Source organism: Giraffa tippelskirchi, chromosome X (assembly GCF_054371585.1).
Source record: "Giraffa tippelskirchi isolate mGirTip1 chromosome X, T2T-mGirTip1v1.2.pri, whole genome shotgun sequence".
NCBI classification, from domain to species: Eukaryota; Metazoa; Chordata; class Mammalia; order Artiodactyla; family Giraffidae; genus Giraffa; species Giraffa tippelskirchi.
Genome location: NC_137289.1, coordinates 52,813,160 through 52,885,248, shown reverse-complemented (window position 1 = coordinate 52,885,248; position 72,089 = coordinate 52,813,160). Strand labels below are relative to the sequence as shown.

General features: G+C 40.2%; 1 protein-coding gene and 1 pseudogene across 2 annotated transcripts; one reads left to right on the top strand and one right to left on the bottom strand.

Annotated features, from left to right (window-relative positions):
- Window positions 1-13,671: 13,671 nt before the first annotated feature.
- LOC145535896 (pancreatic progenitor cell differentiation and proliferation factor pseudogene) lies at window positions 13,672-14,017 on the top strand (annotated as a pseudogene).
- Window positions 14,018-39,676: 25,659 nt separating this feature from the next.
- On the bottom strand, window positions 39,677-69,173 carry FAM199X (family with sequence similarity 199, X-linked). 2 transcript variants are annotated; one of them, XM_081566374.1, is made up of 6 exons: window positions 68,679-69,173; window positions 58,560-58,779; window positions 49,482-49,631; window positions 49,082-49,243; window positions 47,387-47,653; window positions 39,677-46,094 (listed from the first exon to the last, which is right to left on the bottom strand). In XM_081566374.1, exons 1-6 carry the CDS (start codon window positions 68,873-68,875, stop codon window positions 45,924-45,926), a joined length of 1,167 nt encoding a protein of 388 aa, XP_081422500.1. In that variant the 5' UTR covers window positions 68,876-69,173; the 3' UTR covers window positions 39,677-45,923. The 2 variants fall into 2 exon arrangements, with proteins under 2 accessions (XP_081422500.1, XP_081422501.1); XM_081566375.1 differs by having other exon boundaries at window positions 47,516-47,653.
- Between the last annotated feature and the right edge of the window lie 2,916 nt (window positions 69,174-72,089).

The following is a 72,089-nucleotide window of genomic DNA, read 5'->3' as shown; positions in this document are numbered from 1 at the left end:
ATATCTTCATGTTATCCTGAAGAAATTTCCAAGGATGTCCAGTGAATTCCATAGGTCCACCCACCATGTCAAAACTGCAACTCCAACAGGGAGTCAGATAGAAATGTTGCAGGGGGCTAAGTTGGTTTTTCTATTGTTTAGTTAACACAGAGGCTTAAACTTCAGGCATCTGCATGGACAGATCTGTTCTTGCATTAAGTGAAACTATTCTATATCCTCATAACTCTCTCGGCTGAACACTCTGTTTAAGAGTTTATTTAGGTCCCATTTGTTTATCTTTGTTTTTATTTTCATTAATCTAGGAAGCAGATTGGAAAAGACCTTGCTGCAATTTACGTCAGAGAGTGTTCTGCCTATGTTTTTCTCAAAGAGGTTTCTAGTCTCTGGCCTACCATTTAGGTCTTTAATCCATTTTGAGTTTATTTTTGAGTATGGTGTTAGGGAGTGTTCTGATTTCTTTCTTTTACATGTAGCTGTCCAGTTTTCCCAGCACCACTTCTTGATAAGACTGTCTTTTCTTCATTGGATATTCGTGCTTCCTTTGTCCTAGATTAGGTGACATAGGTGTGTGGGTTTATCTCTGGACTTTCTACCCTAATTAAACTTAAAATCTTTGGCACACCTAAGGAAACCATAAACAAAACAAAAAGACAACCCACAGAATGGGAGAAAATATTTGCAAATGAAGCAATTGACAAGGAATTAATCTACAAATATACAAACAGTACATACAGCTCAATATAAAACAAATCAAAAAATGGATGGAAGATCTAGACATTTCTACAGAGAAGACATACACATGGCCAAAAATCACATGGAAAGGTGTTCAACCTCACTCATTAGAGAAATGTAAATCAAAACTACAATGAGGTATCAGCTCACACAGATCAAAATGGCCATCATCAAACAATTTATCAATAAAATTTATCATCAATAAATCTACAAACAATAAATGCTGGAAAGGGTGTGGAGAAGAGACAACCCTCTTGCACTCTTGGTGGAAACGCAAATTGATACAGCCACTAGAGAGAACAGTATGGAGATTTCTTTAAAAACTAGGAATAGCCCTTCCCTCGCTCCCTCTATGGCTCCGCGGGCTCTCCCGCTGAACGCGATCGAGAGCGCGAAAGGGAGGGGAAACGCGGAGAAAAAAAAAAAAATCCCCCCGCCCGTACCCGGCACGGCGGCTGCCGGGGCGGTGCGGAGCGGAGCGCGGAACCGCTGCCGCCACAGGGCACGGCCCCCTGCTCGGCCTCAAGGTGGCGGTGCGGACGCGGCAGGGGCGCCAAGCAAAGGCGGGATCTGCGCTCGCCGCAGCCCCGGTTCACCCCGGCCCGGCTCGCTTCGCCCCCGGGCGAGCCCGACCAGAGAACTGGAGGACGTTGGGATCCGACCGGGAAAGACACAAGTCCCTGACTCCTTTTAGAAAGGTTGGAGCCCTGCGGGGGAGGAGGCTAAGGTTTGGAGCGACAGCCCCTCTCCGCGAGCTAGAGGGTCTCTAAGCCAAGAGCAGTCACTGAAGACAAAATCGGTCTGCAGTTTTTTTGCGATGCAAGTGCCTGCACTACTTCCAGAAAGTCGTCTCCCCCCGCCCCCCACCCCCGTGTTCCAGCTCAGAGGACAAAGGTCTATCGATGTCCATACCTTCCCCCAGTGAGGACAACCGGGGAAGACCTGCCTGCCTCTGTTGTGCACAGGACTAAGCCAATGGCACAGAGTTATCCATGAAATCAGGTAGAAGGTACAGGTCTTTTTGAACGCAAAGCCCACAATTCCACACTTCTCAACTCCACCCTCTGCTGCCTCCTAGACCCTGCACGAGAAGCTGCCGATACCAGGGCTGTAATAGAAGCTGTAGTGTCGTCCTGGCAGGGGGCGAGCTGGTGGGGGCGCGCGAGCTCCCCCTTGTGGCTGAGCTGAATACTCCCGGCTCCTGCCTTGGGTCGGTCCTGAATTAGGGGCTTCTCCTGATTGTGCGAGCTGACTTGGGACGGGGGAGGGGCGAGGGAATGAGACCTCACGCGTCCCGGGAGCCTGGGAGAAATGTTGGGAGAACGTCTCTCCGCCTGGCCCTCGATGGGCTCAGGCTTGTTGCCATTACTCCCCCCCCAACCCCCCTCCCCCCGGCCCCCGGAGCGGGAGACGCAGAGATGGGACTGGAGAAACCGTGGGGCCCCAGCAACCCCAGCCGGCTGCGACGACAGTCGTCCCCCCTTGTCGCGTGGGCTCTGAGCGCGACTTCCCTCTGGGAAGTCGAGAATTAATGGATGGGACTGTGATTCTGTTACGTTCGCTCTCAAAGTCCATGAAACGGGCTAGTGATTCAGACGGAAAGATTAGGTGGGCGACTACTTGCTGGATTTTTGCAATAAGGCGCTAAACGCAGAGCCCGCCTCGTTCCCTGGCGGATACTGGGGCGCGGGAACTTGGGGCTGTATTTGCAGACACACAGTGTGCTCGGATGCCTGCTGCAAGAAGTCCAGCCTGTTCCTTGCAAATGCAACAAGTAATCCACATTTGTACTAACCTACGTCAGAGAGCAAGTATAGAACACTGCACGTGGCCCTTGCTTTGGCCCTGGACGCGACTGTGGAGGATACAGCATCTGCTTTGCTATGCTCCCCTACCGCGTCTGGGGCTGCCGGCCCTCTGCAAAAGGGCACGGGTTTCTTACGCTGGGCGCTGTGTGGACTGGGTTGCTGTTTAGTCGCTCAGTGGCGTCCGACTCTCTGCGACCCCATGGACTGTAGCACGCCAGGCTCCTCTGTCCATGGGATTCTCCAAGCAGGAATACTGTCGTGGGTTGCCATTCCCTTCTCCAGGGGATCTTCCCGACCCAGGGATGGAACCTGCGTCTCCTGCATTGGCAGGCGGATTCCTTACCGCTCAGCCACCTGGAAAGCCCCTGGACTTGGGTTAAATTCCTCTTTTTCTTCTTTGCCTCCTCTAATCCCCTCCTTGGCGCCCACCTTTCCCCTTCTCAGCCTCCTCTTTCCCCTCCTCTCTCTCCCTTTGTCTGGGACCGTCTTCCAGAACTCGTGTTCTCCACCCTGCTCACCTCACCTACAATGAACAGTTTGGGCTTGGGAAACCTCTAGTGGTTATGATCCTGGTGTTCCTTAGCCTAGCTAGGATATCCGTTACAATTCAGGTCGTGTGACAGCTTTTTGTACTGTGGAAGCAGCCTCTAAATAGACTCACCTAGGTAAGATTTACGGAGAAGGCAATGGCACTCCACTCCAGTATTCTTGCCTGGAGAATCCCAGGGACGGCGGAGCCTGCTGGGTATCACCTCACACAGATCAAAATGGCCATCCTCAAAAAATTTACAAACAATAGATGCTGGTGAGGGTGTGGAGAAAAGGAAACCCTCTAGCACTGCTGTGAGGAATGTAAATTTGTAAGCCACTATGGAGAACAGTATGGAGGTTCCTTAAAAAAGTAAAAATATGACCCAGCAATCCCATTCCTGGGCATATATCTGGAGAAAATCATAATTCCAAAAGATACTTGCACCCCAATATTCACTGGAGCAGTATTTACAATAGCTAGGACACGGAAGCGATCTAAATGTCCATCGACAAAGGAATGGGTAAAAAATATGTGGTACATATAGGCAATGGGATATTACTCGGCCATAAAAAGAATAAAATAGTGTCATTTGCAGCAACATGGATGGACCTAGAGATCATCATAATAAGTGAAGTAACTTAGGCAGAGAAAGACAAATATCATATGATAACGCTTATATGTAGAATCTTAAAAAACAATAAAGATGAACTGATTTACAAAACAGAAAAAGAGTCACAGATGTAGAAACAAACTTATGGTTACCAAGTGGAAGGTTGTGGGGAGTGATAAATTGGGAAATTGGGATTGGCATATGCACACTATTATACATAAAATGGGGCTCCCCAGGTGACACAAGTGGTAAACAACCTGCCTGCCAATGCAGGAGACATAAGAGACACTGGTTCCATCCCTTGGTCAGGAAGATGCCCTGGAGAAGAGCATGGCAACCCACTCCAATATTCTTGCCTGCAGAATCCCATGGACCGAGGAGCCTAGCAGGCTAGTCCATAGGTTTGCACAGGATTGAACATGACTGAAGTGACTTGGCATACACATACATAAAAAAGATAATTGACAAGGACCTACTATCAATATATGGCACAGGGATTTCTACTCAGTGCTCTATAATGACCTATATATATGGGAGAAGAATAAAAAGAGTGGATACATGCATATGTATAACTGATTCACTTTGCTGTACACCTGAAACTAATACAGCACAGTAAATCAACTATACGTCAACAGAAATTAATTTTAAAAAAGGGAGAATGATCAATTTATTCATTCCAAACAGAAAGTAACGAAGCTGGTTACTAGTTGTGATCTTAGTAAACATGTGGGATATGAAGAGATGTGGAAGCCATCTTCACGAGTCATGAGGTTGCTGTCCTGGCAACAAGCAAGGTCAAGGTCAGAAACCAAAGTCCACCCTACTCCTCCTTATCATTTTCTCCCCTGTAAACCATATCATTTTCTCCCCTGTAAACCATAAGAAACCATGTTTGCCTCTATTTACTGGCAAAAATAAAACAATATTTTTAATAACTCTGTTAATACCTCCCCTGCTACATTTTAGGAACCTCTGCACGAGTATAGCGTGTTCTCCCAAATAACAGCTTTATAATATTATACACCGTGTGTGCGTTAATCACTCGGTCATGTCCGACTCTTTGTGACCCCATGGACTGTAGCCCGCTAAGCTCCTCTGTCCATGGAATTCTCCAGGCAAGAATACTGGAGTGGGTCACCATCCCCTACTCCAGGGGATCTTCCCCACCCAGGGATCAAATCCAGGTCTCTCGCGTTGCAGGCAGAGTCTTTACCATCTGAGCTACTAGGGAAACCCTATTATACTCCATCTTCTCAACTGAATAACATCACATTTCCAGGGAACTCAGTTTATCAGGACTCTATATTTATTACAGGAAAAAAAAACAAATTGCCAGGAAAGTCTATTTTCCCTCTTCTCATTAAAAGTTTTTTTTTTTAATTTTAATTGTCCTGTTTTATTTTTCCTGTGGCTTTCACTGTGCTCTGCTTTTCATAATCATTTAGGGAAAGTCTCAGGGGTCAGCATGTGTGTGCTCAGTCGCTTCAGTCATGTCTGACTGTTTGTGACCCCGTAGATGCCAGGCTCCTCTGTCCATGGAATTCTCCAGGCAAGATTACTGGAGTGGGTAGCCATTCCCATCTCCAGGGGATTTTCCTGACCCAGGGATTGAATCTGAGTTTCTTGCATTGCTGGCAGATTCTTTACCATCTGTGCCACCAGGGAAGCCCTTGTATCCCTTATTTGCACAGTAAGCTTCCCAGGTGGTGCTAGTGGTAAAGAACCCACCTGGCAATGCAGAAGTAGTAAATGCGGGTTCGATCCCTGGGTCTGGAAGAGCCCCTGGAGGAGTTCTTGCCTGGAAGTGTTCTTGCTTGGAGAATCCCAGGGACGGTGGAGCCTGGTGGGCTGCCGTCTATGGGGTCGCACAGGGTCGGACACGACTGAAGCGACTAAGCAGCAGCAGCAGCAGGAAAAGAGGCTGAGGTCATCTCTCTTGAGGAGCCTCTGAGAGACGATTTAATAGGAAGGAGACTAGTTGAGTGGAGAAAACCACTGTTGAGAAGGAGGACGTGACAACGTCAAGAAGTTGGGGTAATCAAGGAGGGAAGAGCATGTGACAGAGAAAACAAAAGTAATAGCTAATGCTTGGTGAGTGCTTCCCATGTGCCAGGTACTGTTCTGAGTGCTTCCCTTATGTTGATTTCTCTAGTACTATTATGCTAACTTTATAGATGAGGAGACTGAGGCCCAAGGTCACAGTTTCTGGTACACGGTAGAACAGCAGGGAGTTTCCTGCAGAGCCCAACACTTAACCCCTTAGGAAGCCACACAGGGAAAGAAGAGGGTGAGATAGAGGTGCCACTCTTCTGACAGAGGATGAAAAGGTGAGGCTGGACTTGGCTGTCATTTCTAAAGCCAAGACCAGATCCTGCTTGCCTGGAGGAAATCCAGCCACAATCTCTGTTGGGGTTCCTCCTTGGAGTTATACAGAAGTTCTGGGATTTCATGAACTCCACAATATGAGGAAAGTTCCTTCTGTTCACCAATCTGTACTTAAAAACCCTGAGGTGCTGCGTCAGTTAAGAATGTGCAGGGCTCTCCATGGTGGCTCAGCAGTCAAGAATCTGCCTGCAATCCAGGAGACCCGGGTTTGATCCCTGTGTCGGGAAGATCCCCTGGAGGAGGGCATGGCAACCCACTCCAGTATTCTTGCCTAGAGAATCCCATGGACTGAGGAGCCTAGCAGCCTAGTCCATAGGTTTGCACAGGATTGAACATGACTGAAGTGACTTGGCATACACATACATAAAAAAGATAATTGACAAGGACCTACTATCAATATATGGCACAGGGATTTCTACTCAGTACTCTATAATGACCTATATATATGGGAGAAGAATAAAAAGAGTGGATACATGCATATGTATAACTGATTCACTTTGCTGTACACCTGAAACTAATACAGCACAGTAAATCAACTATACGTCAACAAAAATTAATTTTAAAAAAGGGAGAATGATCAATTTATTCATTCCAAACAGAAAGTAACGAAGCTGGTTACTAGCTGTGATCTTAGTAAACATGTGGGATATGAAGAGATGTGGAAGCCATCTTCACGAGTCATGAGGTTGCTGTCCTGGTAACAAGCAAGGTCAAGGTCAGAAACCAAAGTCCACCCTACTCCTCCTTATCATTTTCTCCCCTGTAAACCATAGGAAACCATTTTTGCCTCTATTTACTGGCAAAAATAAAACAATATTTTTAATAACTCTGTTAATACCTCCCCTGCTACATTTTAGGAACCTCTGCACGAGTATAGCGTGTTCTCCCAAATAACAGCTTTATAATATTATACACCGTGTGTGCGTTAATCACTCGGTCATGTCCGACTCTTTGTGACCCCATGGACTGTAGCCCGCTAAGCTCCTCTGCCCATGGAATTCTCCAGGCAAGAATACTGGAGTGGGTCACCATCCCCTACTCCAGGGGATCTTCCCCACCCAGGGATCAAATCCAGGTCTCTCGCGTTGCAGGCAGATTCTTTACCATCTGAGCTACTAGGGAAACCCTATTATACTCCATCTTCTCAACTGAATAACATCACATTTCCAGGGAACTCAGTTTATTAGGACTCTATATTTATTACAGGAAAAAAAAAACAAATTGCCAGGAAAGTCTATTTTCCCTCTTCTCATTAAAAGTTTTTTTTTTTAATTTTAATTGTCCTGTTTTATTTTTCCTGTGGCTTTCACTGTGCTCTGCTTTTCATAATCATTTAGGGAAAGTCTCAGGGGTCAGCATGTGTGTGCTCAGTCGCTTCAGTCATGTCTGACTGTTTGTGACCCCGTAGATGCCAGGCTCCTCTGTCCATGGAATTCTCCAGGCAAGATTACTGGAGTGGGTAGCCATTCCCATCTCCAGGGGATTTTCCTGACCCAGGGATTGAATCTGAGTTTCTTGCATTGCTGGCAGATTCTTTACCATCTGTGCCACCAGGGAAGCCCTTGTATCCCTTATTTGCACAGTAAGCTTCCCAGGTGGTGCTAGTGGTAAAGAACCCACCTGGCAATGCAGAAGTAGTAAATGCGGGTTCGATCCCTGGGTCTGGAAGATCCCCTGGAGGAGTTCTTGCCTGGAAGTGTTCTTGCCTGGAGAATCCCAGGGACGGCAGAGCCTGGTGGGCTAAAGCCCGTGGGGTCACAAAGAGTCAGACACAAATGAAGCGACTTAGCTTGCCCAAACAAAGAGCACCTAAAATTTCTGCCCACTGAGTACTCTATTTTCTTATTCCTCCGTTGCACCAACGATGTTATTTTAGATCTAACAACAACAGTGTAAAGTGGTATGTGTGCTAAGTCGCTTCCATTCCCTTTATCTCTCTCTTTTTTTTTTTTGACCACGCAGCTTGGGCGATTTCAGTTCAAGGACCAGAGCAGGGATTGAACCCAGGCCTTCAGCAATGAAAGCTCAGAGTCCTAAGTACTGGTGCAAGCAGTGTGTGCTTAGTCGATTAGTCCTGTCTGGCCCTCTGTGACCCCATGATCTGTAGCCCATCAGGCTCTTGCCTCCATGGAATTCTTCAGACAAGAATACTGGAGTGGGTTGCCATGCTTTCTCCAGGGGATCTTCCCAACCCAGGGATTGAACTTGCGGCTCCTGCGGCTCCTGCCTTGCAGGTGGATTCTTTACTGCTGAGTCACCAAGGAAGCCCCCAAAACAGATTAGTGGTTAAAAACTTTTTTCAGTCTTGCAATCGCTTAAACAGTTAATGGCATAATTGGAAAGGACGCACATATTCAAATGGGCAAAGGTCCCCCTCCTCCCCCTCCTCCTCCCTCCCCACTCTCCAATCCCATTCCCAACCCACTCCCACCCCCTGTCCCACACTTTTAGTCCCATCCCCAGACCTCTGCATGGGGGCTCTGGGTGCCAGCCATGGACTCTAAAGAGTCTCAAATTGCACAGAGGGTAATGAATGGAAGCCAAATGCCCCACTCCCATAGCCCACGATACACAGTGGTTTAACTTCAGCAAAAAAGGAATCTATGTAGTGACTGTGTAAAAAAAAATAATTCCATCCTCTGAGCTGAGCTGAGCTTCCACTGGAACACCCACTCCACCCCCTCACCAATCCCCACTCCCCCGCCCCCCACCCCCAAACCCTAGCAAGCAAGCCTCCACTGGTCACCCGCATCTGCCTTATGGTGCACTCTGGCCGCCCCTGCTTCCCATTGAAGAAGCACAGTCTGCTTCTAGGAAACCAGGTAAGCATCTGGCTACTCAGAGGGGGTGTTTTTCCTGGGGCGAAAGTTCTTACCCACCAACCTTGCGGCACGTGGACCAACCATTTTTGCAAAGTTGGCTTTTATAGGCAATCAACACGAAAACAGACTGGTTTCAGGAAGGTCAACTGACAAGTTTTGCCAGTGAAAACCTTCTTATTAGAAATTTCCCACAATTGCCCTCCCACGTCACAAAACTTTTCTGATTAAACTTAGCTCTTGAATCTCACCCTGTGACCAGTTGTTTCTGCATTGAGGATATCCAATAGTGTGGTCAATTGTTTTTTTCCTTTAACATCATTTCATAAATATTTTTCTATGTTTGATCATATTCTTCGCATGATCATTTTAATGTTTGCATTCATGTATTGGAATTTGCTTATAGTTTTTCCCCTTAGTAGAAAATGAGAAATCAATAAGTATTTGTTGAGTTAATACACATTTTTTGAGGGTCACAAAGAGTCTGACACAACCGAGTGACTGAACTGACTGACTGGCTTGTGGGCATAGGTAGATGTAGACAGAGAGGTTTTTTTTTTTTTCTTTAACATTATTTTCTCAGGCTTAATTTATGGGCTTGGAATATATCGATCAGAGAATAAGAGTTTTTTCATTGCTCTAGTTACATATTGCTGTAGAAGGAGTTTTAGTTAAAAACACAAGGTTTGGACTTGAACAAAGTTTGATTAAGCTGGTTCTGCCTATACTGGCCATTTGAGAGTTGACTGGTTACCTCACTTCTCTGAGTCACAGATTCCTCCATTATTAAGTGAGAAACAAAGTCTCCCTGCACAGAAGTGTTATGAGGAAGGTGAGTTGGCTACTGTGGTTATTATGATCACCACTTCCAACATTATGTGTTTCCCCCAGCCTTACAAATACTGAGTTTTATCTTTCAGAACAATTAAGTAGGTATAAATTGGTACATTTTTTTGTATTTTTACTTCCTTGCCCCATGAAAGTGAAAGTTGCTCAGTCGTGTCTGACTTTGTGACCCCATGGTCAATACAGTCCATGGAATTCTCCAGGCCAGAATACTGGAGTGGGTAGCCTTTCCCTTCTCCAGGGGATCTTCCTAACCCAAGAATTGAACCCAGATCTCCAGCATTGCAGGCGGATCCTTTACCAGCTGAGCCACAAGGGTTTAACTATTTTTTTTTCAAATATTGATTTATGCTATGCACTTTTTGTTCTGCGAATTGTCTATCCTCCTCCCCACAGTTGGAATTGTACATTATCAAATAATTATGCTAATGAAGAGTTGTCTAGGGGACTTCTCTGGCAGTCCAGTGGTTAAGACTGTGCCCCTACGGCAGAGGGGGTGTAGGTTCAATCCCATCAGGGATCCTGCATGCTGCCTTGCGTGGCCAAAAAAAGAGTTGTCTCTTCTAGACTTCAGATTTGATTTTAGCTGATTTTAACTCACTGTAAATCCCAGCTGAGATCAGTTGTGCCCTATAGTAGGTGATGTGTAGTTCTAAGTTTATTTTTTTTTCTGCATTGCTATCCAGTTGTTCCAAAGTCCTTATTTACTAAAAAATATTTTGCTCATTGTTTTAGGGTGCATATTTGACATCTGTTAATGTTATATATGCTAAAAGCTATTTCCAACCTCTCTCCTCTGCTCCGTTGAGAAATATTTCACTTTTAAGCCAGCACCACAGTCTTAAAGATTACTGCTTTGTACCCTGCTCTAATTCATGGTGAGATGAATCTTACTTATTACTGTTAAGACTAATTTTTGGTTTTCTTGCTTATTTTCCTCTTTTAATCAAAACCTTGTTAAAAAGTTAGAAAACCATTGGGAACAAATTGTCATGTTTACAATTATGCTGTTTTTCCATTCAAGATCAGGTGTATAGCAGGCCATTTTCCATTTTACAAATCACACCTGAAACTTAAATAGTCTGCAAGTATTGCTGAAGTCCCACAACTGTCCCCTAATTAAGTCTCTCTTTAAAAAGAGGAGCCAGTTCTCTTTCTAACATTCAGCAGCTGTGGTAAGCAGAATAATACCTCCTCCCAAAGATATCCATAATCCCTGGAACTCGTCCTATTCCCTGGAACTTGTGAATATGCTATGTTACATGCCAAAGGAGAATTGTGGTAGAAGATAGAATTAAGGTTGTTAATCAGTTCAGTTCAGTTCAGTTGCTCAGTTGTGTCCAACTCTTTGCGACCCCATGGACCACAGCACACCAGGCTTCCCTGTCTTTCACCAACTCCCAGAGCTTACTCAAACTCATGTCCATTGAGTCAGTGATGCCATCCAACCATCTCATCCTCTGTCATCCCTTTCTCCTCCTGCCTTCCATCTTTCCCAGCATCAGGGTCTTTTCCAGTGACTCAGTATTTCGAATCAGGTGGCCAAAGTATTGGAGTTTCAGCTTCAGCATCAGTCCTTCCAATGAATATTCAGGACTGATTTCCTTTAGGATAGACTGGTTGGATCTCATTGCAGTCCAAGGGATTCTCTAGAATCTTCTTTAAAAGCATCAGTTCTTTGGTGCTCAGCTTTCTTTATAGTCCAACTCTCACATCCATACATGAATACTGGAAAAAACATAGGTTTGACTAGATGGACCTTTGTTGGCAAAGTAATGTCTCTGCTTTTTAATATGCTGTCTAGGTTGGTCATAGCTCTTCTTCCAAGGAGCAAGCATCTTTTAATTTCATGGCTGCAGTCACCATCTGCAGTGATTTTGGAGCCCCCAAAACTGAAGTCTGTCACTGTTCCAATGTTTCCATTGTTTCTCTATCTATTTGCCATGAAGTGATGGGACCAGATGCCATGATCTTAGTTTTCTTAATGTTGAGTTTTAAGCCAACTTTTTCACTCTCTTCTTTCACTTTCATCAAGAGGCTCTTTAGTTCTTCATTTTCTGCCATATGGGTGGTATCATTTGTTTATCTGAGGTTATTGATATTTCTCTTGTCAATCTTCATTCCAGCTTGTGCTTTATGCAGCCCAGCATTTCGCATGATGTATTCTGCATAGAAGTTAAATAGGCAGGGTGACCATATACAGCCTTGACATACTTCTTTCCCGATTTGGAACCAACGTGTTGTTCCATATCCAGTTCTAACTGTTGCTTCCTGACCTGCATATATATTTCTCAGGAGGCAGGTCAGGTGGTCTGGTATTCCCATCTCTTTCAGAATTTTCCAGTTTGTTGTGATCCACACAGTCAAAGACTTTGGCATAGTCAATAAAGCAGAAATAGATGTTTTTCTGGAACTCTCTTGCTTTTTCAGGGATCCAATGGATGTTGACAATTTGATCTCTGGTTCTTCTGCCTTTTCTATATCCAGCTTGAACATCTGGAAGTTCACGGTTCACGTATTGCTGAAGCCTGGCTTGGAGAATTTTGAGCATTACTTTGCTAGCGTGTGAGATGAGTGCAATTGTGCGGTAGTTTGAGCATTCTTTGGCATTGCCTTTCTTTGGGATTGGAATGAAAACTGACCTTTTCCAATCCTGTGGCCACTGCTGAGTTTTCCATGTTTGCTGGCATGTTGAGTACAGAACTTTCACAGCATCATCTTTGAGGATTTGAAATAGCTCAACTGGAATTCCATCACCTCCACTAGCTTTGTTCGTAGTGATGTTTCCTAAGGCCCACTTGACTTCGAATTCCAGAATGTCTGGCTCTAGGTGAGTGATCACAACATCGTGGTTGTCTGGGTCATGAATAACTTTTTTGTATAGTTCTGTGTATTCTTGCCACCTCTTCTTAATATCTTCTGCTTCTGTTAGATTAATCGGCTGACTTTAAAATAAGGAGATGATCTGGATTATCTGGGTGGGTCCAATGTAAGCACAAAGGCCCTTAAAATTAAAAAGAGGAAAAAAATTAAAAAGAGGAAGGCAAAAGGGTAGGTGCAAATGATGAGATGTGAAAAGGAGTCTGAATGGCCTTGCTGGCTTTGATAATGGAGGAGGGAGCTGCTGCTGCTGCTGTTAGTCACTAAGTCATGTCCAAGTCTTTGCCAGCCCAGGGACTGTAGCCCACCAGGCTCCTCTGTCCATGCGATTTCCCAGGCAAGAGTACTGAAGTAGGTTGCCATTTCCGTCTGCAGGAGATCTTCCCAATTCAGGGATTGAACCCAAGTCTCTTGCTTAGCAGACAGATTCTTTACCACTGAGCCACCAGGGAAGCCCTGTAAACTACTAAGTTGGTAATAACTCTTATAGCAACTTTAGGAAACTACTATATTAGCTAAGTGAAAGCTGTGCAAGTACTGTCCTTATATTGACCCCTGTGCTCTCTGCCCTTAACCTTCTACCCCTGAGGCCAGTAAAAATTAGCAGGCCTGTCCTTGGCCCCTGCCTTTTTGGCTCCCAGAACATAGGAGATATCTTTCCAAAAATTAGTTGCTTCTGTTCAGTATATTCTATAACCACTTTGTTTAGCCCACCCACTTTTGTTCTTCACCCATCATCCCTAAAGTACTTGGGAATCTGTAGGTGCTAAGAAGTGGGGAAAAATGAACAGGAGAGCTTGAAAATACCCTTCCATTATATCATTTCCCCAGGGTAGAGGGGGTTGGCGAGTGATCAAATTTATAAAATGTTTACACCATCCCACGACTTTCTCAAACATACATCTTGGTCCTGTGTGTCTGGTTCCTGGAGCGGCCGCCCGCTTTCTCTTATGCAGATGGGTTCTGTGGCCTAGTGCCCCAGTCCCCGCCATCAATGAACCCAAGCTGAGGCCCACGAGGGGTCACCGCCGAGGTTTCCAACAGGGGGCAAGCAAGAGCATGATAGCCATCCCCTCCAGCAGCTCACTCACGGCCACCCATGACTACTACTGTCACCTGTGCTCTACTTCCAGTAACAGCTCCTGTGGAAGTGCCAAATACCCTGGGGAAGCCATCCCCCACCACTTGGGTCTCCCCAAAGCAGACCCAGGACACTGGTGGGCCAGCTGTTTCTTCAGGAAGTCCGCTTTCCCATTCATGGGCCACAGTGTTGGAGTTCCCAGAGCACTCAGAGTCTGCCCCGGCTTCCACCGGCATGATCACCTGTGACCTGGCTCGGGAAGCCATGGGGAAACAGCAGGCCAGCGGCCAGCCTGGCAAAACCAACTGCAGGCCCCTGTCCTGAGCAACCACCACCAACTGCCAGGCTTCCTTCCAAGGCGCTAGGCTCATCAGAACCCTCCCCTCCTTCTCCTCTTCCCAAGACTAAGCAGGTTGCAGCCAATGGAAGCGGTTCGGTTTTTAATATCAAAACAGCAAAACATCAAAAAGGAAGTTGAGAGAACCCCACTCTCTACTTTTCAAGCCACAGGAGAGCCTTCCTTACAACCCATAACCCTGTGCCTTGCACCAAGTAAACAATAAACTCCAGGCAGCCAGTACACACACACAAAAATATATATCTTTCCTTTCAACTCCAGAAAAGATTTCCCTGAATCACCTGGCTCTAGTTTTCAAGTGTCTGAGAAGTTAGTTCTTAGGATAAAACATCAAGAAGCTTTATAGATGACTGGATTTGAAATTTCCACATCAAACCTGTTGTACCTTTGACAATTGAAATGTTTAGAATTAGAAGGAAAACTGCTTTCATCTCAAAGTAAAAAGTATACTTTCATTTTACTTCCCATGTAAAGAGGTATAGAAACACCAGTCATGAACCAGATATTGCTGGGTAGCATAAGATGGAACCGAGCCTTTTGCTGAAGCACATTGATAGATGTAATATATTATAAACCATCCCCCTTTTGGTGGCTTTTATTTATTGAGTCTTTAGTCTGTACCAAGTGATATGCTAAATAATTTAAATGGATGATCTTATTTGATCATCCCATTAATCCTAGGACTTGGTTACTATTATTTCCATTTACAGATGAGGAAAATAAATATATAAATAAAGATGAGACAGTTGTTGCCCACAGTCACAAAATGAATAAAAGTTAGGATACGAAGTGTGTCTGACTCTAAAGCCCTTGCTCTGACAAGATTAACACAATGGTGAAGCACTTGGATGCTAGTGTTAGAGCAATCTGGCTTCCAATCCTAGCTCTGCCAGTTGTTTATTCCATCTGTTTGTTCCTGGGAAAGTTACATAACCTCTATGTCTTCTGCATTCTTCTCTCTAAGGTAGGAATAATAGAGAACTGATGAGAGGAATAAATAATTTATGTTCCTAGCATAGCCTTTAGCCACAGAGTAAGCACTCAGGAAAGACTCACTACTATACTTCCCAGGTGGCTCAGTGGTAAAGAATCTGCCTGCAATGCAGGAGAAGCAGGAGATGCTGGTTCGATCCCTGGGTAGAGAAGATCCCCTGAGAAGGAAATAGCAACCCACTCCAGTATTCTTGCCTGGAGAAGTCCATGGATGTAGGAGCCTGGTAGGCTACAGACCATAAGGTTGCAAAGAGTCTAACACAACTTAGCAACTAAACAACAACAACAAATTAGTATATACTGTCTCCTATCACCATATATGCCTTTCATATCACCACTTTTCATATGTGGCACAACAGAAAGAGGCAGGTAGTCTGGGTTCTTGTGACAGCTCTATTACTATCTCTGCAATTTGAAGAATTCACTTATCTATGTTATAGATAACCCACTGTGTCTATTTGTTTCATACAAGTTGTGAGAGCGAAACTCAGACACAAAGCTGTTCTAGGGAGCAAGTGAAATCAGACATATTTTTTTTAAAAAACCAGAAAAGTATAAAGGGATAAAGATATTATGCAGACATAAGTAATCATTCCATCTATTACTTTATAGAGAACATAATATCCTATTCATATTTCTACTCCCATTCCCCTTTCCTAGTCCAACCCTTCTTAGTCTTATTTCTCCTCAAAGAAGGAGAAAGTAAATCGGATGGATAACATGGAGAATTAAAAAGTTAGAGTGGATGTTTGATGATAATAAAGAATTGGTCATGTTTTGGCTGTGATACAGTAGATCTGTTTATTAAAAGGGTCTTTTAGAGACACATATTGAAATATTTGCTGATAAGATGATACTGTGTCTGGATTTGTTTCAAAATAAATCCAGGGATAGGGTAACAGTATTGGAGAATGGGTGACGGCACTGATGTATCAAGATTGGCCTTGAATGACAGTTATTAAAACTGGATGGTGTGTGCATGGGGGCTCATCTTATTATTCTCTCTACCTCTGTATATGTTGGATTTTTTTCCATAATAAAACGTGAAAAAAAATCAAGGGTTGCAAACTCCCGTGCCTACAGAGTCAGGCAGGTAACATAAATGAGGGAAGCAAACTGGATGGAAACTGTGGAAACAGGGAAAGAATATGTCTCATCCAAAGGGGACAGTTGTCCTCAGCTCCAGCTGACTGTTACTGGATGGGGCTGGGCTGCCAGATTTCCAAATTTTTCAAGAGAAGCCAAAAATAAAAAGTTTTCCATGAAATCTTCCAATCCTTAAGTGTTGATAACTCAGTCAAATACGTTTTATAGATGCTCTGCTGGCCAACTAAAATCTGAGAACCAGATTCAGCCTGCAATTGCCATTTGTAACTTCTGCCTACAAGGCCAACTTTGGGCAATTTTCACAACTCGGAAGCAGTAGAAAGTGATAAAAAGCTCTTCCAAGTCAACAAAATTAGAATGCCATCGTTCTGCCCTGATCTTCCTCATTACAAGTCCTGCTCCCGTATATGCTTTGTTCTCCATCCTCTGTTCGTATCTGTGAGTTTGTCTAACTTTATCTTTTACTCTTTTTACCTAGTTCTGATCTCAAATCCCTAACCACTGAGAACCAAGACATCTTGAAGTTCCAAGACAAGAGGCCTCCTGATAACAAATGAAGCTTTAGGCCCCACCTGACCTGACTCTTCTTTCTGACACATTTTGCTGCTCTTCTTCATGATGAGCAGGTAACTTGGGAGAGTCTTAAGGAACACTGTGCCCCAAAGGGCAAGAGAATGGGCTGGTAAGGGCAAGGTATCCTAGCGGAGGAGCAGGTCTTGTATTGTCCTTGAAACCCAAAGTATTAATTCCTGACTGACAACCCACAGGGTAGGCATTTAGTGTGTGTTTACTAGTCATGGTGATGAGGGAGAGGGTGGATCTATTCTGAGACCTCCACTCTCCCTCCCTCACTCCTTCTCCTGTAACTACAAGCTTATGAGATGTCCGGTGGGATGATAAGTATACAGTTGATCTAAGAGATCAGGGCAGGCTTTCTGAGAAGCAATGTTTAAGTTGACATGAGAAGGATGAGTAGGAGTTAACCAGATGGAGAATGGATGGAACATATTTCAGGCAGCGAGTGAGGACAGTGTACACAAGACCCCCAAGGTATGAGAGCAGTTTGCACTTTTGAAGAATTGACGGAAAGCCAGTGTAGCTGCAGAAAGGAGGAGAGTGGCTAGAGACTGAGCTAAAGTAGCAGGTAAGTGTCAGATGATGTAAAGCCTTGTCAGGCCCAAATTGAAGAGCCCAGTGAGTCCAGGACACTGTGCTGGACACAATGGAGGCTACAGACAGTACAGACCTGGTCCCTGCCCTCCAGGAGCAGACAGTAGCCAGCAAGATATTAGGCAAGGGCCACCAGGGTTGCTAAAGAAAGTTATTTGGAGGTATTGAGGAGGAAGTGATCACTGTGTGTGTGTGTGTGTGGCTGTGCCATGTAGCATGCGGATCTTAGTTCCCCAACCAGGGATTGAACCTGTGCTGCCTGCTTTGGAAGCCCAGAGTCTTAACGACTGCACCACCAGGGAAGTCCTGGAAGCAGTTACTTCCGAATGGAGGAAGAGAAGAGTTACTTGAACCCTGAAGGATAAATGGAATTTCAACAAACAGAGAACATGGTCAGAGAATTTCTGGCAGTGGGTGCAACCTGCACAAAGGAGCAGAGGCAAGGCAGTTCAGAGCATACTGGGGAGGAAAGGAGAGCAAAGTTGAGGGTGGGAACAGACTTTGAGAAATGATGCTATCATGCAGTACAGCTTTGGGGGGGGCCTTGAACGCCAAGCTGTTTTGTCTTCATTCTGTTGGTAATGGAGAGTTACTGAAGGCTTTTGACTAGAGAATCCAGTATCGGAGGTAACAGTAATTTACCGGGAAGTCATTCCTTTTGGTCTTAAGATCACTTGCCTTCTGTAAGCACAGGCAAATAAAGCTGTGTCTAACAGAAAATGAGTGTGATAATATCACTTTTTAAATAGTGTTAACAAAATAGAAATACAATAGAGACATATACAAGGTATATAGCAAACAGTTCCCAAAAGCATTTACGTTTTTATACTACCTCAAATCATGTTAGCTTTTCAATTTCTACTAATACAAGGAACATTATTCTTTTAAAAAAAAATCAGGAACAACAACAAAAACAAAACCTTAACTTTTGCAATGATCTCAGCAACTAAGTTAGGAAGAAAGCTAGGTTATTATCTCCAGTTAAAAATATTTAGTGCAAATTTTTGGAACCTTCCATGAACTGCTGAAACACACAGTTTAAGCATTCAAACATCAGTTTAATTACCATATTAGCAAACTGAGAAAAAGAAAAACCATTTCAATAGATGAAGAAAAAGTATTAGGCAAAATATAACCTCCATTCCTGAGTTAAAAAAAAAAACACTTAGCAATCCAGGAATAGATGGTAATTTCCTTAATCTGTAAAAGACAACTATGAAAAATCCCCAGTTAACATCATAATGGTAATAGACTGAATACTTTCTGCTTAAGGACATAAACAAGGCAAGGAAGTTGAGGGAGTTGAAGGTATAGTCTCAATTTTCTCTGTGAAGGAGGCATTATTCTCTGCCTATGCCTGATTTTCTAACTCTATCAGTTTGCTATTGTTCACAGATATTGAAGGACTAACAAAGAAGAAAAAGAAAACTTGGCTTTGGGTAAGTAATGTAAAGCCCAATTCATCCATTAGAATCACTTGCTCTGCAGTAATTCATGAAGTATCACCATGCCAAGCACTACACATAATGGGATATGCACTTCGAGGATTTCAGCTGTACTAAAGCAATAGTCAGGAAGCAATAGTCAGGTCAGGAAGCAACAGTTAGAACTGGACATGGAACAACAGACTGGTTCCAAATAGGAAAAGGAGTACATCAAGGCTGTATATTGTCACCCTGCTTATTTAACTTATATGCAGAGTACATCATGAGAAACGCTGGGCTGGAAGAAACACAAGCTGGAATCAAGATTGCCGGGAGAAATATCAATAACCTCAGATATGCGGATGACACCACACTTATGGCAGAAAGTGAAGAAGAACTAAAGAGCCTCTTGATGAAGGTGAAGGAGGAGAGTGAAAAAGTTGGCTTAAAGCTCAACGTTCAGAAAACTAAGATCATGGCATCTGGTCCCATCACTTCATGGGAAATAGATGGGGAAACAGTGGAAACAGTGGAAACAGTGTCAGACTTTATTTTTTGGGGCTCCAGAATCACTGCTGATGGTGACTGCAGCCATGAAATTAAAAGACACTTACTCCTTGGAAGTAAGGTTATGGCCAACCTAGATAGCATATTTAAAAGCAGAGACGTTACTTTGCCAACAAAAGTCCGTCTAGTCAAGGCTATGGTTTTTCCAGTGGTCATGTATGGATGTGAGAGTTGGATGGTGAAGAAAGCTGAGCGCTGCAGAATTTGATGCTTTTGAAGTGTGGTGTTGGAGAAGACTCTTGAGAGTCCCTTGGACTGCAAGGAGATCCAATCAATCCATCCTAAAAGAGATCAATCCTGGGTGTTCATTGGAAGGTCTGATGTTGAAGCTGAAACTCCAATACTTTGGCCACCTTATGCGAAGGGTTGATTCATTGGAAAAGACCCTAATGCTGGGTAGGATTGGGGGCGGGAGGAGAAGGGGACGACAGAGGATGAGATGGTTGGATGGCATCACCGACTCGATGGACATGGGTTTGGGTAGACTCCGGGAGTTGCTGATGGACAGAGAGGCCTGGCATGCTGCAATTCATGGGGTCACAAAGAGTCGGACACGACTGAGCGACTGAACTGAACTGAACTGAAAGGAATAGTTCTCAAACTTTGGTATGCATCTGAATTGTCTAGGAATACTAAAGTGCATATTTCTAGGCCCTAACTCCAGAATATATAATTCAGTAGGTCTGGAGTGGAGCCTGGGAGTCAGAGAATCTATGTTTTTAAAAGCGTCTCTCAATTCCTGGTACTGATACAGGTGGCTCCTAGACTCCATTGGATACATACTGTAGTAAAGACATCACAAATATAGCAACCGAATTTTGCTATAAGGACATTGGATGATGACACTACTGAAACATTCCAGCTTCAGGGTTATCTGTTTATAGCATCCTAAGCCACAAAAACATACTCTTCAAATTTCTCTACCCCTGCCTCCCAAGACCCAACTCTCTTCTAGGCTTCCTCCCTGTTCTCTGGCTGCCCACTTGACAGTTTGATAAAGACCAGCTATGTATTGAGATATGTGAAATTCCCAGAGGGGGAGGCATTTTGGGGACCCCACCCTGCTGAAATCATATTTGTTTCTGCTTCTCTGTCCTCTTGGCCATTCATTCCTTCTCTCCTTAGCCTCTGGGATCATCTGTCTTTATCATCAGGGCTATCTATGTACAAAACAATGGATCACATTGTAAGTGTAATTAAGGCCATTAAGGTCAAAAATAATTCCATGCAGTGAAAAGATAACACTGAACAGTTCAGTTCAGTTCAGTCGCTCAGTTGTGTCCCACTCTTTGCGACCCAATGAATCGCATCACTCCAGGCCTCCCTGTCCGTGACTAACTCCTGAAGTTTACCCAAACTCATCTCCATTGAGTTGGTGATGCCATCCAGCCATCTCATCCTCTGTCGTCCCCTTCTCCTCCTGCCCCCGATCCTTCCCAGCATCAGGTTCTTTTCAAGTGAGTCAACTCTTCACATGAGGTGGCCAAAGTATTGGAGTTTCAGCTTCAACATCAGACCTTCCAATGAACACCCAGGACTGATCTCCTTTAGGATGGACTTGTTGAATCTCCTTGCAGTCCAAGGGACTCTCAAGAGTCTTTTCCAACACCACAGTTCAAAAGCATCAATTCTTCGGCGCTCAGCTTTCTTAATAGTCCAACTCTCACATCCATACATGACTATTGGAAAGACCATAGGTTTGACTAGATGGACCTTTGTCAGCAAAGTAATGTGTCTGCTTTTTAATATCCTGTCTAGGTTGGTCACAGCTTTTCTTCCAAGGAGCAAGCATCTTTTAATTTCATGGCTGCAATCACCATCTGCAGTGATTTTGGAGCCCAAAAAAATAAAGTCTCTCCCTGTTTCCATTGTTTCCCCATCTATTTGCCATGAAGTGATGGGACCAGATGCCATGATCTTAGTTTTCTGAAAGTTGAGTTTTAGGCCAGCTTTTTCACTCTCCTCTTTCACCCTCATCAATAGGCTCCTTAGTTCTTCTTCACTTTCTGCCATTAGGGTGGTGTCATCTGCATATCTGAGGTTATTGATATTTCTCCCGGCAGTCTTGATTTGAGCTTGTGATTCATCCAGCTCGGCATTCCACATGATGTACTCTGCATAGAAGTTAAATAAGCAGGGTGACAATATACAGCCTTGACACACTCCTTTCCCAGTTTTGAACCAGTCTGTTGTTCCATGTCCAGTTCTAACTGTTGCTTCCTGACCTGCATACAGATTTCTCAGGAGGCAGGTCAGGTGGTCTGGTATTCCCATCTCTTAAAGAATTTTCCAGTTTGTTGTGATCCACAAGGTCAAAGGCAATTAGCATAGGGGTGCATATATCTTTTATTTTTATTTATTTATTTGTTTTTATTTTTGGCTGTGCTAGGTCTTCCTTGCTGTGTGTGGGCTTTATCTAGTTGTGGCAAGTGGGGGTTACTCTTCATTGTGGCTTCTCATTTCAGTGGTTTCTCTTGTTGTGGAGCACAGGCTTCAGTGGTTGCAGCACTTGGACTCAGTAGTTGCAGTATGCTGGATCTAAGGTATGCAGGCTTCAGTAGTTTGGGCACATGAGGTCATTAGTTGTGGCTTGTGGGCCCTGAAGCATGCAGACTTCAGTAGTTGTGACTCATGGCCTTAATTGATCTGCAGCATATGGAATCTTCCTGGGCCAGTGATCAAACCTGTGTCCTGTGCATTGGCAGGAAGATTCTTATCCATTGCACCACCAGGAAAGTCCCATATATATTTTTTTGGTATTAAAATTTATTTAGTTTTTTAAATTTATTTTTAATTGGAGAAATATATATATATATATCATGTATAAAATAGATAGCTGGTGAGAACTTCCTATATAAAACAAAGAGCCCAGCCTGGTGCTCTGTGATGACCATATATCTTTTTGAATTAATGTTTTTATATTCTTTGGATAAATACCCAGAAATGGAATAGCTGGATCATATGGTAGTTATATTCTTAATTTTTTGAGGAATCCCATACTATTTTCTATAGTGGCTGTACCAATTTGCATTCCCATCAATAGTGTATAAGGCTTCCCTTTTCTCTACATCCTAACCAATACTTGTTATTTCTTGCTTTTTTGATAGTAGCTACTCTGACAGGTATGAAGTGATATCTTACTGAGGTTTTGATTTGTATTTCCCTAGTACTGAGTGTTGGATATTTTTTATGTGCCTATTGGTTATCTGTATGCCTTCTTTGGAAAAATGTCTATTCAACTCTTCTGTCCATTGTTTAATTGGTTAATTTGTTTGTTTTTGTTGTTTAGTTGTATGCTGCTGCTGCTAAGTAGCTTCAGTCGTGTCCGACTCTGTGTGATCCCATAGATGGCAGCCCACCAGGCTCCCTCGTCCCTGGGATTCTCCAGGCAAGAACACTGGAGTGGGTTGCCATTTCCTTCTCCAATGCATGAAAGTGAAAAGTGAAAGTGAAGTCGCTCAGTCGTGTCCGACTCTTGGCGACCCCATGGACTGCAGCCAGGCTCCTCCGTCCATGGGATTTTTCAGGCAAGAGTACTGGAGTGGGCTGCCATTGCCTTCTCCTTAGTTTTATGAGTTCTTTATATATTGTGGATACTAACTTCTTGTCAGATATGTGATTTGCAAACATCTTTTCCCCTTCAGTAGATTGTCTTTTTGTTTTATTGATGGTTCCTTTGCTGCGAAGAATCTTTTAAGTTTGATGCAGTCCTGTTTATTTTTGCCTTCCTTTTCTTGCCTGAGTAGACATATCCAGAAAGATTGCTAAGACCAATGTCAAAGAGCATGCTGCCTATGCTTCTAAGAGTTTTATGGTTTCAAGTTTTTCATTCAAGCTTTTAATACATTTTGAGTTGATTTTTGTGTATACTGTAACATAACTGTCTAATTTCATTTTTTTTGCATGTAGCTGTCAATTTTCTCAACATCTTTTATTGAAGAGATGCTCTTTTCTCCATTGTATGTTTTTTGTTCTTTTGTCATAAATTAGTTGTCCATATATGTAATTGTTTATTTCTGGTATCTCAATTCTGTTCCATTGATCTATGCAACTGTTTTTCTGACAATATTATGCTGTTTTGATTAGTATGGCTTTGTAATATAGCTTGAAATCAAGACATAAGATACCTGCAGCTTTGTTCTTTCTTTTCAGCATTGCTTTGGCTTCCCAGATACTCAGTCATGTCTGACTCTTTGTGACCCCATGGACTGTAGCCCACCAGGCTCCTCTGTCCATGAGATTCTCCCAGCAAGAATACTGGAGTCGGGTAACATTTCCTCCTCCAGGGGATCTTCCCCACCCAGGGATCAAACCCCTGTCACTTAAGTCTCCTGCATTGGCAGGAGGATTCTTTACCACTAGCGCCACATCGGAAGCCCATTAGAATGGCTTTGTAAAATAGTTTGAAATCAAGGCATAAAATATCTGCAGCTTTGTTCTCTCTTCTCGGGATTCCTTTGACCAGTCAGAGCCTTTCGTGGTTCCACATAAATTTTAGAGTTTTTGGTTCTATTTCTGTGAAAAATGTCCTTCGAATTTTGAAACTGATTGCATTAAATCTGTAGATTGTTTTTAGGTAATGTGGACATTTAATAATATTAATTCTGCCAATTCATGAGCATGGAATATCTTTCCATTCATTTGTGTCATCTTTAGTTTCTTTCAGCAGTGTCTTATAATTTTTAATGTTACAGGTCTTTCACCTCCTTGGTGAAATTACCAGATGTGTATTTAAAATTTACAGCATAAATTTAAAATTTAAAATTGTCTCTGAAATAGTTACATTTCAAGAGCTCAATAGAACCTTGTGGCTAGTGGCTATCAAATTGGACAGTGAAGTTCAGGAGTCTTGCTGCCTAGGTTCAAATCCCAGCTCTGTAATTTATAGCTGTGTAATCTGGACTAATTGCTTTAATGTATATGTACCTCAATGTGAATATCAAAAAATAAAATGGGAATAATAATTGTACCTACCTCATAGGATGCAGTAAAGATAAACGAGAAAATGTGAGTAGAAGGCTTTAGTGTTATCATCTTTGTAGTTACCACAGCATCCAGAGAACATCCATGGTTTCCAACTAATGAATGTTTATTGAATTGAACTGAATTCTGCTCAGAGTTCCTCAAATAGCAGAGGGATTAAAAAGTAATGCTTTGACATATGAATGGATAAAGAAGATGTGGTACAGATATACAGTGGAATACTGCATGCATGCATGCTAAGTCGCTTCACTTGTGTGACTCATTCTGACTCCTTCAGGGGATATTCTCGACCCAGGGATTGAACCTGAGTCTCTTATGTCTCCTGAATTGGCACACAGGCAGATTCTTTACCGTTAGCACCATCTGGGAAGCCCACAATGGAATACTACTCAGGCATAAAAAGAAATGAAATAATGTCATTTGCAGCAACATGGATGCAACTAGAAATTATCATACTAAGTGAAATAAGTTGGAAAAGACAAATACCATATATTATCACTAATGTGTGAAATCTAAAGTGAAAATGAAAGTTGCTCAGTCGTGTCCGACTCTTTGCGACCCCATGGACTATACAGGCCATGGAATTCTCCAGGCCAGAATACTGGAGAGGGTAGCCTTTCCTTTCTCCAGGGGATCTTCCCAACCCAGGGATCAAACCTGGGTCTCCCGCATTGCAGGTGGATTCTTTACCAGCTGAGCCACAAGAGAAGCCTGTGGAATCTAAAATATGACACAAGCGAACCTATCTATGAAACAGAAACAGAATTGGGGACATAGAGAATATACTGGTGATTGACAAAGGGGAGAAGGTTAAATTGGGGATTAGCAAATGCAGACTGGCATATATAGAATAGACAAGCAGCAAGGTCCTACTACTGTATAGCACAGGAAACTGTACTCAATATCCTGTGATAAACCATAGTGGAAAAGAATAAAGTGACCATAGTGGAAAAGAATAAAGTGACCATAGTGGAAAAGAATAAAGTGAAGTTGCTTAGTCGTGTCCAACTCTTTGCGACCCCATGGACTGTACAGGCTCCTTCATCCATGGAATTTTCCAGGCAAGGATACTGGAGTGGGTTGCCATTTCCTTCTCCAGGGGATCTTCCCGACCCAGGGATTGAACCTGGGTCTTCCACACTGCAGGTGTGGAAAAGAATATGTGTGTGTATATATATATATATATATATATATATATATATATATATATATATATATATATATATATAACTGAGTCACTTCACTATACAATAGTAATTAATACAACATTGTAAATCAACTATATTTCAATTAAAAAATATTGGTGATATAAGCACACTTATGACTCCTTCATGTTGTTGTACAGCAGAAATTAACACAGCATTGTAAAGTGATTATCCTCCAATTAAAAATAAATACTTAAAAAAATCAACCATATTTCAATTAAAAATATTAGGGATATAAGGATACTTATGGCTGATTCACATTGTTGTATGGCAGAAACCAACAAAACATTGTAAAGCAGTTACCCTCCAATAAAAATAAAAATAAATATAAATGTTAGGGGGAAAATTAATGCTTCGGAGTGAGAGGTCATAGGTTCAAACTCTAGTTCTTCCCCTTCTTAGCTCCATTCATGACTCCACTCCTCTCACCCCAGCACTCCTCTACTCTTTTCTGCTCTGTAACACCACTTTAATAGCTATACCTATGCTCCTTTATCTCTGGACAGGAAAAGCCACTTTTAGATTGATAACCATCCCCACTCTCCACATCTTTTCCTTACTGCACATGTGCAGTTGATTGGTGGCAGCCATTTTGTCTCACTTTCCTCCCAGTCCCAATCTATGACATGACTTTTGGTATGTGCATGCATGCTAAGTCACTTTAGTTGTGTCCAGTTCTTTGCAACCCTATGGACTATAGCCTACCAGGCTCCTCTGTCATGGGATTCTCCAGGCCAGAATACTGGAGTGAATTGCCATGACCTTTTCCAGGGGATCTTCCCAACCCAGGGATTGAACCCACATCTCCTGCATTGGCAGGCAGGTTCTTTACCACTAGCACCACCTGGGAAGCCCAGGTGACTTCTGGTGCTCTTCCTCAAACATGGTTGCTAAGTTGTTAGAAATCATTGACCTGACCAGCAAGTGCCTAGGTGATGTATTTTGTTATAGATAATTTATTTGTATTCCAGGATTTGTAGCAACCTCAACAAAATGCATAGACTCAGGTATAAATCCTCAGTCCCATTTGCCTTCCATTCATCTCTATGACCTTAAATCAATGAGTCCCAGTGTGGTATGAGGAAAACAAAAATCAGAGTCACTTGGAAGAAAGTGTTAAAATATAGATTCGCAGATCCCATTTAGATCTGCTGGATCACAATCCCAAGGAATAGAGCCTGGGTATTCTGACATTTTTTCTAAGCAACTCACAATTGCACATTCACATTGGGCTTCCCTGGTGGCTCACTGGCTCAGTGCCAATGCAAAAGACACAGGTTCAATCCCTGGGTGGGGAAGATCACTGGAGAAGGAAATGGCAACCCACACCAGTATTCTTACTTGGGAAATCCCATGGACAGAGGAGCCCAGAGGGCTATAGTTTATGGGGTTGCAAAAGAGTCCAACACAACCTAGAGACTAAACAACAACAAGTGGGAGACTTTTTTCTCTACATATTGGGGCCAGAATGATGAAGCATTAGCATGGCCTGTTCTCCAGGGGCTAACTGCCTTGAAGATCTGATATTCTGACATTTGCCTTCTTTTCCCCTTCTATGATGCCAGCCAAGAACACTCACTTCAACTTTGCAGCCCTTAGCTATGGGAGGGGGGCACTCCGGGAGCCCAATTTTTGTCCTGATGAGGCTCCAGAGCCCTATCATAAAATGCATTGGCTGAACCTCTTCCATCCCTTCCAGAGGAGAGAAGAGTTCACTCGAGTTCCCTGGAAGCCCAAGGGTCTGGAAACGACCCCCATCAACTATCTCCTCATCCAGTAAAGGTGTCCAGATCTTCCAGAATTCAACACGGGCAGTCAATTTACTCCTCTTACCTGGAAAAGCAAACTCTTGTGTATATGCTGTTTCAAGGGAAAAGCAGACTTTGCGTTTTTGCAGAGGGAAGTTGCAGGGCAGGGTGCCTCACCATGCCAACCACCAGCTGAGCTCTTCCACTGACAGAGAACTGGAGCTGGAGCTTACCCAGCAATAACGGCAGAAAACAGAATAAGCAGAGGGCTTGGCAGTGCCCAAGCCATGATAGGAGGCAGGATGGCACGTCTTTTTTGTTTGATTTTTAAATTAATTTATTTATTTTAATTGGAGGCTAATTATATTACAATACTGTGGTGGTTTTGCCATATATTGACATGAATCAGCCACGAGTGTACTGTGTCCCTCCATCCTGAACCCGCCCCCTGACCTCCCTCCGCATTCCATCCCTCTGGGTTGTCTAAGTGCACTGGCTTTGAGTGCCCTGTTTCATGCATCAAACTTGGACTGGTCCTCTATTTCACCTATGGTAAAATACATGTTTCAATGCTATTCTCTCAAATTATCCCAACCTCATCTTCTCCCACAGAGTCCAAAAGCCTGTTCTTTATATCTGTGTCTCTTTTGCTTTCTCACATATAAGGTCATTGTTACCATCTTTCTAAATTCTATATATATGAGCATTAATATACTATATTGGTGTTTTCCGTTCTGACCTACTTCACTCCGTATAATAGGCTCCAGTTTCATCCACCTCATTAGCACTGACTCAAATGCGTTCTTTTTAATAGCTGAGTAATATCCCATTGTGTATATGTACCATGGCTTTCTTATCCATTCATCTGCTGACGGACGTCTAGGTTGCTTCCATGTCCTAGCTATTGTAAACAGTGCTGCGATGAACATTGGGGTACAAATGTCTCTATCAATTCTGGTTTTCTTGGTGCGTATGCCTAGCAGTGGGATTGGTGGGTCGTATAGCAGTTCTATCTCCAGTTTTTTAGGGAACAGCCACACTGTTCTCCACACTGTTCTCCCTAGTGGCTGTACTAGTTTGCATTCCCACCAACAGTGCAAGAGGGCTCCCTTTTCTCCACACCCTATCCAGCATTTATTGTTTCTAGACTTTTTGATAGGATCTCTGTGAAATGGTACCTCACTGTGGTTTTGATTTGCATTTCTCTGATAATGAGTGATGTTGAGCATTTTTCATGTGTTTGTTAGCCATCTGTATGTCTTCTTTGGAGAAATGTCTGTTTAGTTTTTTGGCTCATTTTTTGATTGGCCTATTTTTTGATTGGGTCATTTATTTTTCTGGTAGTGAGCTGCATGAGCTGCTTGTATATTTTTGAGATTAATTGTCTGTCTGTTGCTTCGTTTGCTATTATTTTCTCCCACTCTGAAGGATGTCTTTTCACCCTGCTTATAGTTTCCTTTGTTGTGCAAGAGCTTTTAAGTTTAATGAGGTCCCATTTGTTTATTTTTGGTTTTATTTCCATTACTCTGGGAGGTGGGTCGTAGAAGATGTTGCTGTGATTTTTGTCAGAGAGTGTTCTGCCTATGTTTTCCTCTAGGAGTTTTATAGTTTCTGGTCCTACATTTAGATCTTTAATCCATTTTGAGTTTATTTTTGTGTATGGTATTAGAAAGTGTTCTAGTTTCATTCTTTTACAAGTGGTTGACCAGTTTCCCAGCACCACTTGTTAAAGAGATTGTCTTTTCTCCATTGTGTATTTTTGCCTCCTTTGTCAATGATAAGGTGTCCATAGGTGCGTGGATTCATCTCTGGGCTTTCTATTTTGTTCCATTGATCTATATTTCTGTCTTTGTGCCAGTACCATACTGTCTTGATGACTGTAGCTTTGTAGTGTAGTCTGAAGTCAGGCAGGTTGATTCCTCCTGTTCCATTCTTCTTTCTCAATATTGCTTTGGCTACTTGAGGTTTTTTTGTTTGTTTGTTTCCATATAAGTTGTGAGATTATTTGTTCTAGAATGGCTCCTGACATCTGCAGGATTTGCTAACCTCGTGATGCCATTGGGGTGAGTGGAGCCAGGTGGCTCAGAGGTCTTAAAGAATCTGCAGGCCAAGCAAGGGATGCAGGCTTGATCCCTGAGTAGGGAAGATCCCCAGGAGAAGGAAATAGCAACTCATCCCAGTAATCTTGCCTGGGAAATCCCATGCACAGAGGAGCCTGGTGGGTTACAGTCCATGCAGTTGCAAAAGAGTCAGACATGACTGAGCAACTAAACAACAACAAGAGGATGGAAGGAAGGGTAATCAAAACATGGAGGACTGTAGAGAGAAAGAGGGTGGTAATGTCAAAGGAAAACTTCGCCTGAGTCTTTTTCACTTATTATTCCTCTATTCCCCCTCACCCATGAAAGGCAGAGCCTAGTCACTGGTTGTTCTGACTCCACATCCAAAGCTTACTGGGAAGCCTGGTCCCATCTCCAGATTGTATATACACTTAGGACAATTTGACTAACCAAGTTATAGATGTATGCTAAAAGGAACTAATGATATGGCATAGTCCCCTTACTAGGGCTTTAAGCTTTTTAACAGGATTCTAGGAAATATATCTCAAATGCAAGAATGACCTACAATAGAATTTCAACCCTGTGGCAGACTGGCAGAAAGGAGAGGGAGCTACTGAGAGGTGGAGACCCAGAGAGAAGAGATTAAGAATTGTAGCAATTCTGCTGATGTTTTGTGTTGGCAGTTAACCCATAAAAAGACAAATTTTCTATGTTGCTCTTTGGAAAAAACCCTCTTAGCGAATCACTGAGTGCTGCCGGGTAGCTTTCTTGTTTAGCCTGAAACCTTGGCATAAAGAGCATCTGGTTCCTGGAAAGTGGGTGCTCCTACAAAGTGTGCTGTGCATACGATGATGACTCTAGGAATCCAGCTGGACCTTGGCAAGGCCACAAGGCTTAGTTAGCAAACCCAATGGAAGTGGCTGGCTGGATCTCTTTGGTGGCCTTAGTGGTTCTCCCTTCTCTCATATCTGTGGGTATTAAGTTAGGTCTAGTGTGGTCAATTACACTGCTTTTGTGGGAATAAGTTTTTTTTTTTTTTTTAAATCATGAACCATTTTGCCTGAAGAAAGAGTCATCACATTTGAACTTGAAAAGCAAAGGTAATAGGCAGCCATCCTTACGTGTTCAACAGGAATCTGCAAAGCACCTATTTGGTACGCAGTCCTGTGCTCTGTGCTGTCTCTTTGCCCTAGTGGGTTGCTTTGCCAAAAATGCATGACTGCCTCCTAATCTTGTCTTTCAGGACAAAACTTAAATGTCTCCTCCTCAGTCTCGCCTAGACTTAAGTGACCCACTTGCCAGTCACTTTCCATCACATTACCTGATTTCATCTTCTTCATAGTGCTTGTGTATACCTGAAATTATCCTGTTTCATTTTTCCTTCTCTCCCTCCTTTTCTTTCTCCCTCTTTTACTTTCTTTCTTCCTCCCTTCATTCCTCCTTTTCTCTCTCTCTCTCTCCCTCTCCCCACCCCCTGAGCTAGAATGAACATACGTGTGTGCTAAATTACTTCAGTCATGTCCGACTCTTTGCAACCCTATGAACTGTAGCCCACTGGGCTCTTCTGTCCATGGGATTCTCCAGGCAAGAATACTGAAGTGGGTTGCCATACCCTCCTCCAGGGGATCTTTCCAATGCAGGGATCAACCCTGCATCTCTTACATCTTCTGCATTCACAGGTGGGTTCTTTACCACTAAAGCACCACCTGGGAAGCCCAAGCACTGGAATGTAAACTTCAGGAAAGAAAGTCTCGACTATCTCTCAGTTCAGAATCCCCAGTGAGTAGCCACTCAAAAAATATTTGTTGAGTACATAAGTGAGACACTTGAAAGACAGGAATATTCAGCCAAGTCTAAAAGGGTGTGGCCATGGACCAGAAGGGAAACCAACTTTCCAGGTGAGGAGATTAGACTATAAGGATCTATGAGCTGAGTTTGCTGGGAGGAGGATCAGAAGGGAGCAGCCAGCTCATGGCCCAGGGGTCAGCTTAGGAAGCATTGAGCGCTGTCATTGGAGGAATGGGAAGGTACGGAGAAAACAGGAAAAACAGGAGACAACAAGAAAAGCAGGTAGCAAAGCCATAGATACCAGGGTGAGGGTGTAAGTGATTTAAAGGGCAGTGAGAAAAAGTTCAGTTGCTCAGTCATGTCCAACTCTTTGCGACCATATAACCTGCAGCACGCCAGGCGTCCCTGTCCATCACTAACTCCCTAAGTCCACCCAAACCCATGTCCATCAAGTCGGTGATGCCATTGGCCATCTCATCCTCTGTCATCCCCTTCTCCTCCTGCCCTCAATTTTTCCCAACATCAGGGTCTATTCCAACAAGTCAGCTCTTCGCATCAGGTGGCCAAAGAATTGGAGTTTCAGCTTCAACATCAGTCCTTCCAATGAACACCCAGGACTGACCTCCTCTAGGATGGACTGGTTGGATCTCCTTGCAGTCCAAGGGACTCTCAAGAGTCTTCTCCAACACCACAGTTCAAAAGCATCAATTCTTCTGTGCTCAGCTTTCTTTATAGTCCAACTCTCACATCCATACATGACCACTGGAAAAACCATAGCCTTGACTAGACGGACCTTTGTTGGCAAAGTAATGTCTCTGCTTTTAAATATGCTATCTAGGTTGGTCATAATTTTCCTTCCAAGGAGTAAGTGTCTTTTAATTTCATGGCTGCAGTCACCATCAGCAGTGATTTTGGAGCCCAGAAAAATAAAGTCAGCCACTGTTTCCACTGTTTCCCCATCTATCTGCCATGAAGTGATGGGACCGGATGCCATGATCTTAGTTTTCTAAATGTTGAGCTTTAAGCCAACTTTTTCACTCTCCTCTTTCACTTTCATGAAGAGGCTCTTTAGTTCTTCTTCACTTTCTGCCATAAGGGTGGTGTCATCTGCATATCTGAGGTTATTGATATTTCTCCCGGCAATCTTGATTCCAGCTTGTGTTTCTTCCAGCCCAGCGTTTCTCATGATGTACTCTGCATATAAGTTAAATAAGCAGGGTGACAATATACAGCCTTGACGTACTCCTTTTCCTATTTGGAACCAGTCTGTTCTTCCATGTCCAGTTCTAACTGTTGCTTCCTGACCTGCATACAGGTTTCTCAAGAGGCAGGTCAGGTGGTCTGGTATTCCCATCTCTTTCAGAATTTTCCGCAGTTTATTGTGGTCCACACAGTCAAAGGCTTTGGCATAGTCAATGAAGCAGATATAGATGTTTTTCTGGTACTCTCTTGCTTTTTCGATGATCCATCGGATGTTGGCAATTTGATCTCTGGTTCCTCTGCCTTTTCTAAAGCCAGCTTGAACATCTGGAAGTTCACGGTTCACATATTACTGAAGCCTGGCTTGGAGAATTTTAAGCATTACTTTACTAATGTGTGAGATGAGTGCAATTGTGCAGTAGTTTGAGCATTCTTTGGCATTTCCTTTCTTTGGGATTGGAATGAAAACTGACCTTTTCCAGTCCTGTGGCCACTGCTGAGTTTTCCAGATTTGCTGGCATATTGACTGCAACACTTTCACAGCGTCATCTTTCAGGATTTGAAATAGCTCAACTGGAACTCCATCACCTCCACTAGCTTTGTTCGTAGTGATGCTTTCTAAGGCCCACTTGACTTCACATTCCAGGATGTCTGGCTCTAGGTGAGTGATCACACCATCGTGATTATCTGGGTCGTGAAGAACTTTTTTGTACAATTCTTCTGTATATTCTTGCCACCTCTTCTTAATATCTTCTGCTTCTGTTAAGTCCGTACCATTCCTGTCCTTTATTGAGCCCATCTTTGCATGAAGTGTTCCCTTGGTATCTCTAATTTGCTTGAAAAGATCTCTAGTCTTTCCCATTCTGTTGTTTTCCTCTATTTCTTTGCATTGATCACTGAAGAAGGCTTTCTTATCTCTCCTTGCTATTCTTTGGAACTCTGCATTCAAATGGGTATATCTTTCATTTTCTCCTTTGCTTTTCACTTCCCATCTTTTCACAGCTATTTGTAAGGCCTCCTCAGACAGCCATCTTGCTTTTTTGTATTTCTTTTTCTTGGGAATGGTCTTGATTCCTGTCTCCTATACAATGTCACAAACCTCCATCCATAGTCCCTCGGGTATTCTATCAGATCTAGTCCTTTAAATCTATTTCTCACTTCTACTGTATAGGCATAAGGGATTTGATTTAGGTCATACCTGAATGGTCTAGTGGTTTTCTCCACTTTCTTCAATTTCAGTCTGAATTTGGCAATAAGGAGTTCATGATCTGATCCACAGTCAGCTCCCAGTCTTGTTTTTGCTGACTCTATAGAGCTTCTCCATCTTTGGCTGCAAAGAATATAATCAGTCTGATTTCGATGTTGACCATCTGGTGATGTCCATGTGTAGAGTCTTCCCTTGTGTTGTTGGAAGAGGGTGTTTGCTATGACCAGTGCGTTCTCTTGGCATTACCTCCTCCAGGGGATCTTCCCAACCCTGGGATTGAATCCAGGTCTCCCACATTGCTGGCAGATTCTTTACCATCTGAGCCACCAGGGAAGCACAAAAGGGATCCAGTAATTCAGGCAGAAGTCACCACAGGTGAAGGCCCAGTGAGGCACCAAGGGAAGGTCATGGTCAAATATGACCGCAAGGAGCTACAGAAGCATCTCAACCTGGAGAAGTGGATCCAGAAGCAGCTCTAAGACTGCCGGGCACTTGTCTCTCCCTCCTTCCTAACCCCTACCCCAGGAAGAAGAGATTCTAGAGCTAGAAATCTATGTGGATGAAGTGGACATGGAGAGCAATGATACCTGGGCTACCAGGGTGAAGGAGCTGCTGATTGACTTACAAACCCACTGAGGCCCTCATCTCTGGCCTGCTGGACAATATCTGGGGCATACAGAAGCTGAGCACACCTCAGAAGAAGTAAGCGTCCTCGACCCAGGTGAACAGTGGCTCCCACAGGACAATTGCTGGTCCCCTCCCCCAACCTCATAGCAACAGCAATGGGGGTGGGGGGTTGCCTGAGGCCAGGCCTGGTGCCATGAACAGGGCTCCCATGCCCCTGGCCCAGGGGCCTCTTCTCTGCCCCCAGTTTTCCATTTTGGGGGTTTATTATTATTATTAAACTGATGGGATTTTGTGTTTTCATGTTTACTGCAGTGTGGGTCCTCTAATAAAGCTAGGATATGCCTTCGGTGCAGCTAAAAAATAATCATGTTGATAGTATGCACCCTTCAGGATAATGAGAATGGCACCTCACCTCTGTGGTGTCTGCTCAGTCGTATCCAACTCTTTGTGACCCCATGGACTGTAGCCCACCAGGTTCCTCTGTCCATGGGATTTCCCAGAAAAGAATACTGGAGTGGGTTGCCATTCCCTTCTACAAGGGATCTTCCTGACCCTGGGATCAAATCCACGTCTGCACTGGCAAGCAGATTCTTTACCACTGTGCCACCTGGGAAGCCCACCTCACCTCTGTTTTAATCCTCTCTAAATCTCAAAACCTCAGACAAACCCAAATTGCGGATGATATTCCACAAAATACCTGACAAATTGATCTTATATTTGTCAAGATCATGAAAAACAAGTGAAGAAAGAAACTGTCACAGATAGGAGAAGCTAAGGAAACATGATAATTAAATGAAAGAGGAATCCTGGATTGGATTCTGGAACAGAAAAAGGACATTGGTGGAAAAATTAATGAAATCAAATAATGAATGAAGAAATAATAAATCTGTAGTTTAGTTAATAGTAATGTACCAATGTTGATTTCTTAGTTTTGGCAAATATACCATAGTTATGTAAGATGTTAACATTAGGACACTGGGTAACAGGTATATAGGAATTCTCAGTGTGGTCTTTACAACTTCTCAGTAAAGACACTTATTCCTAAATAAAATGTCCATTACAACTCAGTAGAAGTCCATGCCTCACTGTCTGAGATTCTGATTCACTATTTCTGGATGAGGGGGGACAGGTGGTTAAATACCATTACTTTGTTAAAAATTCCCTAGATGATTCTGGTGTGGGGTCCACACTTTAACTACTGCTCTGTACCAAACTCTTATGGTGATTTCTCTCAAACCACTGTGAAAAGTAACCACGTGATACAAAGCAGTGTTATACAGTGCAAAGAGCACTAGTTTACAGCTCAAGAGACTTAATCCTTCACCTATCATCATTCAGCTACAGAACCTGGATAAAGCACTTCATCTCTCTTAGCCTCAAGCTTCTCATCAGTAAAATAGAGACTGTTTTAATGGCCATTAAATTAAATAAAGTCTAAAAATGTTTCCAACATTTTTAATATTTTAAAAACTTTTAAAATTATTTATTTGTGGCAGTGCTGGGTCTTCGTTGCTGCATAGGCTTTCTCTAGCTGCAGAGAGCAGGGTCTACTCTAGTTGTGGTGCTTGGGCTTGTCATCTTGGTGGCTTCTCTTGCTGCAAAGCACTGGCTCTAGGTGCTCAGGCTTCAGTATTTGCAGCACATGGGCTCAGTAGTTGTGGCTCACAGGCTCTAGAGTGTGAGCTCAGTCGTTGTAGCATTGCCCCACAGCATGTGGAATCTTCTTGGACCAGGGATCGGACCTGTGTCCCCTGCATTAGCAGGCAGATTCTTAACCACTGGACCACCAGAGAAGTCCTCAACTTTTCAGATTACCATCTAGTTCTGTTATCGCCAACTTGGTAAATAATTCCATGAAATCTAAGGCAGTATTTTTAAAACATTAGTGGAAGACTTTTCTCTAGGATACATGCTATGAAGTAATGAAGACTATTTTAATCAGTAAGTCAGAGCTAATATATTTCAAATTAATAACATCCACACTTCATGGTATTACCATATACCCAGTCCAGTGATGCTGTCATTGTCCCAGATACTTTGGGACTGAATATACTGAATATAGATTGAAGCCAGTTTTTAGGCCACACAAGAAAGTCTTTTAAAATCATACCTCAATGACCAAATGTAGCCAGCATTCTCACCCATGTTTAACCACCTGACAGTCCTTCAAATGACCCTTGGTTATTTCTAAAAGCCAAAGCTGCCCTAAAGGAAAAGAGCCTGGGCCATTAGGGGAAAGAAAATTCATTTGAGAACTTGATAAAAAGATACACAGTCCTCCCCAGAAAAATATATCAACATGCAAAAAATTTTGCAACAATTTGAATCCCTAAACTCTATTTTAAAACTCCCAATCTGGGGAGATAAATATTTACCATTACTAAGAAAATCCAAATGCCCCAAAAGACTCAGAAGAAATCCTTTGGAGGCAACTTCTCTGAAGGAAACAAATGCACAACAGGAAAACACTGGGCTTGGGGTGTGAATAAACACCTCAAGATTTGGCTATGTCACTAGTTTGGAGCAAAAAAGTTACCTTCCTCTTAATGCCAATTTCCTCATTTGCAAAATGCAGAAAAGAGGATTGCACTATATCATTGGTTCTCCGTGTGTTCACGGACCAGCCTCACAATCACCTAGGAGGTCATTAAAAGTGCCTACTGAATCAGAAACTTTGGGAGTGGGGCCCGGCCATCTGTGTTTTAACAAGCCCTCCAGGGGATTCTGATGTACACTCAAGTTTGAGAACCACCAAGCTAAATGATCTCTAAAGTCTACTTTGAGCTCTCAAATTCTACAATTTGGAAAGTATAAACTTCAGTAAGTCAAAATACAAAACCAAAACCAACAGTTTCAGTCACACATCTGTTAAAAGATTTTATAAAATTAATTTCTAAGGGAAAAAGAATAAGAATCTTTACTTTTAACTTATATCCCCCATAGTACCTGTGCATACCTATTTACAAATACTGGGCATTCATATATTTACTATGTGGTCCAATTTGGCTGAAAAAGCAAATTCTTTGATCCAGAGGTAGGTGAGAGATAAAATACCTAGTTTAACTTATCTTGTACCATTATTTTCCCTCCTTCTACCTGCAATCCAAATTATTCTATGGTTTTATTAACAAATTAGTAGGGAAAACTGGACTTTATCTAAAAGCAATACATATCTTGTTTTCACCGGAAATATGCTCAAGACACACCACCAGGACTTATCAAGCAATAATAAAAATAATTATTCTACCTTAGTGTTAACAAAAGTAGAATGATTTTGAAATTAATAAGACTAATGGTAATGGTTTTGATTTCAAACAAGTAAACCAGGTATTTAATATTAAGGAATTATTTTAATAAGTATGATGATATCATAGTTATGTATAATATAGAAGTGCCATTATCTTTTAAAAAAACTTGATACTGTAATATTTAAAAATGAAGAATAATACGTGTGAACTTTATTATCATCAAGTATTGAGGTAAGGTGAGTGGTTCAGTTCAGTCTCTCAGTCGTGTTTGACTCTTTGCGACCCCATGAACCACAGCATGCCAGGCCTCCCTGTCCATCACCAACTCCTGGAGTTCACCCAAACTCATCTCCATTGAGTCGGTGATGCCATCCAACCATCTCATCCTCTGTCGTCTCCTTCTCCTCCTGCCCCCAATCCTTCCCAGCATCAGGGCCTTTTCCAATGAGTCAGCTCTTCGCATCAGGTGGCCAAAGTATTGGAGTTTCAGCTTCAATGAACACCCAGGACTGATCTCCTTTAGGATGGACTGGTTGGATCTCCTGGCTGCCCAAGGGACTCTCAAAGGGTCTTCTCCAACACCACAGTTCAAAAGCATCAATTCTTCAGCACTCAGCCTTCTTTACAGTCCAACTCTCACATCTATACATGACCACTGGAAAAACCATAGCCTTGACTAGATGGACCTTTGTTGGTAAAGTAATGTCTCTGCTTTTTAATATGCTGTCTAGGGTGGTCATAACTTTCCTTCCAAGGAGTAAGCATCTTTTAATTTCATGGCTGCAGTCACCATCAGCAGTGATTTTGGAGCCCCCAAAAAAATAAAGTCTGACACTGTTTCCACTGTTTCCCCATCTATTTCCCATGAAGTGATGGGACCAGATGCCATGATCTTAGTTTTCTGAACATTGAGCTTTAAGCCAACTTTTTCACTCTTCTCTTTCAGTTTCATCAAGAGGCTCTTTAGTTCTTCTTCACTTTCTGCCATAAGGGTGGTGTCATCTGCATATCTGAGGTTATTGATATTTCTCCCGGCAATCTTAATTCCAGCTTGTGCTTCCTCCAGCACAGTATTTCTCATGATGTACTCTGCATATAAGTTAAATAAGCAGGGTGACAATATACAGCCTTGACATACTCCTTTTCCTATTTGGAACCAGTCTGTGGTTCCATGTCCAGTTCTAACTGTTGCTTCCTGACCTGCATACAGGTTTCTCAAGAGGCAGGTCAGGTGGTCTGGTATTCCCATCTCTTTCAGAATTTTCCACAGTTTATTGGATGGGGAGGTAAAAGGAACAAGATTGGCCATGAGAGAAGCGTTGAAGTAGATATGGTATATGGGGATGCATTTTACTCTTCTACTTGAAATTTTTTAATAAGACAAAGCAGAAAATATGCCAATTCAATTATCTGCTGTTTTGAGGAAAAAGAAGCATATAGTGGGATCCTGCCAACCAAATGAATAAACAAGGGAAGTAACGTACTTAAATCTAGTTTCTATCAACTAAGAAACACAGATAATGTACTATAAACATCCCACTTACCATGAGATTCAAACTGATAGTGAGGGAGAGGTAGAGATTGTCAGACCTAAGTAACAGTGATTCTATTAAAGCTCTGACATTACAAGAAAAAAGCACTCTGAGGGATGATTCTGAAATAAGCACAGTTTTTTTTTTTAATAGACTCTTTAAAAATGTATGTCCTAGTATTGTCACTTAGGACTGAGTTTCCATCAGAGAAGGATGAACTCAGAGAAAGCTCCATGGTAGCACTCTTTGCAACAATCGAAACTGGCACCCAATTTCCACATTATTCAAACATTAAATTGTATTCATAGTCAAATGAAATAGTCAATATTTGAGAAATTTCTCCATTAAACCATCAAGTTCCCAACTTAGATAGTGGCCTTAAGGAAGTAGAAAATGAAATGCAGCACACTCTTCCTCTCATACCAATCACTTATAAATAGTAACTGTGGGCAGTAGTTTTGAGCCACTGGTTACTGTTCACTGGTAAAATGATGATAGTGGTCACTACATAAAACAACAAATATCTAGATACGTACTATCCGACAGAATTGTGATAATGGAAATGTTCTATATCCTGTATTTTCCAATGCAGCAGTCTCTCACCATATATGGCTATGGCACTCTTGAAGTGGTGTTAATGGGACCAAGAAGCTAAATTTTAATTTTCATTCATTTAAATAGCTAAGTGTGGTTATGGGTTACCATAATAAACAGTACATACAGTTTTAGAATACCTAAGAAACACATACACACAGATACACAGACATTTCACTTAATATCTGACATTTATTAAAAATTGAAGATTACAGAAAAGCATGAATAATATTGGCTTTATTAAACAAGCTCAATTAACTTACCTTTGACTAACAAATCAAAGCATTTAACATCACAAAAGGAATTTTGAGCATGAGGTCAACTCTAACCTCTGAAGTTAAAAACAAATGAAAAGCAGCCAAGACATTTTCCAAAGGAGAGAGCAACCACAGATCTCCCTCTAGTGGCAAGAGATAAAGTTGCTGCTGAAAAGCTGAACTGCTTCTGTACCAATACATAAAACTGTTCACAGACATTACTTTTATATAACTTAAGAAAACTCTAGAAGAAAAAATAGATCTGGTTTTTGTAAACAACGTTAGACCTAATTTTCACTTACTATGAATGCTAATCTCTCTAGAAATCTGATATTTCCAGGAGAAAAAAGACTTGCCAGTGACATCTGGGGAATTGGGACTTACACAAAACAAAAGCTATGGAGCCTTAACCAAACTGAGCAAAGGAAAAGAGAGAAATTTTTCACTGTTGATAAATGTTCTAGAATGGGACATGAAAAGGAGTAGATTCAGAAGTATAAAGTAGTAAGCAGCAGTGGGTTTGTAAAAATCCAAGGTACATCAAAAGAGACAATTTAAAATATTACAAGTTTTTCATAACCAAAACACTTTTCATTCTTATAATCAGTTTCAAAAGACAGCTCTGCCACATTGCCATTTTAATTACAACCGTACATACTATATAGACTTAACTACTGAATGACTACTTTCAAGTACAAGAGGAAACTCAAAATAGAAGTGACTTGTGTTACAGCTATTGTTTTTTCCCTCACAGCTTCAGGAAAAACAGCCTTTATATACACTGAAGTAAGTACAGAATGTACAGAAGACAGTTATATATACAAAAGTGCATTAATACAGTAATACATTTAGCAGAAATACAGGAAAAAAATCCTGGTTAACAATCTGATACATTACAGTATTTAAGACTACTTGAAGATTCTCCAAACCAGTCAACTTCCTACTTGCTTTGGTTATGATATTGATGCTACATAACTAACCTTTGAAACTAAAACAAAAAAATTGAAAATTTTAACCATCTGTGAAATGTTTTACATATATTTGTGTTTATCTTTAATAGCTTTTGAAAACAGTTCTATAAAACTCCCAACACAAAGATTTAGAATGGATAATACATATATCTAAATTAGAGTATTCAAAGAGGAAATTAAATTTATCCACTGCAGGAACAGACATGGTCTGCTCCATTCCTAAAAGCCTCAGCTTGGTAACCTAACCCCAAAGTCTCAACTTAAATCCAATTGGTCAGCTACTATTAAAGAGCAAGCAGCTCCACAAAACAAGCCATGGCTTCAGGCCACTGTTCCTTAGAACAATTCACAATAGGTAAGTGTTAACTTGTCATTTATACATATTAATTCTACAACTACCTTTATATAGTCAAAATGCATATGTATAATTAGACTACTCTCTGCATATGTATAATTAGACTACTCTCCTCTTTTCTACCCCCATCCCTCACCACAAAAAAAGAACACAGATTTCCACAGGTTCCATTGACCACAAAGATGTAACAAAGAAATCCAGCAATACCTATTGAAATCAGAGAAGACCAAATCAGTTTTTCCAAGTTCAGTATGGATATCAAGTTTAAAAAATTAACTTACCATTATGTGATCTAGGTTAAAACATTAATAACCTTAATGTGAAATACAATTGTGAAGGGGGGTTGAAAACAAGTAATTTTCATATTAGAAAAAAATATGTAAATAAAATTTTAGTGAGTCAATTCGGCTATACCATGCAACTTCCAATTTTTTTGTCTTAAAATATTTTATTGAAGTATAGTAGATTTCTTACTCTTATTAATAATAGCCAGTTACTTAGAAGAATTTGTAGAGTTCCTTCTAAGCCTTCTGGAATTTTCCAAAGAAATAAGAATTAAGCATTTCTAAGGAGCTATGTTCCAGATACTACACTGATAAGGATGCCTAGGTCTAAATCTCTCTCAGATACCTCCCGCCACCTAGCATAATTTAATTGTAAAGATAAAACTTATCTTACTTTGTCAGACTTAAAATGAATCCAAAGTTATCACAGTACATGTGTATACAAATATTTATTTTCTACCTAATAGTCCTTTTAAGGATTAAACTTACCTCTAAGTTTAGACATATTGAATGTCAGTGTGCTCAACATCAATACTATCATTTGACTGTAACTGGAAATTTTCCTATCAACCATCTCAAACTATAAACTGACTTTAAGTAACCCCTTCCCAGTTTGAAGCAAACATTTTCTTGTAGACAGAAGTGTTAAGAAGTTAAAGGGAAGAGGAATGTCACGCTATTACATAAATGAACACAAAGAATCACTCAAGTTAATAAACAAATCAATTTGCTATATAATCTCTGCTTTTGAAGTACTTTTGCCTCGAAAATTATCTTTCCAGAGTTAACTCGATTTTAAAAAATACTCTTGGGAATTCCCTGGAAGCCCAGTGGTTATAACTCCACGCTTTCACTGCCGAGGGCCTAGTTTCAATCCCTGGTCAGGGAACTAAGATCCTGCAAGCTGCACAGTGAGGCCAAAAAATAAAATAAATAAAATAAAAAGTATTCTGCTTTATGACTTTTATCAGGGGAAAAAATAAACAAATACATGAAACTATACTTTAGATGACTTCAATGTTCTATGACCTAGCTGAGCCAAAAATCAAGTTATATAAGTGAAACTTAAGATCTGAAGGTTTTTGTTATGTACTCTATTATCATTGATTAGTTCGATATAATGCCTTTACTTACTGATATCCAAGAGCATGGGCGTTTTATAAAATGAATTACAACATTTAGATTACTTTTGAGTTTGGAAAAGCCTAATATTGACGAAAAGTATAGAGTTCAACTTTAAGGCACAGGAAGCTATAAAGAGTAAGCCACAAACAAAAGACTCTGCTAGAGAATCCTGGGAACAAGATTTTTCTATTTGTCATGAACTAACATTTTTGGCTTAAATATGAAGACATTTGATAAATTTCACAATTTTATAAGCTCATCAGAATCTGGATACCTTTATATAGTAGTTTCTTAAAATTTTTCCTTCATGAGGGGTTTTAGCACTTTTAAGAGCTAAATAAAATGAGATGTCTATCCAATCCATGGAGTCATCAAATTGCAAATCAGTTTCTGGAATTAAGTAAGCAATATCTAGTTAACCCAAAGGACTGACAAAATGGACAAAATAGCCACCACTTAACTAAAAATGAGACGAGTCTCAAAAAATAGAGTTATTTTACTCTAAGTTCTTCTTGGGACAGAAGAATAGTATAAAGTCCTTTGTACTTCACTACACATTATACAACATTGCCTCACTTTAACTCAGTTACAAAACTGTAGAAAAAATACGCCATTTTGTTTTAACTCAAGGTTTGTACTTTTAAAACCTGTGGTAGGGACTGACAGACTTCTACAAGGTCTTTTTGAGATATAATTGACATACACATAAGATCCCTAATAAAATGTTCTGGATAAATGTGATGTGACTTCATTATGCCCTTAATTAAGAAGTCTTATTTTTTAATCATGCCCTCATGTAACAAGGCTTATTTTTAAAGGGAAAGACTTATTTGCTCTAATGTCAATTCTCTACAGATGAGAACTGACAATGGAGCAATTAAGTCTCACATTTTTATTAATTGGTTAGTCGAGGTTTATACTTTTAAAGAAAAAAATTGAGTTGGATTTGTTTTAAATTGAACTTAGAGATCAGACTAAATTTATTATTTATTCTAAGAAAGAAATAATTCAAACCTGAATTATCTACATGAGGCATTAAAACCTAAAAGAAAAGTATAGCACATTAACAAAGACGAGAATTTTTTGTCTTTTTCTGTTGTTTTATTTGGGGGGGTGGGGAGTAGGTAAAGAAAGACTTTGTAATCTCCCTCTTCAATCATAAGCAAACATAAATTGTTTAAATTTTTTTTCTGTTCTTTCCTTCAATCTCTTCCAAGCTACCTTACTGAGCTATCTCTAATTTATGGTACCATAAAGACAGTGCATCCAAATTTGCACAACACTTTATGGTGTACTTTACTATAAACACTCAAACCTTTATAAACTTTAAAAATTGGCTTTGTGGCCCTTTGGTAAACTTGCTTAACAGTGACTTAAGTTAAATCTATGGTAATAAGACTGCGATTATTGGGAGAGTAGAGGAATTGGTCTTATTAGGATCTTCTTTTACTGGTCACTGTCAAGTAAATTGTTTCCAAGTATTTAACAGATACATGCTGCTCTATGGTCTCCAAAAGGAGCCTATTTTCCTTGAAGAGTAACTAAAGAGAACAGGCAGTCATTCCCTGGAATTTTGCTTTTGCTAAGAGCAGGTAGAGAATTCAGCTGTATTTGCTCTTCTATTCACTCTTTCTATATTTAGAAGGGAAAACACAACAAGGTGGACCCTTTTAATCTTCTTCAAGAGTATTCTGGGATTTATCCCCAAGCTCTCTTCGGGCCCTCTAAGCTAGTCAGAAGCACTAAAGAGGGGGTAAGAGAAAAGTCAGAGGGAGTACTCCAACTGACAACCATATACACATATATATTGTTATTTCAGTAAAATTTTAAAGTATGAATTTAGTAGTCTTCAAAGTGTTACAACCATACCACAGACCTCAGTAAAGCTGCAATATATCAACTTTTCCCCTTAGTTTCAATTCTTTAACTTTTGAGGAACCAAAATAAAGTAAAAATTTCAAAACATGATTGTAAGCAAAGGTTATGCTGAGAATTAAGAATTCACAGCTGAGAATTAAGGATCTATGTTGTTAATCTTTTTAATGGATTACTTGGTATGATACAGTGTAAAAAAAAAGTAGGAATCGATCAACCTCTGACTCCAGAGTTTAAAAAAAAATATTGACAACTCATCCTACAAAATCATGATTACCTCCTAAGTTTCCACAATAAAAAGAAAATTATGAAAGTCAGAAAGCAGCTTGATTGTCAGTAGTATCAGTTTCCATTTTCTTTAACCCGTGTGAATGTTTAAAGATGTGTGGGAAAATAAAAGGAATCACACTACTTATAACATTCATGATAACAAACTCTTCACGAAAACATTTAGACTCTATGATTTCACATTTAAAATTAGAGTACTATTAGTAGCCAAGAAGCAAAGGTTTTTAATATCTCACTGCTCAGTATATTTCTAGCGATTTACAGAGTTTAGCAGAACTGTAAAGGTCTTCTTGAGTTAATTTTGAACATTAATTTGTTCACATGCCATAAAGCTGTTACACCAAATATTTAAAAATTAGAGCTGTGCTGAAAATAAAAAGACCTACAGAAAGAATTTAACAGGGGTGTTTCTTGCCTTTAAGAGAGTTTCACAGCCTAAAATTTCAAAAAGCAGTGAAAAGTAGAATTGGTTGTTTTGCTTACTGGATTTTTCCATTTGAATATTAATCAATGTAGCATTAAGTCTAAAATTCAGCTACTAGTAACATTATTTTGTCAGTAGTCATCACTCGCAGAAAGGATTCTGAATATACACAAAGTGAAAAACAAAACCAAACCTAACAAAAGATGTTAGGGCCTATTTTTTACACATTTGAGTTAATAATGAATGAAAACAAATAAACCTAATGAAGGCACTATTGTAAACAGCAATCCACATTCTATCCCTACAACCTCAAAAAAAAGAAGTCCACTAGGAATTGAGAATTACCCTATGGCCCTTTAGAAAAACTAAGAAATCATAACATTAAGAAGGAAACTGAATTATGATCTCTACACATTCTATACTGACATAATAAACTATCTGTCAGCAGTACCTTGAAATCTCCTAAACTGTTAAAGTACTAGTCTGAAAAAGCCCACTTAACCACTCTACAGTTTAAATAGTCAAAACATTTACCAAATCAGTGGTTCTTAAAACTAGAGTGTGTGGCAGAATAACCTGGTACCTGTTAAAACACAATGCTCTGCCCCTCCCCCAGCATTTCTGATTCACTAGGTCTGGGGCAGGACCCAAGAGTATGCATTTCGAATAACTTCTCAGGTGATGCTGAAGCTACTGGTCCGAGGACCACCTGCTGAGAACCACAGACCTAAATTATGAACGGTACGTCAGCACAGCCCTAACCAAAAGTTTGGTCAAGATGCATGTAAACAAATAAGGATAGAATAAACCTTAGAAACAATGCTGATAAATTCACCCTTATTACATCAAAACATCTACATCTGCTTCATGGTCTTCCTCAGTCACTTTCAAGGACAGCACTTCTTCATTAAGAAACAGCCCACTGAGCCTCTCCTTCCGAGCCTGCCTCTGCTCTTTCAGCTGCCTCTTGCGTAAGGCCTTCTGCTGTAACTTCCGCTGTTTGGATCGCTTCTGTCAAAAGAAAAATTTCTAAATCAGTGAGGTTCAGTTCTGGCATATCCACTCCAAAGTACTGTATGGATCAAATTCGATATTTTCTGAATAAAGATGTTCAAATTCCTCTGCAGGACAATCCTGGTTCTAGTAAGTGAGCCATTAGCTTAGACATGAAAACAATTCTTCAAGATTCTATATTTACGGTATTTGACCAGGGAATCTTCTGATTAGGAAGGTTTGAAACTTGATCATTTGACTAGTTATGGATAACCAATCATTTCTAAGCCTTTTTTATATTAAATTAAGGTACATTGGTGTCAGTGCAGAGGAAACATGCAGTGAACAATAATGAATACAAATATAGAGAACACTGTCAAAATCTCTAATGCTTATGCTTTGAAGGTGCCTTTCATCCAAAAGCATTAGCAACTTTACAATGGCTGGGAAAGAACCATGTCTTTTTCATATTAAGCAAATACCATCTTTTAAGCCCATTAGAAACCCAGTGGGTACTCTATTTCTTGCCACTGGTGAACTGATGCCAAAAAGGAATGACCACATACACAGAGGAAACCCTTGGCAACCAACAAAGCTGGCTATGTTTCTGCTAGTTTGGTTAAGAACCAAGTAAAGAATCACTTTCCAGAGAAAGTCACCACTGGGTTCCCAAGAGTTATAGAGATACCCTTATCATCTGTAAGTTGGCTCCAGACTGTCGCCACTGCAAGGAACCGAACTCTCCCACTAAGCATCACAAAACTATTCTATATACATTTAAACTTTCTATTTTTTATGCATCCAAAAATATTATACAGAGTTTTTTCAACTGTGAAAAGAGTAGTCAGAAATTAGAGAAAGCATTATTACATTTTAAAAAGAGCTACAAAGAAACATTCGTGATTAAAACTTTAAGAAAACATTTAACACACACACACAAGACATACAGGACATTTTCAGGAGCTAATAGACAGCAACATCAGCAACCTAGTGAGATCTGCTTAATAGTAAGTTGCAGTCAGTATTGCAATCTTGAGACTTACTCATTATTTCCATCAATTTATCTTACTTAAAACAGACACAAAAATCAGATAAAATTGAAGGTAATATGGCTGTGGGTCAAAACAGCATTTCAAAGCACTCAGTGTAGAGGGCTTTGTTCAATAGCAGAGAATACTGTTTGCTCAGTTAAAATCAAAACCCACAGGCATCTATAGAGCAGGATAATTTTAACTCTTCAAGAACTGTATATGAAGGAATACTAATGTTAATATTGAGAGGTAAAGTTTTGTATTGATTAGACGTTTTACTTTTGAATCCCGAATCCGCTCTGCTGCACTTGCAGACAAGTTGCTGTCACTGTGTGCTCGACTCATGTTGGCACTGGAGTTTGAAGCAGAGTTTCCAACACTGGACCCACTGCTGCTTGCAGAACTGACCATGCTGGCACTGCTGCTGCTGGCACTGGCACTGGCACCGCTCACTCCACTGGTGCTTGCACAACTAAAGTTGCTTCTTTTCCAGGCCTCTCTTGTGGGCCGTAGGCGAGGGCTATGCTCCTTGATATAGTTTCTGACCTTGGAACAGACAGACAAAAACTGGCTAGTATTGTACCTTGACATTCTGCCCTCAAAATAATGGAGAAAAGAAGAATATTGTACTTAAAGATTGTCAAAAGTGCTACAGATGCATATAGGTAGACCAGAAAGACAAAAGAAATCTCTAAATGCAGAAACAAGTACTAGAAAAATTCTGGTGTTCAAAATTTTAGAATAAATATTATGAAGCTAGATTTTTTTAAGTATATAAAATATAATCAGTAAATTATAAGCTACTAGCTTCCAGAATTTAGAAGTGTAAGATAATAACACTAGAAACAGAAACTAACAATAAAATAGATAAGAGTAGGCATTTTTTAAAAGGTTGCCACTTAAGTATGCTGCTGATTATATTAGAGTGTTTCCTAGATCTTAGGTAGGGGTCCATAATACCTGTCTTCAAACGCAAGGCATCAATTTACCATACTAGTGAAAAATGGGCTGGAATGTAGAAAATTATACAGTATGTCTGTTGAGAGAAACACTGAAATGAGAGAAATTTTTCATAAATGATGACAAATACAAAAAACTAAAATGTTCATTCAAGTATAGCTCTCAATGATATTTTGATTCTGTCCACTGGCCTTTTGTAAGATGACTTAGAATAAATCAATACCTTAGCATAACAACTCCTTAAATGGGGAAGTCAAATTTCAAAACCTATATAACTAGAAAGTAGGTTCTAGATCCAAATGATCCCAGAAAGGTATGGCCACATGAGACGTACATAAAACCTCTTAAAACCACAAGTTCTAATATTACATTTCACAGCAGTGATTTTGACCTTAATTATCTATATATTTATATATGACTATTCAAGTCATATATGACTATTCAAGTATAAAAAGCAGAGACATTACTTTGCCAACAAAGGTCCGTCTCGTCAAAGCTATGGTTTTTCCAGTAGTCATGTATGAATGTGAGAGTTGGACTATAAAGAAAGCTGAGCACTGAGAAATTGATGCTTTTGAACTGTGGTGTTGGAGAAGACTCTTGAGAGTCCCTTGGACTGCAAGGAGATCCAACCAGTCCATCCTAAAGGAAATCAGTCCTGAATATTCATTGGAAGGACTGATGCTGAAGCTGAAACTCCAACACTTTGGCCACCTGATGTGAAGAACCAACTCATTTGAAAAAGACCCTGATGCTGGGCAAGATTGAAGGCAGGAGGAGAAGGGGACGACAGAGGATGAGATGGTTGGATGGCATCACCAACTCATTGGACATGAGTTTGAGTAAACTCCGGGAGCTGGCAGTGGACAGGGAGGCCTGGTGTGCTGCAGTTCATGGAGTTGCAAAGAGTGGGACACAGCTGAGCGACTGAACTGAACTGAACTGATTCAAGTTTACACGTTATAAAACAATGGTATTTTTAATAGCTGTAGAATCTGTATGTTCTTTACATACCTGCTTCAGTTTTTCATCTGTGAGACAGTTAAGTTCAATAATAAACTCACTGTCGGTAGGGGAGATTTGAGCAGAAGGATCAATTATTTTAATAATATCAAGTTGTTCCCGAAGACCCATCTCAGTACTGACTTTACGACTCAGATACTCAATATATTCCACCTATATGATGAAAAATTATAATAAATAAGAACAATGCCAAAATCTCTGATCTTTTAGTATGCAACTTATATGTTTAAGTATCAGAAACACTTACATTTTTCCCTGCAAAACAATTAGAGCTCAAATTCATACTTACTAAGCAATCCACATTTATCCAGCAGCTTTAAATTGGACAATAAATCAAGCTTCACATATTCTCCACATATACACTTTTAATTAAGAATGTCAAGATCTCTACCTGCTCATCATTTGTCATTGCACTCCAAGGAAGTTCATCTAAATTCCGGTGCTTGTTTTTCTTTTTAGGAAGCAGGCAAGGTGAACTTGGAATACTGGGTATGACATCAGAAAGTACATCACTCCCACTGGCAATGTCACTGCCAGGTAACTTTATAAAAATAAGGAAAAGGTAGGGAAAGAAAAATTAAAAGCAAGAGTTAAATGCCATGTTTCATATTGACTAAAAATTACTTTAATAAAAGACTAATGACAAATACTGAATCAGAAGACATTAACTCTGATCCACTCCTATTTTAGACAAAGCAGCAACATCAACATACTCTTTGTATATGCAGTCAGTTATTCAATGAGCGGTATTTTCCAAAAGCTTAACATCACAATCATAGCTTATTAAAATGCTAACTTAAGAATCACTCATTATTAAGGTTTTAAATTCATGTGAATGCAGGCTAGGGTCCACACAGCATAATGAATAAGGAGCACTAGTCTCCATCTCAAGAAACTTGAGTGATCTGCCACTATCTGGCTCTTTGCCAGACACTGTGCTACAAATACTGCCAATACAAAGACAAATAAATCATGGCCCTTGTCCTCAGGTCTGTATTAATAACCTCAAGACAATTAAAATAATTTAAAATATATTGTTAATATGTACCCATGGCACTGTAACAGGTACACGGAATCCAAAGGAGTCTAAGTCATGGTCCTTACACAAGAACTTTATATTCTACTTGGAAAGATAACACAGTAGCACAAACATATAATTATACAACATAACAAATAACAAATGCATGTTTGAGATGACAAGTCATCAATGGAAATACCTAGCAACGAGTTGAAGCTGCAAGACTAAAGCTTAGAGAACCACTAGGGGACAGGCACTGGGGAGTCAATTGCATAAAAGAGATGTGTGAAGTCACAAAAAGGGGGCAGATCACCATGCAAGGTGATCATGATGTTTACAATGAAGTTATCTAAGTTAGCTATTCCCCCTTAAAAACTACATTTTCCTTTGATAGTCATTGATGAATCCAAGTACATAAGTGACATCCAACTATCTATGACTTCCTTCAAAATCTCATTAACTAACACTGCTTTAATTGTTCACCCTTAGCCCAAATGTCAGTATTAAGAATGATTGCTGAATACACGCACAAAGGCCATCTTTTTCAGTTTTTAACGTCAATAAAACATTTTGCTATTTCCCCTTTGAAAAACTTCAAATCACAACATTACTATGTTAAAGATCCTCCTCGGGTTCCTAAAATAAAATGAGATACTCCTTATCAGAAGAAAGGCCTCCCCTACTTCAGATTACTTTGATAAACTAGGTAGAGAAAGGAATTCTCAAAATATCTATACACTCAAAACATAAGAAAAAATTTCATCTAAATCTTTAGCAAATATCTGCTAAGTGTCAGACTACATGCTAAGCATTTTAATTTGTCCCTTTAATTCTGTTTACATGGTTGTTGGGGGGTGGGTGGTAAAAAACAGGCAATTAATGGTCCCTTGGCCATTTTTTTTCTGGGGAGAAGTAAAAGATCCCAGAGTTCAAATCCCAGCCCCACTGCTTACTAGCTGTGTGATCTTGTAGAGGTTAGTTCCCTTCTTTGAGCCCCAGAGTCTTCAGTAAGTTATGGTTACTATCATCCATCTCAAAGGACTGTTGAGAGATTTAAATGAGGTAACATGCCTGGCACATAGGTGATACTCAATAAACTGAAGTGTGTCCTTTTTTCTGTACCTTGCCATGGTTTTCAAAAGAAAGGAACATAAACTCTGAGAATACTTCATGTTGCTTAAGTGGCTGGGTTAAGTTTCACATGTTAGTCTCTAAGAATGACAGCATGGGGAAAAGGAAGAGGCAGTCACATAAGGAGAATAATAAAACCATAGGTAGAAGGAAAAAAAACCAACACAGGACGAGATTAAGAAGACCTATATAATTAAAACAGAAAATCAGTGCTAGGGATTTAAAAGTTTTACAAATGAACCAGAGCTGTTATATGATATAAAGAAGTAGGCCAATTGGCCTACTTCTTTATATCATATAACAGCTCTGGTTCATTTGTAAAACTTTTAAATCCCTAGCAAGTAATGATGAAATTGGTCTTGAAGGAAGATGAGTTAAAAAGCAGTATGTGGGTTTCCCTGGTGGTTCAGTGGTTAATAATCCTCCTGCCAATGCAGGGGACATGGGTTCAGTCCCTGGTCTGGGAATACCCCACATGCCTTAGAGTAACTAAGGCTGTGTGCCACAACTACTGAGCCTGTGCTCCAGAGCCTGAGAACTGCAACTACTGAAGCCCTCACACTGTAGAGCCTGTGCTCTGCAAGAAGAGAAGCCAATGCAATGAGAAACCTGCGCACCTCAACAAAGAGTTGCTCCTTCTCGCTGCAACTAGAGAAAGCCCACGCCCAGCAATGAAGATCTAGTGCAGCCATAAATAAATAAATAAATAAATAAATAAATAAATATTTTTAATAAAATGCAGTATGGGAACAAAATACAGGAAAGACTGGAATTAGGAAGCTCTTGTTGTGATTTGGACCTGGACTAAGATAAGCAAAAACGGAAAGAAAAATGGGAACAGATAGGGAAATTTTCAAATGAAATACAATTTACAAGACTATTTGATAACTGAATAGATAAGGATAATAATCAACTGGGGCTACCCAGGTGATGCAGCGGTAAAGAATCCATCTGCCAATGCAAGAAACAAAAGGGATTCAGTTTCGATCCGTGGGTCAGGAGGATCCCCTGGAGTAGAAAATGCCAACCCGCTCCAGTATTCTTGCCTGGAAAATTCCATGGACAGAGGAGCCTGGTGGGCCATAGTCCATGCGGTCGCAGAGAGTCAAACAAGACTGAGCACGGCACACAATAGTCAAATGACCATATGTGAGACCAGAAGAAAACTGGCAACATTTCACAGTCATACAACCCATCCAGGTTAACACACAACCCTTAAAGACCTAATTTTTTTATGGCAAGAGACCTGAAGTAATGTTATATAGATCTTCTAGTCCAGCATCTCATTTTATAAGTAAGGGAAAAATGATATCCAGGGAGGGCCATACAGTTAGTGGCAGCATCCAAATCAGGACACAAGTCCAGTACTTTCAATGATATCAGGCTGTCTTGCCCTGCAGGTAGTTGGGAATGAGAGAAGGCAATTTGGGATATGGTGAGTTTGCAGTGATAATGAGAAAACCAAGTACAAGTGTTCTTTGAAATTGCAATAATCATTTTTCAATACACTATAATACATGTCACAAAGCAGAGTCTTTTTCCCCCCCCCCGTGGAAACACAGTAATTGGAAGTTGCATTACTGATTAAGGATTCGGCATCAGATAATGGGTTAGCATTAAATAATAAGGTCATTCAAGTGGAAATGTCAAGTAGCCAGTTGGAGATATGGGATTACAGCTGCAGAGGTACAGGAGAATTAAGTGTATGGACTCCTGTGTATTTATTAGAGCAGCAATTTTCCATTTTATAACTGAATATATTTCAGAATCAAAATCGTTAATAATTCTCATATTTTTCATGGACAACAATATTTTGTATATTTATATTAGACTTGGTAATTGTGACAAGGAGAATTAAATCAAACCTCTGCCATATTTTCTGTAGCATGCAGCAAAATTTTATGAGTAAGCTAATTTCTGTAACAGCTGATGTGCAATTTCAAATTGCACCTCTAGGTTTCAAGCACGACAGCTGTATTACTCACTTTCTAAATTTTCTATGCTTTCCTGCTCAACAATAAAATAATTTCTCAAGCTCCAAGACTAGTCAAATATATCTTTAATAATAAAAGGACTGCAAGCAAAGAAAACTATGTGCAAGGCAAAATGCTTTTATGCAACTTCAAATGCTAAGATGCTTTTCATTCTAAAGTTAAAATCCTGCCTTATCAGGTAGTTAGCATTTCTCTTCCCAGAGAATCTATGAATCATTTATATTTATTTTAGTAGTAACTGAAACATCTGTTTAGAAGATTTAAACATATGTAGATTTTAATCACAACAGAGGTAATATGAATTTTTTAACTACAGTCAATGATTTTTAGCCTATATTAATCCTAACACATAATTTGTAATTATCTTCTAGGGTAATTTACTATTCATCACTATGAGATCTCACAAAGACAAGAGAGCTTTTTAAACCTTTCAGCATATTTAAACAGCAAATATCCATGGTAACAGAGTACCTACACTCCAATTTCAGAAGTGGGAAAACACATTACTAAGGCAGGCCCTAGTTTGTTTCAATGTTGTAGTCAGTTGTGTGCATTAATGGTGAGTGGTTGGGGATCGTTTTCCACTCCACTCATAAAATGAAGAAGTCAGCAATTAAGATTTTAAAATGCCTGCCGTTGCAACATTATGGATGATAAGAACTCTAAATAAGTCACATGAAATAAGCAAAAAAAAAAATTTCTCAGAATTATCAGAACTCCATCTGCTTACACTTTATTAAAACTCCTTGTAGTCAGATATTAAATACAAAGTGTGCACTTCAAAAAAACGAGACAGTGGGAAGTAGAGGAGTGAAGAATGAGAATTTGTGATTAGCAGAGGCAAACTAACAAGGTCCTACTGTACAGCACAGGGAACTATATTCAATATCCTGTGATAAACCATAATGGAAAAGAATATATATATATATGTATATGTATATGTATATATATATATATATATATAGAGAGAGAGAGAGAGAGAAGAGTGTGTATGTGTATAACAGAGTCACTTTGCTGTACGGAAGAAATTAATACAATATTGTAATCAACTATACTTTAATAAAATTTTTTTAAATGAGGCCCTGAAGAATAAAAAGGTATAATATCTAAACAAAAATGCTCACTACTTTATTATTTATAATAGAAAAAAATTGAAACAGATATGAATAGAGGAATGGTTTCATAAGTTCTGGAATATCTAGTACCAGGAATATTATGTAGTCATTAAATGAATAATTTAAATATCACAAAAAAGTTTATATGTTAAATGAAAAATTTTTATTACAGCATCTTATCCAGAAGAAAAGGGAACACTGCCCAATTCATTCTGTGAGGTCAAAGTGATACAAAGGCATCACAAGAAAGGAAAACTACAGACCAATATCTCTTATGAATACCGATGCAAAAATCTTCAACAAAATAGTAGCAAACCAAATCCAGCAGCAATTTAAAAGAATTATATACCATGAGCAATTACGATTAATCCCAGGAATGCAAGCGTGAATCATTATTGCAAATCAATATACTACATCACACTAACAGAATGAAGAGAAGACATCTCAACAGACATGCAGAAAAAGCATGTGACAAAATCTAACACCTTTTCAGATTAAAAACACAGAACTAGGAATAAAAGAGAATGCCTCAATATGACAATAAAGGACATCTGTGAAAAACCTACAGCTAACATACTCAATAGTGAAGGACAAAGCTTCTCACTTAAGATAAGGAAAAAAAAAGGATGCCTGCTTTTGCCAGGGGTATCTAGATCTTCTCTCTTTCAACGTTCTACTAGAAATCTCATCAGAGCAATTAAGCAAGGAAAAAAAGTATCCAGATTGGAAAGGAAGAAACAAAACTATATATTCATAGATGACATGATCTTAAATACAGAAAACCCTAAAGAATCTATACACAAAAAATTATTAAAAATGAGTTCAGCAAAGTTGCAGGATACAAAATCAATATATGAAACACAACTGTATTTCTATACACTAGCAGTGAATAATCCAAAAAAATGAAATTAAGAAAACAACTCCATTTACAACTGTATTGAAAGAATCAAATGTTTAGGAATAAACTGAACTAAGGAACTTAAAGACCTAATTAAACATGGAAAACTATTTTAAAAATCACTGAAAGAAATTAAAGAAGGCCTAAATACATTCCAGCCCATGTTTATGGACTGGAATATTTAAAAATACTATTAAGATAGCAATATTCCCCAAATTGATCTACAGATTCAATGAAATCCCTATCAAAATTCTAACTTCCCTTTTCGAAGAAGTGACAACCTGATTCTAAACTTTGATAAAAAAGAACAAAGTTGCAGAACTCATACTTTCTGATTTCAAATCTTGTTACAAAGCTAGAGTCATCAAAACATAAGGATAAGAATATCCTGTCATAAAGATAGATACATAAATCAGTGGAATAGAATCAAGAGTCCAGAACTAAACCTATATATGTCTATGACCAATTCATTTCCACAAAGGTACCAAGACCATTAGGATAAGGAAAAAATACAGTCTTTTCAACAAGTGGTGCTGGGACAACTGGATATCTACATTCAAAAGAATGAATCTGGAACTCCTACCTTATACCATATCCAAAAAGTAACTCAAAAGGATCAAAGACCTAAAATGTAGGAACTAACTAAAGCTATAAAATTCTAAGAAGGAAACAGATGAAAAAATCTGCATGATCTTGGATTAAGGGATGGTTTTTAAAATATGACATGATAAGCACAGAACTCAAGAAAATATAAATTGGAATTCTTTAAAATTTAAATTTTTGTGTATTAAAGGACACTATCATCAAGCGAACAGACACAATCAAGTGAAAAGACAACACACAGAATGGGAAATATTTTTGCAAATCATGTATATGATAAGGGTCTAGTAGTCATCATGTATAAAGTATTCATACAATTCAACAATAAAAGACAACATAACTTAAAAATGGGCAAAGGATTTGAAAAGACATTTTCCCAAAGAAGATACACAAATGGTCAATAAGATAAGAAAAGATGCTCAACATCATTAGTAATTAGGGAAATGCAAATCAAACTCACAATGAGATACCAACCTTACAAACAGTAGTATGGCTGTAATCAAAAAGACAGACAATAGAAAGTGTTGGAAAGGAAGTAGAGAAACTGGAACTTTCATGTATTGCTAGTAGAAATGTAAAACGGTACAGCCACTTTGGGAAACATTTTGGCAGTTTCCCAAAAAAAGTGAACATAAAGTTATCACATGACCCAGCAACTCCCCATGTATCTTCAAGAGAATTAAAAATAAAAATCCATACGAAAACTTATACCTGAATGTTCATAGTAGTATTATTCATAATAGCTCCAAAGTGGAAACAATCCATCAGTTGAATGAATTAAACAAAAAGTGATGTATCCATAAAATGGAATAGTCAGTCATAGAAAGAAACTGCTATGGACTAGATATTTGTCACCTCCTAAATCCGTATCTTGAAGCCCTAATCCCCAATATGATATTTGAAGGTGGGGCTTTGGGAGGTAATTAAGTTTATAAGACGTCATGAGGGTGGAGCCCCTGTGGTGGGATTGGTGACTTTATAAGGGAACCAAAGATATTGCAGAAGATAGCATCTGCAAGCCAAGAAGAGTGTGCTCACCAGAACCTGTCCATGATGGCATTCTGATCTTGGACTTTCAGATTCCAGAACCATGAGTGTTTTTTAACCCACCCAGTCAATGATATTTGTTACAGCAGCCCGAGCTGACTTAAGTTAGGAATGAAATACTTTTATGTGCTATAACATGGATGAACTTTGAAAATAGTATGCTAAGTGAAAGACCACAGACACAAAAGGCCACATATAACATGAGTCCATTTATATTAAATGTCCAGATAGGTAAATCCATAGAAAAAGTAGAAGAGTGGTTGCCAGGTGACAGGGGGAAATTAGGCCTATCCACTAACAGGTATGGGTTTCTTTTGGAGTGATGTAAATATCTTGGACTTCGATATGGTGGTGGTTGCACAACATTGTGAATATATCAAAATCTCTGAATTATACATGTTAGAATTATTAAACTGGTACCTTTTATCTCAATTTTTAACATTTTTTATCCAAATCACATTTATAACTACATATGAAATAGAAGCATTTGAAGTAAAATAAAATACAAAAATAAAGGGGCTATAGATTATTTCTTCCTCTTTAAAAACCTTTTATTTTTCAGCATAGTATTGTTTATAACTAGAAAAAACTGAAATCAACCTAAATATTCATTATTATGGAAATGATTAAATTATGCTTCCGTTATCAAAAAGAATGAGATAAAGTAGTTGAAACAGCAGAGGTGACCAGGGATCAAACCTGTGCCCCTTGCAGTGGAAGCAGAGAATCTTAACAGTTGGACTGCTAGGGAAGTCCCTTTGTGTGCCTTTTTAACACTGTGCAAACATACTGTATCTGTATAAGCTCTTAACAGTGGTAACCACAGCAGAGTGGGACTTGGAGACTTATTTTTAATTTTATGCCATTTGGTATTATTTTATATTTTAATAATTTTTCGAAATAAAACGTTTGATTCCTCTTTTGTACATCAATTTCAAGTATCTAGATGGCGATATTCAAGAATACACTGAATATAACAGTTGCTGTATGCAAGGAAAGCTTCTTCAAATGTTATTGTCTTTTTTGTTGTTGTTATTCTCTTTTACAATCAGAAAATGGATGTTGCAATAACATGATCTACATTTTCTGAAGAACTGTTTGGAAATGCTGCCTCATAATGACAGCAATTTGCCACAAAGCCATTTTGTGTGTTATAATGTGCCACAGAAGAAAAAACACTGTTAGGTGGAAAACATCTCTACATATGAAGACAATACAAAATGAGAAATTATATCCCTGACAACAATGAAAAACTATGTATTATCGAGTGGTTTGTGATCTTATATATAATATGACCCTGGTGTAAAGTTATTATACCTATAAGGACATGAAGGCCATTTATTAGTAAAGAGAAAATTTGCTTGGATTAATGCATAGAAAGGTACTGATGAGATATATATATATATATATTAAGAGGAACATTATACAAGTACTAAATTACATGAAAATGTACAAAAGATTACCTGCAGCATGAGAAGCCTAAAAGGTACATCAGTAAAAATAAAGGATACATAGTTCTGCTAATTCTTAATGCTGTCAGAGAATCTCTAGGACTGAATAAAAATTGGGAGAAATTTACTTCGAGGTAGAAATGAAAATACTGAAACAGAAATTCATACTTCTACTTATGGAATAATAACAGCAATATAAGAAAAAAAAAACCTACCTGCCATTCAAATTCGCTATCTGACCAATCCCAGTATGTGCTAATAGAAGAAGAAACATCACTGCAGACACTCCCTTCAGGAAATAAATCAAAAGATGTGAACTCTTGATCATCTAATAGGGAATAGCAATCATCTTGATCTCCAACAGAAACTGATGAAAACAGTTCTTCACTGCATTCTGAGCTGGCCACACTTGTTCCACAGGAAGTTAAGTTCCACCTTAAAAACAACACAAAATCAATCACAACAGAAACTACAGAATCCATACAATTTTTTAAGATACAAACAGTTCAGTTCAGTCACTCAGTCGTGTCCGACTCTTTGCGACCCCATGGACTACTGTAGCATGCCAGGCTTCCCTGTCCACCACCAACTCCCAGAGCTACAAACAAGATATATTTATTACATTTATGAGGAATATGAGCATATTTCTAGATACAATAAGATAATTATTTTCAAAAGAGCTCTATCTTTTAAAGATATATAGTAAAATATTTATGAATGAGTATGTCTGTAACCTATCTCAAAATTATATGGAAGGGATTGAGGAATGAGTGCATGTTCAGCTGCTTCAGTCGTCTGACTCTGTGCAATCCTATGGACTGTAGTCTGCCAGGTTCCTCTGTCCTTGGGATTCTCCAGGCAAGAATACTGGAGTGGGTTGCCATGCCCTCCTCCAGGAGATCTTCCTGACCCAGGGATCGAACTCACATCTCTTAGGTCTTCTGCATTGGTAGGTGGGTTCTTTACCACTAGCGCCACAGATAGGGCCATAAAGCACACTGCCATATGTAATTACTGAAGCTGCATGATGGGCATATGGGGTTCATTACACTATTCTCTACTTTCATATCTGACTGGAGCCAGAATGAATTCAAATTCTTGCTCTGTCATTTGCCTGCTGTTTGATCTGAAACAAACAAATCTTCGCCAAGCCTGGGTCATCATCTTTAAAATGCAGTTACTATGAACACTATATAAGAATGCATACAGAGCACTCAGTGGATGTAAAATCTGCTCAATACATGGCAGCTATTATTATTATTTTTTAAATCATTGATTTTAGGCTGCGCTGGATCTTTGTTGCTGTGCCCATGTTTTCTCTAGTTGCTGCAAGTGGGGGCTACTTCTCTAGTTGTGGTGCATGGGTTTCTCATTGTGGTGGCTTCTCTTGTTGTGGAATATAGGCTCTAGGGTGCAGGCTGAATAGTTGTGGTGCACGGGCTTAGTTGCTCTGTGGCAGGTGGAATCTTCCCAGACCAGGGATCAAACCTGTGTCTCCTGCATTGGCAGGTGGATTCTTAACCACTGTGGATCACCAGAGAAATCCACAGCTATTATTATTAAAGGAAGAGGGCTGTCAGTGCAGGGCAGAGAAAAGTACCAACACAGTATACAGGTAGAAGCTCAAAGTGTTTCTTATATTTAAGTAACTTTTACAAATCAATGATATACAGGATCATTGCAAATATGTTAGAATAAGAAAGGAGTCATGAATAAGATTAAAATGACCAATAATTCCACTAATTAGCAATAAATCATCCATAACATTTTGGTACTTTTTTCTACATGCATATGCATATTTTTACAGAATCAGTGTTGTGTGTATAGATAGATATTAGTACCCTATTTATTTTCACTTAACATTATATACTGAACATTTACCCAGCTATATTACTTGAAAATATTTTAATGCCTATACAAATAGTCCATTAATTAAACATCATAATTTATTAAACATTATCCTTCAATGACAGGTACTTAGCTGTTTAAAATTCTATTTTTTGTATTACAAATAAAGGATACATACTGAGATGGAATCTTTTTGTTTATAATTATTCATCCAAATATATAATCTCTCAGGGTAAGTAACTTGAAAGGAAATTACTAAATCAAACAATATGAACACTTCTAAGGGTGATAGTATACTTAGCCAAGTACCTTTCTGAAATGTTGCATAAATTTACACTCCCTAAAGCAGTCTATAAAAGTGTTCATTTCACAACCTTAATAGCACTGAAATTTTCATTTTTAAAATTTTACCTAGCTGATAAGAGAAAAACTTTTACATCAATTTTTATTTTTTTCACTACTGTCAAGAGCAAAATTAAAAATATTTATTAGCTATTTTGCTACAGCATTTTACAATGTGTTAGTATTTTTCTTGTTGATTTTGTTAAGAGTTCTTTATATAGTAAGGATATTAATATTTTGTCTGTATTATTTGTATGCAGGTCAAGAAGCAACAGTTAGAACCGGACATGGAAAAATGGGCTGGTTCCAAATTGGGAAAGGAGTACGTCAAGGCTGTATCCTGTCACCCTGATTATTTAACTTACATGCAGAGCACATCATGCGAAATGCTGGGCTGGATGAAGCACAAGCTGGAACCAAGATTGCTGGGGGAAACATCAATAACCTCAGATATGCAGATGACACCACCCTTATGGCAGAAAGCGAAGAGAAACTAAAGAGCCTCTTGATGAAAGTGAAAGAGGAGAGTGAAAAAGCTGGCTTAAAACTCAACATTCAAAAAACTAAGATCATGGCATCTGGTCCCATCACTTCATGGCAAATAGATGGGGAAACAGTGGAAACAGTGTCAGACTTTATTTTCTTGGGCTCCAAAATCACTGCAGTTGGTGACTGCAGCCATGAAATTAAAAGACGCTTGCTCCTTGGAAGAAAAGCTATGACAAACCTAGACAGTGTAGTAAAAAGCAGAGACATTACTTTACCGACCAAGGTCAATATATTCAAAACTATGCTTTTTCCAATAGTCCTGTATGGATGTGAGAGTTGGACCATAAAGAAAGCTAATCGCCAAAGAATTGATGCTTTTGAATTGTGGTACTGGAGAAGACTCTTGAGAGTCCCTTGGACTGCAAAGAGATCAAGCCAGTCAATCCTAAAGGAAATCAATCCTGAATATTCATTGGAAAGACTGATGCTGAAGCTGAAACTCCAATACTCTGGCCACCTGATATGTAGATTCATTAGAAAAGACCCTAATGCTGGGAAAGACTGAAGTCAGGAGAAGGGGATGACAGACAACTAGATAGTTGGATGGCATCACCGACTGAAGGGACATGAGCTTGAGGAAGCTCCAGGATATGGTGAAGGACAGGTATGCCTGGCATGCTGCAGTCCATGGGGTCTCAGAGAGTCGGACACTATCGAGCAACTGAACAACGAGTGTATTATCTGTTGCAGGGTTATGCATTTTTCATTTTTTTTGGCCTTGAAACCTACAAATCTGTTTTCTTTTATAAATTTCCACTAGCTTTATATTATTAATGAGATACTCTTCATTGCTTTGGCAGTAGCCTAGGAAATTAATCCTTAAGACATGAGTTAGTATATCCGATACTAATAAGGCTCTGAAATAATGACTTCCTGAAGAATAGCCTATTACTTATCTATTATTAGGTTGTTTCTCATCCTTCATTAAATCCAGTTTTTTCCTGAATTATGTATTCATTTTTTAACTTCCCCTCTTATTTTATATAGCTAATCTTAATTCCAAAGTTCTTGATTTACAAAATTTGGGCAATCTGACAATTTTTTGGCACCTTTTCCTTTGTGATAAAGGTAGAGTATTTTATTTTTTTTAAGGTAGAGTATTTTAAAGTACTGCAACACACACAACAGAAAACACTGAAACACACATGCTAACCTATTATAGTTCCATAATATAAAAGCAGATGTCAAAAAACTTTTATAAACAGGCAAAAACTCAAAATTCATCTAAGAATCCTAGAATACCTTTTAATATTACCTAATTTTATCACCTGCTTGCTAGGTAAGCAGTATATGCATTTTTTTAAAAGATCAACAAACCTGGTAGAATTAACTTAATTGCTTCAGTCATGCAATAGGGCAATAAAAAGCCGTGAATGGCAATTACAAGTTCTGTCCTTTCACACACTCAACAAACATTTAGTCAGTATCTTCAAAGTGCCAAGCACTGTGTCATATACTAGGAAAAGCTGTTAGGTAATTGTTTTTAATGGCAATTTCTTCTCAGCTTCAAAAATTTAGTAGAAATGTGTTTTCTTTCATGAGTAATAATGACTTTCTTTTTTAAAAAACTATGCCATATTTAATAATCAAATCATTAGCTCACTGACAAGGGAGTCTGGAATTTGCTTGATTTTGTGCTCTTACCTTATGGCAAAATCAGGATGTTCCTCAGTTTTTCAGATCTGTAACTTTTAATAGATATTACAAGGTTCTGGGTATTCTTAGAAGCCTTAGCTCCTCGTTCTTTTCTTTTTTAAATTAACAACAAGGAAACTGATCTCATACTTGAAACAGTCATTTACAAAACAGAAAAACAGTACTTCGAGTTTTCAAAAAATTCTCTTATCTTCCAATATGCAAATATTATTACTGTTGTTTTAAAACAATGTAGATAAAAACCAAGTAGGAAGTACTTTCATCCACTACCAATGGGAGTGTTATATTGGCACTGGCATAATCTGTATATATAGATTTGGTAGATATGTGTATAAAGCAATTTGGTAGTGTATATACAAAGAGCTTTTTAAACTTACAAACTTACAAAGCCCTTAAATCTTATTCCACTAAGAGAATAAGTCCATTCCTTTGGACTCAGTAATTGCTTTGCTAAGAATCTATCCCTTTTCCCAAATAGAAATTTGGAAAAGAAGATGTATATATAAACTTGTCCAAACAATATTATAATAGCAAAAAAAAGGGGGGGGACAAATGATCCCAAAACATTGGGAATAATTAAATGAGTATATTTTATAATCATTAAAATCATATTTTCAGACCTTTTAATGAAAAAGAAAATACAAGTGGAAATAACCTGGTCACAAATTACATATACGGCTTGATCCTGGTTTTTAAAATTATATGTGTACAAAAAATAATAACATTAAAAGTAACAACAGGGAATTCCCTGGCATTCCAGTGGTTAGGACTTGGTGCTCCCACTCCAGGGGCCCAGGTTCAATCCCTGGTCAGGGAACTAAGATCCTGCAAGTCTCATGGTACAGCCAAAAAGGTAACAACATCAAAATGTTGACAGCTGTTATCTGTAGTGAAAAGGATTATAAGCAGTCTTTATGGTTTTGTATATATGCCCACAATTTTCTCTAATGAGCTTTTATAATAGAAATTTAAATGATGCTTTTAGACAGTTCTGTCGGCTTCAAATATGTAATGTAAGAGCACCATGTACGTGTGCTCAGCACTGAACTCTTCAAACTTACAAAGCCCTTAAATCTTATTCCACTAAGAGAAAACTACCTAACACTAAGATCCTAGCCATAACCATGCAATTATTCACAAAGGAGACTCTCTCCATATCTCAAAAGAAAAAATGTTGAAAAGAATCCATGAAATGGGGTTTAACTCAGTAACTAGGCTTACTGCCAAAATTTTAATTAAAAAAGCCAAGAACACTTATCCGCAAGGCATTTCAGCAATAACATACAGATGAAGGGCTTTCAATGGCATTTTTATAAAATTAGGAAAAGCATGTGCATCATATACATTCTTCTGAAGCCTTTCTCGGGAAGACCTAACCATTACCTCTGAGAATGAGAATCCAATGAGCACTGTGGAATCAAGTCCTACTGTCAATGATGAAAAGTCATTCCAAAGCCATCCTTTCTCAGTTAACAATCCCCTATCATCACTTGTACTCATCACTGACGCCCTGCTAGAATTCGCATACAACCACCTTGACCTCTGATACTCTTCTGGAGCCCAAAAGGCCATCAAGGTCCCAAGTTCGAACAGATGACACAACCCCCTACTCGGCTCATTCAAACTTCCAACTTTCATCCCAGTGACTTCAATTGTCTTGGGATCCTTACCCATCCCTCTTACTCCCCTCTACAGTCTGGGAAGTAAACAAAATTCCATGTCGTTTCTAAGGCTAATTCTTCCATTTAGCCTTCTGAGTTAATCCCATCCATCTCCTTGTCATCCCACCTGCTCTAGTATTTTCGATTTCTCCTTTTCCTGTGGGCTTCTTCTAAGGAGGTAACCTATCTATTCTTCGAAAATAAACACTAAACAAGGCAAAAAATGAAGAAACCTTCATTTTTTTTTCAAATTATCATCACATCTCCCTTTCTTTTCCCTGTTAAATTTATTGAAAAGTTTCTTCTATTCTCTCTAACCCACAGTTCCACTCCTATTGCACTACTGAAATTGCTGTTCTGATTACTCCCCAATCTATATTTCTAACCTGGGTAGTTCTCCAAAGCCTGATCCCCATCCTCAATTTGTTGCAACAAGTCCCTAAATCAAATTCCTCCTGCATCTGTAACATATCTCACTTCATGAAATGTGGTTCTCCCACCTATAACTCACAGCTCTTCTGCACCTCCAATTTTCTAACAAGACAGGAAAACTGGGGGTGGAACAAAAGGCACCCGGTAGTCTTGGGCTTTTTCTAGTTAATGGTGATTGAAAATGGGGCTCTGAAATCACAGAACTGAGTAACTAACTGCTTTATACAATACGTAGTTCATTTTGCATCCTGCCAATAGGGTGTAGAAAAGTGAGACACTGTCCTCCCACATGCTTTTCATAATTGTTCAATGTCAAAGTACTGATGTACTCCTGAAAGAGGAAGAGAAAAACACACTGAGTAGTTCATATTAACCTCCTTCATTTCACAATTATAGGATCTACCAATATCGTTGTAATTTTTTCAATTTGCTAAAGGATATCTTTCATTTGATGACAACAGAAGTTACAGTGGACAAAGGCTGAAAGAAAACCCACAGTTACATCAGAAAAATCCTATTCTCCAAACCAAAAAAAAAAAAAAGCCTTCAAAACTATATACATATATATTCCATATTGACATTTCAATTAAAAAAAAATGTTTTTTGGCTTAGTGAAATTTATTTTATTCCCCCCAAATTCCAGACAAATCCAACTTGGTCATAAAATCCTAAAAGATACTCCTAGGAAAGTGAATTCTCAGGAAGTTGGCTATGTTCATGTAATTTATTTTCCAGTGAACGAACCTAGACCAGTGACACACCAATGTAAGTCACATGTGACTCTAAACATAACAAACATTCAAACTTAGGGATCATAAGTAATAGTGCCTTGATCCTCTTGGTTAATGAAGACTGCATAGATACCCCAGAGTCCAGTAAATGAGCGGGCACAAAACTGTCATCATCACAAGGCCCTTAACAATAGCATTATCTAAACATTCTCCACAGTTTTGTTATCAGGTAACAATGAAGAAGCAAAATAAAGGTAAATCAATTATCTACCCACTGACAAGCGTTCTGTTTTCAATGGGACTTATTTTATAGTGATTAAACCCAAGACACAGCTTCCCTGGTGGCTCAGACAGTAAAGACTCCACCTGAAATATGGGAGACCTGGGTTTGGTCCTTGGGTTGGGAAGATCCCTTGGAGGAGGGCATGGCAACTCATTCCACTATTCTTGGCTGGAGAACGCCCATGGACAGAGGAGCCTAGTGGATTATGGGGTCTCAAGACAGTTGGACATGACTGAGCAACTAAGCACACAGCAAACCCAAGACACAGTATCAGTACTCAACTATTCAGATCTGATTGTTGGATGATTCCTTGAATTGGTGAATGATGTGCTGTGAAGAAAAAAAAGTGACCCATATGATTCTGAAATAAAAGAACTCCTTAAACTAAACTTTGCCCACATATATGATTTAGCTGTTTGCTTCTCCCTAAAAAGAAATGAATGGAAGCATATGCTCCTCTCAAACACCATCCTGAGGAGGGGATAAGAAGGCAGAACATTCCAGAAGGAAAAAAGATTTAACAAGCAAGGTAGCCTGGGGCAGAAACATCACCTGCTCTAAGAATTGCTAATTCTACTTCCCCTGAACTCTGCTGAAAAGAGTACAGAGCAAGATACACTAGACCTGCTGCTACCATTCCAAGCCCTGTGAAAAGTATGGTAGGAGTTGTTGTTGGTTAGTCGCTAAGTCCTGTCCGACTCTTCGTGACTCCCTGGACTGTAACCCACCAGGCTCCTCTGTCCATTGGACTTCCCAGACAGGAATACTGGAGCTGGTTGCCATTTCCTTCTCCAGGGGATCTTCCCGACCCAGAGATTGAACCCATGTCTCCTGGCATTGGCAGGCGGGTTCTTTACTGCTGAGCCACCAGGGAAGCACAGGGTAGGAGAGGGCGTTTTGAAAAACAGGCAGTAACTAGAAAAAATAATGCTTGACTTGGAAAAACTGGGGTTGAACAAGAACCTCCCCCTCTATCTTCATCACCTCATTTTGGAAAACAACCTTGACCTTACCAAGGTCTGATAGACAAGGGGGAGAAAAACACAAGGAGAAAATGGGGAGGAGGAGAGAGAACAGAACAGAACAATCTGTAAGAAATGTATTATTCACCGTTCTTCACTCCCCAACACCCCCACACATTTTGGCAGCACTTAACCCCTATCCCCACTCTCCTGCCCTCATCATTAGGGCAGGCTAATCCTGAGATCACTTAACTTTCCTGTGTATATGATTTACTCCAATGCTGCAAAACTTAAATATCAAATATGTGCACAAGCATTTTTATTTTCCAATGCAAACAATTCTAAGCACGCTTGATTTCATAAATGTTACATTCATGCTATAGTCACATCCTGGGCTTCTGTGAGTTAGTCTAAGAATCTGTAACAACCATTTATAACACTGCAGCCATTAGCTCTGTTCCAAGTTTCATCACTGGCTCCAAAGGAGTAATCCTGGCTTTGCCAAACTGGGTTTTATGACCTTGAACTCAGTCTTTTCTCTCTGGGTCCCAGCTTCTTCATTTTTTGTAATCAGGATTTGGAACAGTTATAACAAACTTACCATGACTTCTTGTGCTCATATTGTAAAATGGACCAGAAATCAGAACTAGACGCCTTAATTCAGCTCCAGTATTTTCCATAGCTGAATCCCTCTCTCCTTCCCTCCTCCCTTGCCTCTCCTCCTCCTCCCTTGTTCTCCACACACCTTCCCCTGCCTGTTTGTGCGCCCCTATACAGGCTTCCCTGGTGGCTCAGCAGTAAAGAGCCTGCCTGCCAATGCAGAGACGTAAGAGACTCCGGTTCAATCCCTGGGTCAGGGAGGTCCCCTGGAGGAGGGCATGGCGACCCACTCCAGTATTCTTGCCTGGAGAATCCCATGGACAGAGGAGCCTGATGGGCTATGGTCCATGCAGTAGCGAAGAGTCAGACATGAGCGACTGAGCATGCATATACACGAATACATATAATATGCACCTATGTTATAGGTTGGAGCTGTGTGTAAAACATCTTCAGATTCCCCACATTTGATATAACAGAAATGTCTGCATGAGAGAATTCTCCAGAACACTCTACCTTCTAATAAAACTGGTTAGGGGATGCACCCTCTGAAGAAATTTGTATAAGCAAGCTCATCCTAAGCTTCGCTCCATCCCTCCACGGGCGGAGCAAACCAAAGGATGTGCTTCAGGAAAGAATCTTCCAGATTTAAGCTTATACATTTTGGCAGGGCCTAAAGCGCTAGGGCAAAGAGTTCATAGAGGAAGGAAAAAAGAGAATCGTCTGGTTTTCTAGAGCTTCACTAAAAAATGGGAGGGGGGTTGGAGGTTGGAAACAGCGCTATAAGACATTAAAAAAATAGGGAAAGGAAGATTCTAGCTTTTCAAGTGCTACCTTTCAAAACGTCGACCGATTTTGATTTTGAGCCATCCGAAATCCTCTCCATAGCATACCGGAATTGGAAGGGGTTAAACTTTTGCGGGTGGATGGAAACAGGGAAGCATCTAAAAATCAAGGGTGGGGGTTTGGGATTCGCCGGGTACAGATGGGGCGGGAGGGGGAAGGGAAGAGTCGCTGGGTCAGAAGATGAATGGGGTGGGGGGAGAGAGTAAAATGCCGGCCAAAAGAAAAATCGGAGGGAAGGGGTGCAATAGGGAGGGGGAGAGGGAAGGAGCCTGAGAATGACAGCTGGGTGGAGAAAGGTGGGGGAGGGGGCAACTGGACGCAAAGCCCCTAGGCGGAGGGCCAGGATGGGGCGGGGGGGGAGACGGCGTCGTCCGCCTGGAGGCAGGGGTGTGGTAAATTTGCTCCTGCCCTCAGCAGAGGTTTGTACCTGTTGGTGTGGAAGCGGTGGAGCGGGTCCGTGCGATGGCAAGACGAGAGCTGGCAGCCGAAGTCGCTGATGTCCAGGCAGCCCGGCTCCTCGCTCGGGCAGGTGCCCACCCCGCGAGGGGGTCCCAGAAGCGGGAAGGGCTCCTCGGGAGTTAGAAACTTCTCGTACGAAGTGGTGGCTGACGCCTCGTCGGACATGGCTGGAGATGGCCTGGCTCGGACTCCCACTCCGGCCCGGGGCTGCTTCCACGCCTGCTCCTGCCCCCACTCTAACCTGTCCGCGGCCCACTGCTGCCCGGGGAGTGCCTGGCGGCTCGCAGGGGCTGCTCGAGGCCACCCAATCAGCGCCTCAGTGGCCTCTGCAGCCACCTCAGCTGTCGTCGCGGCTGCCCGACCCAACCCAGTCAGCGTAGCGCAGCCGCCGCCGCCGCCGCCGCCGCCGCCGCCGCCGCCGCCACCCGGCCCGCCCACCGCGCTCGCCACTCGCGACTGCAGCAGTCTGCCAGGCGCCCGCAGGGAGGGGAAGGGCGGCGGGAACCCACTCCCTGTGCCCCCTGCTGGCGCGGAGGAGGAACTGAATCTCCGCCCGCAGCAGCCCACGCCGCCGGCTCCGCCCCGCCCCGCCCCGCCCTTCGCGCGTCGAATCAGGGATTCCAGGAGCTGTAAGAGCCCGACGCTTCAGGCCAACCTCCTCCTCTTTCTCACCCTCGGCTGATTACTAAGCAGCAAGCCGCAGTCTCAAGAAAATGGACTTGGCCAAGGTCACACTGCGGGTGCGTGAGAAAGAATCCGGAGGCTTTGGTTCCCAGCACACTCGATCACCCTGTCCCAATTCAACAAGTATTTATTGAGCTCCTGCAGTGTGTGTGCCCAGCACTGTGCAATCGGCTGCAGGGGAAGAGGGCCAAGTAAGAAAAAAATAGTCCCTGCTTCTCTCTTGATCGCCTAACCCCGAGAACTCTTCGCAACAGCCGGCGGGCTTCTTAGAGTTGCTGGGCACGTAATGCTCTTTTGTGCTCTGTGCTCTTGCTCGCATTATGCATTCTGCTTGGAAAGCCCTGCCTTTTCTCCACTGCTAATCCTTAAAGCCGCAGCTCAAACGTTACCTCCTCTGTGAAGCCTTCCCTGACTCCCAAATGAGACTTAGGCATTCCTGCTCCTGTAGAAGATATAATACATTATGGCGCTAAACGTCTTGAACTTGATAAATCAACTTATTAGGTGTCACATTCTTTTCTTTCTTCCTACCTCTTTCTCATCTCTCTCATTTCTAGACAGTAGTTCCAGATCTTGGGCGTCTAAAATTTTTAAAACTAGTCGGAGGAAAACACAAGGTTACCGATTACTTATTTTGCCAAAGACAATTTTTAAAACAACCTACTACTATTTTACAAAAGGAAGTACATTTTAATATAAAATGATAAGGCCATAATCTCTCAATTAAAAAAAACATTAAATATATTTAGCTTTATGGAAAAACATTGCAGTGATCCTTGAGGGAAGTGTAGAAGTAGATGGAAAGGAGAGAAACAGTGAAAGAATGCAGGACAGGAAGGAGAAAGGGGGTTTGGAGAATGGAGAGTTGTCACATGAGCCCCAAATAGTGTCTTGTCCTACCAACTCCTCAACCACTCCTTAAAATTTATGTCTTGCTTCAGTTATTTGGCTACCCTACTGTTGAGTATATCTTCTTTCACTCAATTTAGAGATCAAAGAACAGTGATGATGGTTTAACCTATGGTCTCCAATGCACCCATTTTCAGGGGCCTGGACTAGTGAGACAGAATGGCCCATACCTTAGTCCTCACAAACAAGAGACTTGATTGTCCAAATGAAGCAGGAGTCAAGTGCTGCATTGTAATGCAGGTACTCAGGTAACAGCACCAGAAAGTATTAGTAAGAAGCTAACAAAATAGTCTCATTGAAACATATATTTATTTACACATATATAAATAATAGGACAGTGTTTTTCAAACCAGAATCCAATGACAGAGTCTGAGTTTTTCTACAAGTATGTTTTGCATTCAGTTTTAGGCATATTCTGGAGTATCTGGATGACTGAATGGTAATAGCTGCCACATAATTAGGACATGTATTTGAATCTGTTTTTAAAACCAAGTTGGCACAAAGTAATACTACTTTGTCATGAGCTAGTGAGAAAAGAAATGAAGTGACCCTTCTTCTTCAAGGCTTACTGTACAACTGAAAATTTTACAGTCATTTGAAAGTGGAAAGTGATGGGAAAGGAGAGTCCTCACAAGACACACATACAAGCATGCTGAAAATCAAGAGTGCACACAGGCCAATTGGTAGTATGCTCTGGTTTCTAAGGGCAGTTTTGTCTCAGCAAACATCATGTACCACATTAAATGAACATTTTTAAAATTTGTGCATAATGGGTAAATTGAATTTGTATAAGAGCTTTATGAACAGCAGAGTTCATATTTAGTTTTGTTTATATTTAAGAAGTAGTAGCATAAAATTAACATAAATGATTGGGTCTGAGAAAGTTTTTTAAGAGTTCCCTTGAATATATTTTTCAGTTGAGAAACAGTGATAGAAATAATGACAGCAGCACATAGAGTATGTGCACTATGTGTATAATGTTTACTTACATATATGATCTAGGAGTTGATGACTGTTGTGCATCCTTCCTTCTTGCTTCACTTCAATTTCCTTGGTTAGTTCCTTGGGGGTACCTAGTCTGAATCATTTACCCAATTCATCCTTCCCTACCATTATAATGAAATGGAATAATTCTGATATGTATATATTAGTTCCCTACCTTCTTTGAGGGTCTAGGCCTGGAAGGCAACCCTGGAGTGATCTACCTTCCTCAGATGCATAACTTAGTACCCAGAGAGATGATGGACTGCAAGAGGGTTGTGAAAAGACTGAACAGGATCGAGAACTGCCAAACAATCTTTATCATTTTGGCTACTATTAGATAGAAATATATTGAATTTGACACAATGATCTGTGATCTAATCTTTATAATTTTTTCATGTGATTGATGGATGCAAATTATAAGTGTGTATATATCTACGTCTATACCTAGATATATTAGATGTGCTGTGCTGTGCTGTGCTTAGCTGCTCAGTCATGTCCAACTCTTTGTGACTGTAACCTGCCAGGCTCCTCTGTCCATGGGGATTCTCCAGGCCAGAATACCAGAGTGGGTCGCCATGCCCTCCACCAGGGTATCTTCTCAACCCAAGGACTGAACCCAGGTCTCCCACATTGCAGGTGGATTCTTTACCATCTGAGCCAACAGGGAAGCCCAAGAATTCTGAAGTGGGTAGCCTATCCCTTCTCCAGGGTATTTTCCCGACCCAGGAATCCAACCAGGGTCTCCTGCATTGCAGGCAGATTCTTTACCAGTTGAGCTACCAGAGAAGCCCCAGATATATTA

Excerpts from the sequence above, each read along its gene's own strand:
- FAM199X (XM_081566374.1), bottom strand. The coding sequence starts at position 68,875 with ATGTCCGACGAGGCGTCAGCCACCACTTCGTACGAGAAGTTTCTAACT. Across the intron at positions 58,780-68,678 it reads CACCGCTTCCACACCAACAG|GTGGAACTTAACTTCCTGTG; the intron begins GTACAAACCTCT and ends GTTGTTTTTAAG. Across the intron at positions 49,244-49,481 it reads CAATGACAAATGATGAGCAG|GTGGAATATATTGAGTATCT; the intron begins GTAGAGATCTTG and ends TTCATCATATAG.